This window comes from Dermacentor silvarum, chromosome 4, assembly GCF_013339745.2.
Source record: "Dermacentor silvarum isolate Dsil-2018 chromosome 4, BIME_Dsil_1.4, whole genome shotgun sequence".
Classification (NCBI taxonomy): Eukaryota; Metazoa; Arthropoda; class Arachnida; order Ixodida; family Ixodidae; genus Dermacentor; species Dermacentor silvarum.
In genome coordinates this window covers 54,932,235-55,004,323 of record NC_051157.2, presented here as the reverse complement: position 1 = coordinate 55,004,323, position 72,089 = coordinate 54,932,235, and the positions used below count along the sequence as shown (strand labels likewise).

Below are 72,089 nucleotides of genomic sequence, written 5' to 3'. Positions count from 1 at the left end.
TTTTGACCTCTCTCTGTCTCGCGTATTTCCTGTATGATTCCTGCATTTAGTATCTTTCTACACAACACAATACGCGTTATGTTGTTGCTTAGTAATTCTTGGTGATCTGAACCTTCAGTACATGTTATGCGTGCTTTGCTGTGACCACCTCATTATCGTGAATGAGCATGTTTCACGTGAATCCTCTTACTCTATCGTAGAGTTGCATCCGGAAACTCACATGACCTCACGGATCGAAAATTTTTCGCAGTTTCTCATTTGCGGTTCTCCTTGACGCGAACTTGGAGCAAGTTGCGTTACGATTATATAAAATCTAAGGCCACATACACTTGCTTCTATGCAACTATTATATTACAGATACGTAAATTTTTGCACAAGCGTCCCCAAATTCGCGCACAATTTTGATGTAGTTCCACTTTCTTTTCGTCAACAACGTGCTCCAGAAATTTTCTATCTCGAGTCGTGATATTGTTCAGTCACAACAGCTATAGGTATCACCTTTGACGCTGGTAAAAGTGAGCTAAGCTGTCACTCCTTTTTGTTTCTTTTTCCCCTTTTTTTTTAATTTCCGAGTACGATGCAATGCTAACTCAGATGCAAGACGTATACGTATTGCTTCTTAGCACTCTGTGCAGCAGCTATTGCCTTGAGAATAATATGATATAAGCGGTGTTCCATGCATCAGATCCCGTCAGTGGGAACTCCGGCGGTGTTTCAAATTTCGTGACAGATAGAAAATGAAAAATAAAATAAAACATTATGAAATGAAGTGCACTGCACAGCTACCTCTAAATAATGTTCACTAGCCAATGTTCAATAGTTCAGTCTCGTATTTAAGCATGTAATTAAAACAAAAAAGAATATTAGTAATATAGTCAACTTTATGCCTCTTGTGGCAGGAAAGCGACGTTTATGCGGATGAAAAATATTGTCTCGAATGCTTTAACAATAAAAGTAACCGTAATTTGGGCTGACCTGAATCGAGCTGGATTTAAAAATCTGGAGGCAGAAATATCACCACGCAGAATGAATCGGGCATACATGGCAATAAATTACACAGTAATATTCTGTTTCTTAGGGGCGTCAATATTTGATGGTGAGCTGTTAATCGCGGCTGCCCTACGCTGTCATTATTGCTTGAACGTTCGCTCGCTTCTATGCAGCAAAACGACCAGTGACCAAGTGTCAGCCGGCCACTGCTCGATGGTCTTTCATGTGTTGTGGATGTTGTCTTATTCCCATGCTGTGAGGTGATTGTATCACAACCAAACACGAATCACTACTTGATAGTTATTTCTTTTCACCCTGTCGTGAAATATTCTTTTAGCTCATGGTACGTCAGTCAATACGTCAATCAAGAGTTAGGTCGGTCGGTATAATGGGAATGTTAAGCTGTTCGCAAGTTTAATAATCGTAGGCACGCTACATTCACTCTCCGTCACATATAGGCTTTTGAAAGTAGGGAGTTGATACGAAGTCAACGTTGTGTTTACGACTGACAATAAGTTAGGAAAGGTGTGTGCCGCAATGTATGTTAAAGAAGGAAAGTCCTAACAGGTATTATGTAAAGCAGACTAACAAGTTAGCAGAATACCGCATGGGCGTAGTCTATGAAGTGCTCATACTCTCACTCTCGTTTAGTCAGCCTCTAACCAGTTTCTGTGTGCAAGTGTATCGATATTTCGTCATTAGTCAGATATTAATTTGACATAAACGTTCATTGATCGATGGAAAACCTTGTAACCTTTCGTTACACTGTTGCCTTTTCAAGTGTACGTACTCTCAAATTTCCACACAGTATAGCTCAAACCTAAGAACGCAGAAGTGCGCCTTATGATCGAGATATCATGGCCTATCGTTAATAGAGCTAGCACATGCGTAAGTAAGCCCTCGATTGTCTTGCGCAAAGAGGAGTGGCCATGCTTAAGCTGTTATGTTTCCCAAGTACCCACACGTGTCAATAATCGACGGGTTGGTGCCGCCTTCGCTTGCGCATGCGCGGATCACTTTTGTGTCTTCCTTATTTCCCACCACCTTTCAGATGACAGTCGTCGTTTGTGTCGTCCTCTTAGTTCCTACCTGTGTCTTTGCTAGCAAGCCTATATATACCCTTTCAGTGACACGTGCACCTTGAACACACCTCTTCGCGCAGGTGACTTCGAGCACGTTCGGCGCAACTGCGCGCCGAGCAACCCTCCGCACAAGGGTTGCCTGACCGAGACGAGCCGGGCCTGGAGCACGGTGCGTTGCATCTGCGACTCGGACTACTGCAACGCGGCGCCCCAGCTGCAGCGGACGACGGCCGCATTCCTGCTGCTGCCTCTGTGGCTCGCAGCTACCGCCGCAGCCGCCAGAATGCCCACCTGAACGCTGTCTCGCTGTTTCCTCTACCCGAACAGAGGGGGCGCCCGTGTTTGAGGAAAAGAAAACGGAGACGCCGGTCCTCTGGTCGTAGTCAGCCAGTGGGCGTCAAGCAAAAAACGCGAGACTCTGTGTGGCAGTTGTATAGAGCGGCGAATCTACTAACTGGGACTTCTTGAGTTGCTGTAAATAGACTCTGTTTCACCCCATTACACGTTATACCAACAATTTCACCAGCAAGTTTTAGCGAAGCTAAAGACAAAGACGGGAGCTCTTCAGTCGGGCCAAGTTCGGAGCTCTCCTAGTTCCCACGTTGCATGAGTAGCGTCAAGAATATAAGTACTCAACTTAATTGTGAACTATGCTGCTGCTTCTCCACTGCGTGGAAAAATAAGTCGGCAGTTCGCATCTGTGGCCCAATCCTCGGCATTTCGCTGCTGTCAAATTTGCCATCTTTACTGCTCTGACACCTTCTCTGATTGGCTCAAAAGGAATAGTTCGGCAGAGTCTGAAATAGTACACACAAGTTGCAAACGGCTGCGTGTTTTTGTACGTTCAACGGTGAAGCGAAAGTGTGTTATCTCTAAAAAGCCGTCATGGGAAATGGCCCAAGTTCAAAGCAGGATTTCTCAACTAGGGCCAGAGGTTATATCCTCCGTGCGTCATGATTGGCCTTCCCGAAACGTTAACGGAGCAGAGCTAAAAACAGCATGAAGGCTTCTCTAGCCGACCAATAAAATTGCGGAAAAGTTGAAAATTTCCTTCTCGGGTTTACTCCAAGGAGCACCATGGCGCCCACGGTAGCGTTGGTTTGACATGTTAAGCTTATTTATCGGCATCAACCTGTTATATGGGAGAAATTAGCTTTTGCTAGTGCTGAAGAATTCGGGAAAAAAATGATACCAAACATTTTTAGAGTTTGCCGGTGGATCTTGTTCTCCACAGAAGAGTTCGCGAAGGGCTCGGCTTTCACCTTTGCTTTTGAGGGTTGGTGCATCTTATACCTTGCTTCAGGGTGAACCTGTGCTGGAACAGCGCTAAGTTATAAACAGCATGATTTTAGTATCTGTATAGTTTGTGATGTGTATAGCGGGGAGGTAACGTATTTGTCCATCTCTGCGTTATTTTGTCGGTGTCCCTCAGGAACACTGAATTCATAGACTTGTTGTCTTTCAGTGTTCGGTTTGCTTGCGGAAGCACCACGTTTACAGCTGTCCAGTGTCGACTGCCGTGAACGCGTGCAAGTTACTTTGTTTGAACACATTAATGGTTGGTACTGTCGTTCTCTGCGAAACAGCGCTTCAAGTTCGCCGTTGTTACGTCGTTACGTTCCCCCAAAGAAAACAACTTGATTCTGAGTATGCTTGGCTTTACTAGAAATTTATACAAGAGCTGTCGTATTTATAAGACAATCGATGAAGGTGTCACTTTTTTGTGTGTTTACTGCAGTAAGCTCGCAGTTCAAAACGAATATGCGCTTGACGCGGGATTTGAGGGCACCTTTACGTGCGCGATCAAAATCAATTGTGTATTCGTGCATATCTGGATGATCCACCGCCGTCGAAACAAAGTTGTCTCTGGGATCGAGTCGAACAAGGCACGTCCCTCATTTGAGTGCTGTTGATCACTTCGTGTCCATATTCCTGTATACATCTGTTTTGTTTGAATGTATAATAGGGTTTGTTTAAAGACGTTATTGAAACTAAACACACTTTCCTCTAAAAGAGCAAAATCACTTCATGTTTTTATTTGTGGTCAGGTGACCAGGACTGTAATTTATCGGTTTCCTGGTCGAAATCCATGTCACCGGAACAAAGTCTCCCATACTTACGCAACCACTTGTGCTTCTTTTTTTAGTTTTCACGTTTCAATTTTTTTTCTCTAAACCAAACGCGTCTTCAGAAACGCAGTAGAACAACCAAAGTGTACACGCTGTTAACCTCCACAGAGATTTTTAAGCGCTTGTACGTCGATGAGATGTGCCCTCCTGAGTTTTTTGCTGCGCGAAATAACTTTTATTGAGTGGGAGGTGAATAACATATTCCATCAGCGTACACCGTGTAAGCTGTTCCTCAAACTTGGGCGTCTCAAATCTTGTGTCATTGTAGAGTTCAGAACTTCAGTCGCTGAAAATGTGTTCTAACGTGCTTTACTGCCAAAATACTGCCGTGGGTGTTCTCTCGAGCAAATGTTTGCACTGCAATGTCTCCAAACCGGCACTTCTTCAAATAGAGAACACGTGCTAAAACTTATATGCTCGTGCACGCAGAGGCCATGCTGTATGGGTTTTCAGCGCCACTCACTCTCCTTTCATCGGCCTCTAGCCAGTTTCCGTTTGCAAATGTATCGATATTTCGTCGTCAGCACCTTACGTCTGCATCTGTAAACCGCTGTGTAAAGACTGACTTCCCGCCGCCGCTGCTATTGCTAACTTGTAGTTACAGGGTTTGGGCTCATGCTCGACGTGAATCGTCTAAGGTTCAAAGTCTGTACAGTTCTTAGGGTAAAGAAAATTGTGAACCCACAAAACACTTTAGCATCAGTATATCTGATTCAACAGTGTTTAAATCGTGCCACGTGTCAGTGAACGTGTCCCGTGCGAGAAAAATATATATTGTGCGCAAAGCCTTCTCCTTTATAGCAACAAATATTCAGCTGAGAAATCTTCACAGAATTTCGCTTGTATGTGCAATTGTAAGGATACGTTTTCGCTAAGAAAATACCTTTCTTTTTCTTAAAAAAAAACTAAATACAATTTGTAGCAATACATTTTACCGACGAATATACATTTATCTAAAATTAGTAATCAACAATCAGCAAAATACATAAATTGTCTTGAAGCAAATTCGAACAAGAAATGCTTTCGAAGCATAGAAACTTAAAACGTCATGAGCGCTGTCCATCGTTTTATGCAAATATTTCACAAGCCCTTAACGTAGTCTTAGGGACCTTCCAGATAACCTTAGCGCATATTTTTTTATACACAGCGCATAATTTTTTAACCAATATTAGCTAGCCAAAGAACGCATCATTGTGGCCAAACATTAATTACACAGTGAAACAGGGTTCACTTTAGTCCCTCCTGGTCATTAGTGACGGCATCAATGCACGGTGTCCAGAAATGATTTTAGCAACAACCAGCTATCCTACTCTTTTTCTTCATGAAGATACTGCTGCTTTCATAGACACGTCAAACGTGCCTAATCTATTCAGTACTATGCTCTTCCATAAAGAATACAATTTCAATCGGCGTTACTACGCAAAGCAGCTAGCAGAGTGTACACTTGAATATTATTGTTGTCCTGCCGAATGCGTCACGCGTTCTCAACGCGGGTACGGTAGTCTTTACAGACCACGTGGTGTGGTTACGCATTGTCACGCAGTGAAAGACCTGTCCGAAGTGTGTAATACAAGTGTACAATGTACATAGAGCCTATTACTGCAATATGCGTTCAATGATGAACTAAAGTTACAAAAAAAAAAGTTCGTGCAAAATTCTCGGGGCATTCTTCAGATGGACGGAGGTGGGAACACCTTGTGATATTTTACAACGTGAATTAAACCCCTTCGGGTATACCTTAATATTGTCTTAAGTCTCCTGCCTTACCTTATGACAGCGCTAGAAAAAATATACAAATAGGACCACATTGTGTTGCATACTGCTTTCTACAAAGGTACAGCATTCTTTCGGCCTCTTGTTGTGCTTAGTTGAGCGAAAATCTTGACGTATCTAGCAATTTGTTTTAAAGAATTGCAATAGATCTACGCTTGTCCATTGGAATACTTTCGCACGACAAGCATTGTGCATCGTAGCTCATTAGCACGCCATCACAGCACGCTCCTTTTGAACACAAACTTTGGAAGTGAGTGCTGACAAACTAATCCGCGATGGCTGCTGGTGCTGCTTCGTGCTACTTTTATCTTTGCTCAAAAACTTGCACCGCCAACACCCACTCTGCCTTGCGTCTAGCAAAAATAAAGTAACGGGAACAGCCACTGAAATGCATGACTACATCTTCACAGACAGCGTAAGGCTACTTTGAATGCGGAGAAAATATATCAAAGCTCGTATACCGTCGTAGGTTGTCATGTCAGTGCTTATGGACAATATTCTAACCGCAACGTCAATACAGCATGCCGAAGAACAGATTTTTCAAATTTAAGATGGCCTCATTTATAGGTGTTTTAATTATTTGTAACTGAAGGAGAGGGGGAAGGGGACTACGTAGGTGTGCTGTTGGTCGCACCACTTTTCTTTCTTGCAGTTAATTTCTTCGTACAGCACACAACGTGACTTTGGAACTCACCATTGCCATCAATTATCGTAACTATGTTGTACAATTGTGGTGTTGTGATATACGTTTGTAATGTTGAGTATATATGCCTTGCCATTCTGCCCAAAATCGTCTTATTGTCGCAGCCTGTTCCAGGTGTCCCTATAGAAACACACGTCCCATTGAAATGTTTACGTGCTACTTGTACGGGTTATACATTCACTGTGTTACCATTGTGTTCCCCCGCTACCTTCGTGGATGCGTGCACCAGCGCGCCTGAGAAAACTGTACATGTACCAACGCTTCGCGTTGATTGTCCAGGCATACCGTCTGCTGCTAGCTTAAGAAAGGTCGCGAGCGTGTACCTTCCTTCTTTTCCTTCAATAAAGCCTGGATATTGGCGTACTGAATTGCACGACTTTTGCTTTGGGATGTTGTCTTGTGCTGCCCTCTTGCCAAGAATCTATGAGACATGGAGGACAAGAAAATTCGGAGAAAAAGGACCGTTTCAATCTTCAAGCCAAGACTCAGCAAAGACTGAAATGGGGACACTTGCTGGTGCAAGGAAGTTGACTTCCTAAGGCCTGTCGCAGGCTGCAACGGTTGCATAGGATTTCAGTTTTCGCTACGCTCCTTGATATTCGGTGGTGATGGAGATGGTGGTCAGCTTCTTCAAGCCGGTTTATCATGGAAGCCATGGCGGGCAGCTGTTCCTCCTGAGAGACAACGCGAATACAAATGTGGTTCGTCACATGCATGAACAGCAAACTGGTATTGCCAAGGAATGCAAGTAGCATGGCACCCTCTTTCTCACCACCTTACGCCGTTCCGGAAACACTATACAGACCGTCCGAGAGCATGCGTAAAAAAAGGACATCTGTCCTGAAATATTGAAGTAACCTCTATCTTACCGCATTATAGCGAAATACACCCTTCGAGCACGGTCATGCCATTTACATATGGCACATCTAGATATTTCGGAGGAGTCTACTCATTCCGCGCGCACTACGCTCTCTAGTTGTAGCTGGTCAGCGAGGAACATCAGACATACTTTTGATTGTACATGAAGTCGGTTTCAAACTGGTCGCGCTCGCCTATCTTCTGTTCGTTTTCACGACAGTCGAAAAGAACTGACAGATCTAGCTCGCTTCTGACATTGGCGTCCGAAGTAACGAGGAAAAACGGCCGTCCGCATGCCTTCCTAAACTTTCGTGAGACATCCATTGTGTAGGCGATGGGGTGGAGTCATCGCGCAATGGCGGGAAATTAACCACTGGCCCGTTCTGCTGCAAATCATACACAATCCTGGGCGTCCGAAACACTACCAGTGCGTCTGCCTTCCTGACTCTCAACTGCCAAGTGTACGACGGTAAACCACAGCAGGACCATTTCTGCCGGGCGTCGTCTAATGCTTCTAGTTTGGTTGTACGTTTGAAATCACTGCATAATACTGCGTCAGGATCACCGCCAAACGTAGAAACTACATTAAAGGTAAGATGAATCTCTACTTCTGTGCCCGTGTTCACAGAAAGCATTTATGCTAGAATAGTTCATAAGAGAAATGTCCTGCCAATCCCGACGCTGGACATATTAGCAAAGGCGACCAGACAATGGCAAAAAGCACTTACGAACGAAGAGCTTCGTCAATTGAGCCTATGGTCTTTCCTACATAATTAAGTTGAAGCCTAATGAGATTAAATTGGAGGTTTCCCTTCGTTACATTGCTAAGCTAAGCTAGATGCTAGTCTGCCATTTCACAAGGTATTAAAAATGTACAGTGTAGCGCAGAAGAGTCCACATAAGCTCAATTTTCGTACGAGAAATAGGAAAACATATGAAATTATAATAAGGGCGGAATGTTTCAACAGGCTTACTTCAGAAACGAATCCAGCCTGCGATTCGCAAAACTACACATTTTCGTCAAGGTAAAAATTCATTTAAATGCGTTATGCTGCACGAAGTTTTGTAACAACAGATGACAAATATAGTAGCCGAGTTATTACAGACAGGTCCTGTGTCTAAATTTTAAGCATACATTCTCTGCTGAAGCATTCAAAACATAACCGCGGCCATCACAGCCTGAAAAAGTGTAGTCTATTCTGCAAAACGACTGCAGACAAAGTTATACAAATCGCACAAACGTTTTCGTATGCAATGGCGGCTGAGAAACGATCGTCAAAATATGGTTAAACAACGGTCTAAACTTCATTCGGCGGTCTACCAAAGAGGCAACCAGTTTAGTGATGAATATTATTCAACCAGACCTGTCTACTCGAAAGCCACACAAGGGAAGAAAAAAAATCTGCTTAGCAGCTAAGTATTCCATCATTTGGTCCCTATAGAAATTCTATACATGATGATACGGAACAGCCACCACAATGTGGCTGCATTGAAGAGGAGGAAGACGACGTGTTCCCGATAGATATATGGTCGCCATCTTGACCAACGTTAGCCTGCGTGTAAATATACTGTACATAGGTTTGTGCATCAGTTACATGTAACATGATTTGGCGGAGGTGGACGTTCCCCGTGCCCACCATGGAACTTCGCCGCGGTCGCAACAATATCGTATCACGCGATCCTTGGACTGCGATTTGAAGACTGGAATGTCCTGCTGTATAGAAACGGGCTACACACTTTCACTGTGAAAGAGGCCATCTATTCATGATTTCTCGATTTACCCAGGTACTAAACTGAAGTGCCAGAGATAATAGGTCAAAGCAGAGACCTGCGACTCTGCGGCATCTCACAGCACTACTTGCCATACTATGTCTTGCTTACGCTCACCTTTATGCTTGGCCATAGCTAGAGGGAGGACACTGCTCGTTGCGAACCAACGAAAGATGAACAATTGCTTCCTGTTTCGCCAACAGCTGTTTTTTTTTCTCTCTCTCTCTCTTTTTTTCTTTTTTTTTTTTTTTTTTTTGTCACGACGCGGCTTTTCAGAAAATTGGTCACTGGAGATCTGGAGTTGGTTACTGGTCGTAAGTAAAAGCTACCCCCAAAGCTTCAGTTATGATGACCTGATTAAATGTAATTGCTTCCTAATTTTGTCGTCAGTGAAGAAAATACTTTCCGGAATATACGGTTGTTTGCTAGGCAAGCTGGTTCGTGATAATGACGCATAGAATAATGCACTAGTACAGAGAACGACTGGCAAATATGTAGCTGAGAAGCGTTCATCAGGTCCAGTACTCTGTACTTTATATATGCGTATATGCGCTGACTTCCCTTAAGTAAATCTCAGGCCCGTAGATACCCAGGCATGCTAGACATCGCCCCTTAGGCCATCTGGTCTAACTTCACCATAATGAACCAGCGTAACTCAATTGGCAGCAGTTGCAGGACGCTTTCGTCGCCGAGCACCAACTAGCTCTTTGAGACGCACCTGCTGTCGCATGAGAGCTTTGTGGCGCCTGAAGATTTAGATGCTGTGGTTGGTGGCGGTGCTATGTGGCGTTCCTCCGCCACCGAATATTTTATTGCCTCCCTCCTTGCGACCAAAACCAAAACACAGCAACGACAAGACATCCAACAGGCTGCTTCACTACTACCCCGCAACAGAAAGTCAACTGCTAGAAGACCTCACGCATATGTTCACAGGGGGCACCACGCCGAACAAGCTAAATCCACAAAGATACAGAGGCAAGATCAACCAGGACCTCGACAAACCCTTCTCTCACGCTGAAGTGGCAGCAGCGCGGGAAATCTGACCCGCAACACAGCACCAGGCAAAAACAAAGTGACCAACAAAATCCTTCGTAACCTCAGTGGAGCAGACATCAACAACCTGTTAGCCTTTGAATGTTGGGTATGAACGATTGTTGGGTCAAAAAGTTAGATTCCAGCAGCAAGGAAACATAAGAAATTCCCGTGATACCGAAATCCAACAAACCACTTCAAGTAGAAAATCTCCGCCCCATCTCTCTCACCTCGTGCGCCAGAAAATTGTTTGGTGCACAAACGTCTAATCCCTTACCTTGAAGACAATGACCTGATCCTCGACATTATGTTTGGCTTCCTACAACATCTGTCAACGCAAGACGTCCTCTAACAACTTAAAGAAGACTTTCTCGACCATCTTCACAAACATTGCAGGAGAGAGATAGAAGGGATGCATAGAAAGGCAGGGAGGTTAACCAGATGTAGTTCAGGTTGGCCACCCTGCACGGAGGGAAGGAGTACGGGGATAAAGAGAGAAAGAGAGCGGAAGGGGGAGAGAGAGAGAGAGAGAGACGAGTACATACAAACCGCGTACACTATACAGAGGTAGGGAGCGGCATTACTTAAAGTCTATCGCGCAGGTCCGTATACCGCAGGAATCTTAGTAATGCGAATAAAGCCTTCTGCGCGGAGGTTCTTTCGGAGCACTGGCCTAAAGTTCCGAAACAAACTGGCCAACAGAAGCTGCGGCTGGGCTGCTGCTGGGCTGCGATTGATGTCCCCTCAATGTACGTTGCCCCTGTGGGATTCGAACGTTTCACCATTTGTCGTTTGCGTTCGCTGTCTCCGGATACACAGATACATCTACCGCCTGGGTTACCACGAAATGAACAGACCATGCTGTACCGTCTGTAGCTGGGCGTCGCATTTACAAACTCTTATGTCTTCTTTATTAGAATGGCCAACAGCCCCGCGTGCGACATATGCAGCTGTGATGAGACGCTAGCACACATTATCTGTGTCTGCCCGCGCTATAGTGCCGAGAGGCAAGTGACGTGCAGAGTTGGATAATCATCCACTAACAGGACAAACATTGCAAATGATCCATCCTGGCCATAGAAGTCAAAGGAACATTCAACAACGTGGTCCACGAAGCGGACTCCATCCCGAAAGTGGACTCCATCCGTATCCTTGGCCTCGTCATACACAAGGACGGATCCGGAGCTGCGACATTCCCCAAGCTGCAAACATCGCTCAACCAAGTGACGTATCTCATCAAGCGCATTGCCGATCAACGGCGCGGTCTCAAGGAAAACGACACGCTACAAATTGTACAAGCACTCATCATCAGTCGAATAGTCGACGGAACTTCCTATCTGGCCCTAAAGAATGCTGAGATAGAAAAACTTAGTATTATGATATGCAAAGCTATCAAAACCACTCTAGGGATTCCCGCCGCAGCGTCCACAACACGACTTCTCAAACTTGGCCTCCACGACACTGGGGAGGAGCTCGCTGAAGCCCATAAAAGCAGTCAAATCCAACGGCTCAAATCGACCCCCACTGACAGAACCATGCTACGACGACTTGGCAATAACGTAGACCTCACGGCAACATCTGAGTGGAAAGCCCGGTTCTTGCCACATATCAGGCACTCCCTCACTTTAGCCTCATTACCAAGAAGCATGCACGTCAACTACCACAAAGGAAGAAGAAGACAGGCAAAAACGAGAGCGCTTCACATAAGATACTCTGCAGAGCCCAACACATGATATACGGATGCAGCCAAGTACAGAATTTTCGCCGCCTACGAAGTAAGCACCACGAACTCTCAAGGAGAAGAAGAAGCCGTTGTTACGATCCCAGCACAAATTCCCGACACAGCCGAACAAGTGGCTACTGCGCTAGCGAGCAACGTGCGCCAACAACGCCATCATACTAAGCGACTTCCATTCGTCATGCCGCAATTATAAGAAAGGTCGCATATCCCCGATCGCACTCAATATCTCGGAAAGTACCTCAAGCCAGAAGCAAATTATCGAGACCTAAACGTCATCTGGACTCCGAGACATGAACGTTTGCAGTAAACGAAGCGAGCGGCGCACGCCGCAGCTCGAAATCACATAAGCCGGGCCTTCCTGCCAGAGGGGATTCGTGTAAGGTGACAAGGCCTCAGGACATCTCAAGGAAATGTTAGGATATCCTACAGCATTGCCAACTAGAAAGAAGAGCATGTCCAAAACACACCGCAATCCTCAACAAACTAAAGTATCTCATTGAGACCAGCGTCTCTGACGTAGTTTAAAAGCGCCTTGGTTGCGCGAGATGCGTAAGAAGCGTTATCATAGGCCAAGAACATGTCTTAGCTCAAGACATGGCAGTCATTGACGAATGGTCAGTGTGGAAATTAGGGCTCTTCTTTTCACAGTAAACAGGCTGCAACCGCAGATTAAGTGGATCATGTCTTCCCGTACATTGCACGCAGGGCATAGAGGCGACCTTATCTTCTAATCAGTGTTCCTCTAGCTAGGACATTTCTTACACCCGTGCAGTCGTTTCCGCACGCCAGTCCCTGCTATAATGTAAACATGACACTGCGTTTACAGGAGACAGTAAACAGGCTGCAACCGCAGATTAAGTGGATCATGTCTTCCCGTACATTGCACGCAGGACATAGAGGCGACCTTATCCGTTTGGATTTTAAATAGGAACTGTTTACTTTGCAATAACACAGCGGATGCGTCAGCAAGCCATTCAATGCACTATCAGACCAAGAGCTCGAGTTCTTAGGAAGGCGCACGTACGGTAGGCGGTTGTGACGCTACATTACATTGTTCTGTGTATCTCTTGTTTTTCTGCGTTCTTAATCTTTCGCTACTCACTTGTATGTCTTTCTGGCTTACGTCTTCACTATTTCTTCTTTTTTCAGATAGCTCTTCCACTTCCTTGTATAAATTCGGTGCATTGATAACAAAACTTCAGTTGGTAGTCACGCTTGTCCTTGTCGCTTGTCTCGTCCACATTTAACCTTTGTTCTGTACACTTACGGCTGATGTACCGTGCTTTAGGTGCACGTTAAAGAACCTCAGTTGGTTTATATTTATATGCAGCCTCCCATTGCGGCGTCACCACCGCAAGTTAAATGTTATGCTTGTTTAAAGGGAGGTGACTCCAAATGTTCATTCCCTCGCGTGGGAATGCGAAGAATTGAAGAAATTCCGGGAAATATAACCTAAGGAGGCGATGTCGTTTGAGGACTTGGTCCGACCACAAGCTAACGTCAATGAGACACTTAACTCAATATGGAGCTTCGCGTGCAAAGCTCCCATGGTGAGCCTGTCTTAGCTCTCTTCCAGATACCCACTGAAGGGGCCTAGAGCCATCATTTAGGTGTATTACTCTCTCTCTCTCTCTCTCTCTCTCTCTCTCTCTCTCTCTCTCTCTCTCTCTCTCTCTCTCTGTTGCTCTCGACGTTAAACCACATCAATGGCAGTCCTCGCTCACCCATGGCTTTTTCCGCTAGAGCAATGGTTAGTCTCAACTAGACTAGCTTTTCACTCCTACGTCATTGCTACTTGTGTCCCTACACTGGAGAGTGCTGGTGCACATAGAGCGAGACGCGTTTAATTACGCGTGTCTCTGCAAAGAGGAAGAGAACGAAGCTACCGTGTTTTTGCGCCTATAACCTGCACCAAGCTTTAAAAAAAATAGTAGTAAAGTTGGGGTGCGGATTATAAGCGAATTTCGCCTTTATATGTGGCTTCACGGCAGCGCACGTGGCGCTACCGTGAAGCCACATCTAAAGGCAGGGTTTTTCGCCATTCAGAGTTTCGTTATCTCTTAGGGAACCCCACTTTCTCCTTGCCCCTGCGTGTTGAAGATCCCTTCTCCCCTCTTTCATGGTCGCCCATTCTCCTCCTCTTTACAGGTTGCCATTTCGCGTTCAGTAGTTAGAGCATAACGCATGCGGCGCCGGATAACTCGTACATCACCAGTTCCCGCGGCGCTCCCTTGGTCTGCGCGAAGCACTTTGCGATACGACGGTGAGCCAAATCACCGTTGGGATTTTCGGCTCGGTCGCGTTTACTCCATCGCCATTGCCCATGCGAGGGCTGCTCCGTCCGCGCTGTCATCCACTGTCATGTGAATGCTAACTGCGAAGTAACCAGATTCACGTCACATTACGCGTGACTGATTCGTCCGCGATAACGTCCGGCGTATCAATCCAGCTTTGTCAGCATCGCCGAAGAATGGGGGAACAGAGCTGCTGGCAGAAGGTACGACGGGGGATAATAGTAAATCCGTGAATGGAGACTGTTTTTGCAAAGATTTGAGCATTGTTGTATGCAGTTATTTCTGCGGCTTACACGCGCAGATATTTCTTTTTTTTTTTTCGAGGCTGTTGTGTTGGAGGTGCGGGTTATACGCGGTGGCGGGTTACACGTGCAAAAATGCGGTACGTGCTACCGCTTATAGATTCATCTGTAGTCGATGTGAAGAACCATCCAAGTTCGGTTTTCCATGCACTGTAAGGTTACACTGTCGAATACAACCACGGCCTTGAAGTTGGAAAGCGAAAAATATTTACATTACTTGACATTACAGTACATCTATAGAAAGTGGCGATGGTGGATGATGTTGGTTTTATTATTTTAAAGTGCAGCTCTTAGGCGCCCGTTCCTGCGTTGAGCGTCGGCGTCCCTCCGCGTCACTCGGCGTAACCGAACGAACGAGCACAGCGAAAGATGAAATAGCGAACGCGGAGCGCAGCGGGGGATGAAAGACGGCGAGAGCGCAATGAGGAGAGTGCTGCGGAAGCATGAGGAGAACAGCGGAAGAGGAGAGTATGGCGAAAGGATGAGGAGGAAAGCGGAGTGCCGCTCGAGAAGTGCTCCACATCGGCGACCAGGCATGCGGCGAGCGCGTCCACCGATACCATATATAGAAGCAAAGTGCTGACGTGGGCTTCGGACCCAGTGCGCATGCGCTACTTCGTCTGCGCCACCACCGCTAGAGAATTCGCTTCGCGCGAGCCCCGCGTTCCCTTGTTCACGCTTTCTTTCTGAACAATCAGCAACGCAACCGGTGGAAATTCGTCTGCCGCTGCTGGTAAACGAGCTGCCCTAGCAGAGGCTCAGCGCCACCGCCGAGATGACCCTGTGGTTCAAAATAAAATTGTTTTCCGCAATATATCCCGAATTCCAAACACCTAAGCACTTGCGCTCAAAATTCGCATTAGCGAGTATCGTAATTGCAGGTTATTTTTTCTTCTGCTTCTGCTTCTTCCACTCCTCCTCTTCCTCTGGCAGCACTGACAAATGTGACGCGCTGCTGCCTCTTCCTCTTTACTCTGTCTATCTCTCTCTCGCCAGGGAGGCATCGAACCAAGATAACGCAAAGGTAACGTCACGTCTGACGTCACGCTAAAGTGAGAGCATCTACAAGAATGATGGAGCGAGAACACGACCGCTGCTCTCGCTGGTAGTAGAACAACAACAATGCCTGCATCGTCCCTGCCTTAAAGGCAGCAAAAGCGTGCATATAATGCTTGTGCAGCCGAGGCCTCAAGTGCCTTCATTAAGAAAAGCTTTACCGCGGGTCTTACCATCGAAATACACGTTAAACGCTGAAATCCTCTTATTAGACAACCTGTGAACCAATTTCAACGAAACTTGTTGTATAAGAGAGTAAGGTAAATGTTACCAGTTGTAGAAACCACAACGTGGTTGCAATAATAAGGTCTTCCGAAAGAAAAAAAGAAAAAAAAACAATAAGGCCTTAAAGCTTTTACAATAATTGCCGGAAAAAAGGTACACTAAAAAAAACTTGCAGATCCGACGCACTGTGGGAAACTGTGTGATTGAAGCTTTGATTAGCCGACAACACAAAACGGCGACCCACGATAATAAACGCCCAGCGGTTTTCGGCTGACGAACGCGTCCCGTAAACTGCCGGTCATCAACCGCAGCGGAAGCGCACGCGGCATTACGACGCGAAGCGTTCTTGCGACTAAAGTATCGACAGCGCCCACTTGCAGAGACAGCCAACGACGACCAAGCGATGCCGACGACGGAACGCAGAATCTAGCAGCATCAAAGAAAGCTTCGCTTTAAAATTAAATCACAAAGTTTCCAACTCTGGAATCCTGACCCAAAAGTAGATATCACAATATCGCGAGCTGTTTCTGTTATTTCAAAAGTGGCGGATATGATGTGTTAGGTTACAACTTAAGTGGGGTGTTTCATTGTTTACTTGAGTTTCGTTAAAGTCCAACTCCCAAATTAGACGCACAATTCAGAACGGTGTACAATATGTATAGAAATTCTGTCCACTTTAGATGTTCCAGTAGCTGCGGGTGGCAGAACTGTGATGCTTTTTATCACCGAGTTCCAGAATTGTAAAGTCCATGCTGCCTGTATACAACTGTCTATAAAAGTTTATAAGCGGCCAATGAATCGCTGTCGTCGAATATGTAGCAACACAAAGATGGAATGAAACCAGGGAAGGCCAAGCGAACGGTGCGTGCAACAGTATGTCCAAGTCATCTATAGTTCTTCCCGAGCAGCAGCGATTTGCGTGTAAAAGTAGCGACAGCGTTTCTTTTATCTTGATTTCTTTCTCTCTTTCCTTCATTCAGCCGGAAGTCTTTCCTTCCATCGGCCGTTTATTTGATTTACACGGGGAGCGTGAGGTGCGACAAAGCATCGCGCTGGAACTTTGCACTTCAACCTTTGCATAACGGATGTGCTCGTGCGTCTCTTCGTCTGCCCAACTTTGCATATAACGAGCAGCCCGTCGCGGCATTTCAAGCTTTATTGACGAAACCTCCCGGAATTTGCAGACCGTATCTGCTGCCGGGTTCAGGTGCTGCTTTCCTATAGCGTATAGCTCACACAGAGAAAGACAGAAAAAAAAAGAGTTGCGCTTTCGGTTAGAGACAAACGGTTAGAGAAAACGGTTAGACACAAACATAGAAAGGTCCCGGAAAGCGTGTGAAGTATCCTAAGAATGGTAATCGCACTGAACGGAGGTTCTAGCGCGCGCTAACACTAGCGCATACTTGGAAGAAAGTCTGGACTAGAGTCGTAGACCGTAAACCTTGTACTGAAATTCTGTGCCCGCATAAATTTTTCCTCAGGTGCTTTTTGTGTGCCATACTCACTTTATTCTTCGTTGAGGATGTTCTTTTTAGAGGGTGTTCTATTTAGTATGGCATCCCCACGAGCGAGGATGCCATAGTGGTTTTCACCGACTCTCAAACAGCGGCACGCTACTATACATGAAGGACAAGATCTCCATCAAAGCGACCAACATACTGAAACATGGTGACACTCCTCCCCCCTACACCTGCATCAAGTGGGTTTTTGGACACGAGGGAGTCGAGGGGAATGAAGCGGCTCACACCGCGGCCCGCGCAAGCGTCAACCGGGCCTCCCCGTCCTAGACACGGGCCACCCACCACATCAGCGAAGTAAACAGAAACCATACCACTTACTTACCAACCACTACTGCAGCACTATCGGCTTGGACGCAGGGTATACCCTCCCCCACATTCAAAACTAACAAGAGAGGAAGGCACCGACTACAGGCTATAGCCTGTAGTCGGTGCCTTCCTCTCTTCTCTGTGTAGCCTGTAGTCGGTGCCTTCCTCTCCTCTCTGTGTAGCTGTATATATACAGCTACACAGCTACACACGTCGACACTGCAACGTGCCAGGCACCCTGGCACACCTTCTAATGCAATGCAAGCACGCCCGAGCAAGCATCACAGCAAGACAACCAACAGCAGCAGACGCAGACCCAAACTTCCTCACTGAAACGTGGCAGGCTGCGATCTCCATCTTGGATCTGGTCGACCAGCGTCAACTTGTCGCCCGGGCCCGGACCCTCGCACCTGGAGTGACAAGTCACTGTTTCAATAAAAGTTTATTCACTCATTCATTCATTTCCCACGTCGGATCAGAGAAGCATCAGGTGCCTCTAGGAGGCGTCAGTATTTCCCTTAAGTACATTCATTTAAAAAGTTATACACGTTACACCCGAGGACCCTCATTTCCTATACACCAGAGATTTCCTCACAGAGCGCAGGTTTTTTTAGTAGACGAGCCCCGCACGAGCTTCGGCCTAACAACTGATGACGTTGTATAGTCAAGTAGTGAGCATACATCTCGGAAAGAGGAACGGGAACTCTTGGCGAAAAAAAGACGAAATTGCAGCAGAGGCTACCACAGCAACCATCGTCAAAAGCACATCATGCAGTATATATGATAACCGCCGCCAGTGCGACATTTGCTTTGGGAACGCCCGGGCCTCAAAACCATGCGAAAGAAATACTGTGGACATGCATCCGCCGTCGAAGAGTGAACGACTCCACTGCGAGCCGAGCTGAAAAATGTCATCCAATATCTGTGGGACTTCGCCCTGGAAACCGGCCTCACAGGGCAACTAGCTGTGAACCATCCGAAGCTCTTTTTCCTTTCTCTTAACTTATACTATCTCGTACCCCTATATCTAGGCCGAAGTGTCATCTTTTCGGCGATAAAACTTATTCATTTACATAACCTATACTCTCGCAAATACTTCCAGGCGGAAGGAGGCCGCACGAGCTCAAAACGCGAGCGACGTAAGATATTGCCTACCAAACAAGGAAGAGAGCGCTGAGCTGAGAACAGCACGCGGTATGCGCGGATGAACGCGCGCGTTGTCCAAAGGTTCTTGCGGGGCGCCCCCGCGGCTGAAGCGATAAGCCGACAACGCCGCTGCGACTGCCGATAAGGCGGCCGCGGACAACGAACAACTCGCGCGAAGGAACGCGAGAGCGTCGCACGGGCGACGAATACGCGAGGAGGAGCTCGGAGGTGGCAAGAAAGAACATGGCCGACATCAGAGGTGAACGGAACAGCGGTGGCGGGGAACCGGACCCTCGACTTTCGGGACCCGGCCCAGTGCCCCAGGGCTCGAAGCAGCCTCCCCGCACGCGGCCCGTTCATATTGGAAAGAAGGGCGGCGGCGGAAACTCGTGCGGATTCACCTGCCTCAAGTACTGCCTCTTTATCGTCAACCTTGTCGTCTGGGTGCGTACACACACGAATCCCTTGGCCGTTGGGAGACCGATCACGCCCATTTGTGGGTGCGGTTGCTCGCCCTATAATACTTGCGTTCTTTCCCGTATTGCGCCTACATTTCCGATTCCACGCTTAAGTAACGCTAAGTAGCCGGAAGTCAAATCGCTTATATCCCTTCTGCTTCGTTCTCTGTGTGTATAACTTAGTTACTAAACTTCTACTGCCGTGTCTTATTCGTGTTCTTGCTGATTGATCCTATACAGTTAATCACGTTACTTCGCTTGGTGATATCCTCGTTCATGGCCGCCCAGAAGGCCAATTTCACCCCGAATGATTGATAACGCCGACGCTGCATTGTTACCAGGCTGTTGCATAACATCCCTGCGAAATTGTCATTCTGATAAGATGAAAAGTTTTGTATATTCGGTTCTTGAGTTAAAATCCATTAAAGCATCGACATGATGTGGCGTATAGAGGCATAGTCCGTAAGAATTAATGAGTGGACGCCGACTATAGTTATATCGTTATCACGCTGCTGCGCACAACTGTGAGCCAATATTCTTCATTAGGTAACACATTGGGCAACATCTTACTCAGATCTCGCATTTCGTGCAGGCAGTTGCGGTATACCGCGAGCAAGCACTCCAGAAGCCGGCGATGAGCCGTTAAACGGCGAGTGCGTATGTAAATGCGACATCGCGTTGTGTTGTCTACAGTGTGTGCGCCGGTAAGCGTGTGCGTGTTGTGTCTGAGAGAATAAGGAGGGGTTAGATAGGTGAGCGAGCCTGCACGGAGCGCGCGCGCCTCTGTCTACAGTATTAGCACAGGTGGATATATCCTTATATATATTATATATATATATATTTTACACGGCGGTTCACCTTTCGCCCGTAAGCATTCGCACGTAAGGCAAAGGCGTGGAGTCACGTCGTGACAAGTCATCAATCATGCATCCTCTAACAGCTTCGCAGTTCTTCGTAAGCCGATATGGTGTCGAGTGCTTGATCAGCCTTTGAACCTATACGCTATACTTAAGCAACTATCGCACGAAAGAATGTTTACCCCGAGTTTCGAAAAACATTATATTAAATCTCCGCGTCTTACAGAATCTTAGCTTACAAGGAAAGACGTCTCTTACGTGCATATCACTAGTCCGTTCATGTTTGAGCTCGCAGGTTTCAACTATATAAAGCGAATTCCTCACAAAAGGAGAATCAGCATGAGATCACTGTACCCTTTAGCCGCAGATAAAAAAAAAAGTACTGAACAGCCTTGCAGTAGTCCTCAGTGGTGTATGCATTTTGCTTTTAACTCTTCAGAGTCGTTTTTTTCTTTTTACCTTTCCAACCTCTGCAAACAATGTTTGCAGCCGCTATAGGCCTACAAAGTCATATTTTATAATTATTAATCTGCATAGGCGTCCTATCGAAGGCGTTTTCTTCCATAATGTGAAATATTATGTTTAATGAAATATTAATCAAGCCTTCCTAGCTAGATTATATTACAATGCATCGTGGTTCGCGGGGTTGGCGTTACAAAGCCAACAGACGTGCGAGCAATTAATAGTCATATTTGTATACATGTACGTCGCTGCGGTGGAATTCCTCTCTGAAGTGTACAGTATGCTTTCCCACGTGGCACCTTCAGCACCTTTTTACTGCACTGGGCGCTGTTAAAACAAAAAACATTTGAAGGCAGCATGAGGAGCATTGCAGAGTTTGAGAGAACAACGTGATGTCATCGCAAAAAAACACGTCACCATCTTCCACATGCTTTTAAAGCTCCCGTCCACTAAACTAGACCTTAAAACGTCCAAACGCTGGCTTAACAATTAAGAAACGAACAACAAGCCAAAAAAGAATATGTAAAAACAAATACTGAATTGTGACGCCTGTATACGGGTTCCTATGATGATTGGTCAGATTCTGCTTGGATGCTCTCGCGTCCCAGGCATGTCTGCTGCTGCAGCAAAAGCCCGGAGACGACTCGGCACCTCGCAACGGAATGCCAAGATAGTCAGCCAGCAAGAATTGCAGGTTACGTCCACTTCCAACAAGTGCTGGGTTATACAAAGCGAATGGGGGCATTAACTCGTCAGTGGCCGAGATAAGCAAGAGAGGTTAGGAGTATTCGTTGGGAAAAAACGTAGGGAGGAGATCGATAGAGCTGAGGTGGTCACAGACATATGTAACTGCACAATGTGACCAGAGAAAAGATTAAGGATAGGCAAAATGCTAGACCGCAGTAAATGTAGTAAAACCTGATTAGCTCAAGCAGGCTAGGTCACTATTTGTAGCCGCCCCGTTTCGATGGGGATGCCAACAGAAACCATCACGTATTGTTTAGCGGTCTTCTGGCTCTCATTATCATGTTGGTGTTCTTCTCTGCCTTCTTTTATTTATTTATTTTTCTTTCTGGTAGCGTTGCTTTCTTGCCGGTGAATCCGAGATAGCCGGCTCTGTAGCAGCCTATGCTTCTAGTTTTTGTCGTTTAATGAACAACTGCCTAGCGATAGGGGCTTGTCCGTGGTAGTAGTTCTGCACAACCACCAACCGCAAAAAAACACGAAACGCCGGTTATCGTATTTACCTCGTAGAAGCGAGCACGCGAGCAGTGAGGGTACGCGCACTTTTCTGTGCTAGCGTTCGCATTCAGCTATATTTGGGTAACACAATTAAGGAAGGCATTAGTGGTCGCGCGCGTCCTTTAGCGCAGGAAGCGCTTGCTAAATGTACGAGGCAAGAAGCGTGAGCGGCGTGAGCGCAATGCAGTACCGCCGCTAACGCGAACGGCTTCTCTCTTGATTACTTGTTTCCCTCTTTCTTTCTCTCTCTCTCCTCTCTCTCTCTCTCTCTCTCTCTCTCTCTCTCTCACTCACGTCTTGCACAAACTGCAATATTACATCTTGCTCGCAAACTATATTACCTCGCTTGCAGTAAAAAACAGACACATGTGAACATGGCGGCGTATCTGAATAGCCTAACCTTGGTGGGGCCTGTCCGAAGAATAAATCTGCACAGGTGTTTTTATACAGTGCATATCACTGATCCAGCGGTTGTATACACCACACGGAAGGCCAGGTCGGTGTATCTTCTATTTAAGGCACATTAGACACAGCTGAAATGTTCACATCATTACAGATCATTTCTTTCTCTACGCAATTGCACGCACTGCATGCCACGATTCTTGGTTACGCTGGCAAGTTTAAAATCATAAACAGGTCATTTTATCGCTCGCATTAGCCGCTAGAAAGCACAGACTTTCGCGAACGTTTATGTTTACACAGCACTCGTAAACACAGGTTTTATCGTTAAGAAAGTGAGCGCCCCATGCAATGACTCAGCGGGTACGTTCTGTTGCTGACCACGAATTAAGCCGCGGAGTCGCATGCCTGTCCCAGAGAAAGCATTTGACGCCCATGTATTAATATTCGAGCGCACGTTAAAAGTTCCACGTGGCAGTACTAATACGGAACGCTTCGCCTATTGCGTTCCCAATAGCTCCAAGTGTAGCTTCGAAAGATAGTTTAATATTAGAAAAAATACGAAGAAGCACAGCCCCATTGGTACTTCCGCATTGAAATTAGCCATATAGGTAAATACGAAAAGCAATGGACATTACACAATAATAAAAAATGCATAGAGCATGCTAACGTTCATCCGCTTTGCCCCGGAATAAATTTGTTACATTATGAAAAACATTTCTATTACTGTTACCGCGTCAAAGATATTTCCCGTCATAGCATTCCGTTTCGGTACGTGAAAACAAAATTAGGCTTAGTTCACCTCGCATTTTTTTTATTATTTTTTTTATTGTTGACGTATAGTTCAGAAAAAAAACTGATACCTTCAGCGTAAAACAGAAACTAAGCATAAGTGCCTGTCTAAAGGCAGGAATTTTGTATAATGCCGCAGAATTACGAGCATGTAATACCTACACTGTCGGTTCAGCCAATAAATAAATAGATAGGGTAATAGCGCTTTATACAAATCCCCCAAGCGACGCTGGGCTTCTGATCGGCTTAATAGCAGACGCATTTCAAAACTTTGTTTTGATTCGTGATGTCAGTTATTTGACTCAGTATCACGTTATTTTCTTTTTTTAGCATTGTCAGCCTTTTCAGACGACTATGGACGCGTCTCGGCAAGAGCATAATAAAGGAAGCGAAAGCATTTGCTGGAAGCTCCATCGGCGAATATACGCAGCCGAATGAGAAAAGTACGTCAGTTTCCGATATAACTCGAAATACCCCGGTACTCAGTACAGTATTTTTTTTTTTTTTTTTTTTGCCGAGAGAATGAAGGGAGAAATTCAGTACAGCGATTATAGGTGCAAATTTAGCAATATAGTGGAGCAATATAGCAATATAGTTATGTTGTGGACGACTTACCCAGGTACCGGACTATGCTGCCTATGCTCATGTCCGTGTATAGTGACACTATTTGTGTATTACTTCCGACTTGTGTTTGTGTGTGTGTAATTCGCGTTGGAATTTTTTTTTCTAAAATATCCTTTCCCGAGTTAAGTATCTGGGATTTCGGGATAGCCGGTTCTAAAGAGACCTATACGCTCTCATTTGTTTCTACATATAAAACTAAAATATAAATGTAATAACACCGTCGAAATCTATGTCTTATCAGAATAGGAATTTATAAGTGGATACCGATTCTCCCAAAAAATAATAGTTTACAAACAACAAACATCTATTAACAACTTGAAATCCCTTCAAAAAGCTGCCAACCCTAAGACTACACTGAAAACCGATTCACGCCCTTAAAGTTTTCAAAGTGTGTCAATTAGTCTGTAAATCACACCATTACACCCGTGAAGGAGGGTGTAAGTGTGTGAGTTATATGCAGAAAGCGATTTTAATGCTGGAAAGCGTAGCTTGCACTAGTGGCGCAAGGCTAAAGAAACAGCGGAGCTGTTCGGCACCTAGCTGGTCCTGGCCTTACGGGTTATGCTCTTCCGAAATTCATTGATTATTGATCGATTATCGATTACCTACTGACTGGCTATCGCAAGGTATTGGCCGCGTATTTGGGCTAGGCTAAGCACTACCAAGTCATCCCCAGCATTTTCTGGAATTTATTGATTATTGATCGATTATCGATTAGCTATTGATTGGCTATCGATGACTGACTAAGCTTAAGTAGTCCCAACCATGCTTAGCTAGACTTAGCCAGGCTCATCTTCGCTAGTGTACAAGGGTATGTGCCATTGCGCTTGCACACTTTCTGCACTACCGCCAGGATCGGCCCACATTTTCAGTTCGCGGTTGACACATTACGCCTGGCTTAAACAGCTCCGCTGTTAAAACCGCGGCGTTATTTTTACTGCAATCCAAAGCACTTCAAACGCAACTACAGCATCTACATATGGGCATAGTGGAAACACACTGGCTGAGCAATCATTTCTGACATTTACGAGTGATTCATTCTTATTTTATCGCTGACGTCTTCTTTCCTGTGTTTGGAGCCGCCAGTACTATCAGTATATACTCGTAGTCTTCGGTGCACGCAGATAAAGCGACAGTGCCGCCGTCGCCGCTATCAGTAAGGAGTTTAGCGCGCCGACGTGACTGCTGCAATCCATCCCTTCGAGATTCGCCTCAAAAACGAGATCACCCACTGCTCCGTATGGCGCGCACAGAAATCCCATCAGTCCTCACCAATTACATCGCGAGTATGGCCCCCATGTTATATATATATATATATATATATATATATATATATATATATATATATATATATATATATATATATATATAGGATAACCGCATACGCTCGCGACCGCTCCTATCTTTGGCGGTGGCTCTATGCTCCTCTAGTCCCCGCCTATGCAATCAATTCTACTGCACGAACTAAAGAGCTCATCGTAATCGTTGGATTTCGATGGTTCAATTATACTGCTAAGTCGGCCCCTCAAGGATCCGGCAAGCTCTCCGCTGACGTCGAGCCTTTCGCATGCCTTTGGCTACATTGCATTTCCATGACACTGGAAATGAAATGACAATGACGCATTGCGACGACTGGGCAATCGGCCGTTGTCCGTGCAGGCCCTCCCCATCACTCATCGGCCCACAAAGCTGTGAAGGCACTGTTGTCTTTCTTGAGGGCGACTGGGCTATGTGAACGCCTTTGAATTGCTCAGGCCCCCCGGGTGCGTGCGCGAGCTCACCGTGTCCTTCCTCCCCTCCCCCCCCCCTCCACCCGCTCCTCTCTCTATCTCATCTTTCTATGCCCTCTTCCCCGTCCCCCAGCGTAGGGTAGCCAACCAGACGCATTTCTGGTACCATGCCTGCCTTCTCTTTTTCTCTCCTCCTCCTCCTCCATGACAATGCATGTGTGCGAATATTCAAAACTTTCGAATAACGAATCGAATAGTGTTCAAGAGAGAGAATAAACATCTTTAATGGCATTGTGCATGATCAAAACATACATCGAATAGTGTTCGATTCGGTCTTCAATACGAATAGACACTATTCGTAAATGTAAATATTTTTTAGAATACTTTTCGAATATTTCGAAACGTCTACAGCGTCTAAATAGACATAAAGTTAGAGCAAAAGTATGGTTAAGGATCACCCCGCAGGCTTAGTATAGACATAAAACATGAGAACTTGCGTAGTGGAGCAGGATACGTCATTTAGGTAGGCACACTTTACAGGCTGGACAGCGGTAATTCGCACTCTGTGAAGAGCGCTGTGCATGAAGAGAAACTACTTGTTTGCTCCTAATGGTCAATTTGCGCTTTTAATAAACAACGCTTCATAATGTACTCATAATGCACAGGAACTTGCTAACTTTAATAATACTAGGCGATGAACATCGTTCTATACAACGGCTGTTCATTATTCATACGATACGATTCGCTTCTGGCACTGTTAGATTTGGTCTCAAAAATCACTATTTGTACATATCTACAATGGTGGTTTACTTACTCCAAACCGTATCTCTACAGTTAAGCAGCCAGCAAGGCAAGAAAGTAAGCTTAGACCCGAGACAATGTCGCCGCTATATAGACTTGCCTCCTCGAAAAGCTGAGATATAATAAAGCAACTTTTCCTTCTTGGCACCCAGTTCAACCTATTCACGGTAAAGTCTACCATGACCGTCATTTGTTCTTACAAGTCTATTATAGGAATTTTCTTTAGGCCTGGAATGCGCGTTGTCGTCGTCGTCGTCGTCGTTGTTGGTGGTGGTGTTGTTGTCGTTTTTGCCGTTGCTGTTGCTGCTCTCTCTCCTCTCTCTCTCTCTCTCTCTCTCTATCTATCTATCTATCTATCTATCTATCTCTCATCATCATCAGCAGCAGTAGCAGCTCTCTTTCCTATTTTGAGCCCGCGCACTTTTTTTTTTATGTGCCTCTAGTATTCCGCGAACGAGAAGAAAGGGAACCGAGGGGCCCGATTTTTTTAATAAGCATATCATAAGAAGCCAACAAACAATAACACCAAGGACAACTAGGATGTAATGTTTATTGCAACGAGACGCTGACGCCTGGTGGCACGTCTCCTCCATCACGACTACCAAAGACCATGGAACCGAGGGGCCCGCACACGCTAGCACAACGCGAAAGACGAAGCACGTTGACACACTTACAACGCGCAAGACAAAGCACGTAACTGAATCGTCACTGAGCATAGCGCGTACAGCGCGTCGTATTGCAGCCTCCGCGATCAACTTCAGAAACATTTTCAACAAACGCTCCGCTGTGCAATAACGCCACCAGCGTTGGTAGTGCTTCTTGATGAGCGTCCCTTCATGCTGGCACAGGCGTCGTAGCTGGACCACCGAAGCGTTCACTGTCGGTGCGCGTTAGTGTCTTGCAGTACTTCTCTTTTCTGCTTAGGCGGCGGCACCGCCCCAAGCAAGAAAAAGTGTTGAATTAAGGCGCGTCTGTGTAGCTCTCTGAAATGCGTTTTGGCGCAATGGGTTAAACGCTCGGCGATCTATTCGGGACCGAAGGTAAAATGAAATATGAAAAAACAAACTGTCCGCAGGTGGGGAACGAACCCACGTCTTCGCAGTACGCGTGCGATGCTCTCACCATTGAGCTACCGCGGAACCGTTTTGGTTTGTGAGTGGTGGCGCTAGCTAACACTCCCGGGGTTAGTTCTAGTTGTAAAATATAAATACCTCAGAAAGTGGATGGGAAAACGGTTCCGCGGTAGCTCAATGGTGAGAGCATCGCACGCGTAATGCGAAGACGTGGGTTCGTTCCCCACCTGCAGACAGTTGTTTTTTCATCCATTTTCATTTTCATTAATTTATAATTTCTTTAATTCAATTATTAAGTACAAGTAATTTCCCCTATGTTGTCCTTGGTGTTATTGTTTGTTGGCTTCTTATGATATGCTTATTAAAAAAATCGGGCCCCTCGGTTCCCTTTCTTCTCGTTCACTACATAACGAGGGCTCGAATCCGGCAACAATGATGCCTGTAGGTAGCATATGTGGGTTTATTGACCAGTTGCCATCACCCAAAAAGATCACGTGCTCGTGACGCCTGCGGCAGAAAGGATGTTCCACATCCGCCCTTTGGTTTGTGAGTGGTGGCGCTGGCTAACACTCCCGGGGTTAGTTCTAGTTGTAAAACATAAATACCTCAGAAAGTGGATGGGAAAACGTTTCCGCGGTAGCTCAATGGTGAGAGCATCGCACGCGTAATGCGAAGACGTGGGTTCGTTCCCCACCTGCGGACAGTTGTTTTTTCATCCATTTTTATTTTCATTAATTTATAATTTCTTTAATTCAATTATTAAGTACAAGTAATTTCCCCTATGTTGTCCTTGGTGTTATTGTTTGTTGGCTTCTTATGATCTAGTATTCCGCGACAGACACAAAGCTCCACACTTGGGAAATTTCTGGTGGAAACCACAGTCAGCTTATTTATTGCCCGCGGGAGTCCCTGCTCGTAAAAACCCGGCAAGAAAAATAACTCCGACCTTCTCTCGAAGGAACTGTAAAGTGCAAAGAGAAAGATGACCACGCTGTTCTCTAAGCCATGACAGTCTGTAAACGTGGTTGGAAATCTCCTGTGGTGATGCTAAGTCAGCATTCTTTAGTCAGTGGAAAAGGCCGTTCCGCCTGGTACTTTCGTGCTTTGACTGCCGTATACAAACATTATGTGCTGCGAACAGTCTGCGAAGGTGTCGTACATTTTGGTGCGGTCAAAAAATGGCTCGTTTCACGATCACTCGGCGATTCACGTTCGCGGTCACTCCTCGATTCTCGCTTCACGGTCACTCCGCGGATATCTTGAGAATACTTGTAAATTTTATAGATTCTTCCTGTTAAATGGTACGATATGAATCTGTTGAAACTGACGGATAATCCCATTAATAAAAAAGGTGCCTTAAGCGTTTCTATGCAATCGTGTAGGGTTGAACAGAAGGGCCTTGCAAAATATCCTCTCTAGTGAAGCCTTGACTCTTTTGGTTTATTTGTAATCCGAGTCAGAAAACGACGACTCGGAACAAAAGTTGGGAAGCGACTCAGCATATGTAGCGGTCCGCAACTGCGACCTGCAGCGACGTGGGGCGCCGGGTTGTTGGTTATAATATCGCTGAGAGAAAAAATTCGAGACAAGTATCTCGTTTCTTTTTTTTGTGTGTGTTTTTTTCTCTTTAAAGTAGCATAGACGGACGGCAAATTTCGGAAGAAGGCGGCAGACACGGAACAAAGATGGTAAATGCTATCGGGTTTAAAACTCAAAGCCGCGGAGAAGACAGTAGGTGATTAATTAAAAGCGTAGAATTCTGCCGGCGCACATGTCGCCGCCTACATACTATATTGCATACGGAAAGGATCCGGGACTGAAAGACCTGAGGAGGAGGAGGAGGAGGAGGAGGAGGAGGAGGAGGAGGAGGAGGAGGAGGAGGAGGTGAGTGAGAGCGAGAGAATATACCATCAGAGCAAGTACAGGTGAGCGAAGCCGCTGCACCAAACAAATGGGTGGTATAGAAGATCTCTTCTCACAAAGAGAAAAGGTGTTTGAGAAAGAAAGAAAGAAAGAAAGAAAGAAAGAAAGAAAGAAAGAAAGAAAGAAAGAAAGAAAGAAAGAAAGAAAGAAAGAAAGAAAGAAAGAAAGAAAGAAAGAAAGAAAGAAAGAAAGAAAGAAAGAAAGAAGACGTGTGGAACACTCGGGGAAATGTAAAATCCATTTCCGCATTGCGGTAGTAATCGGCTTTCGGCAACGTTCGTTTCAGCAGAACGCAAATGGAAGCGGCTGTTCTATGCTGTATGAAAAAAATAAAAATAAAGGAAATATAGGTAAGAAGCAACAGGTGTGCATTAAGCAAGGAAATGAAGAAGAAGAGATAATAACAGGAAACAAAATCGATCCCCTCTTCTGTTTTTCTTGATCTAAAATTTATAACCTTCGCAAAAACAAGACCACGGGCGGGATTTAATTTCTTGCCGAAGGCAGCCGGAGATGAACTCTCCCGTCTGTCTCTCTGTGTGTTCTAAATATTTTTTTTCTTCTTCCATTTCATTCAATTCAAGTCGCTCTTCTCTGGGGCACGAGAATCCATTCTCGGGTTACCTCCGACAAAAAGAAAAGAAATTTTAAAAAAATTTATTCTAGAGCGTCTTCGGGTAATTGAGGGCGCTGAACAATTTTCGTCGACGACACAAACCTATACGCTGTGCGTGCCGAGATGCTTTTATATGGCTCGTCATTTCTTATAAGTCCAGAGATGAAGGTATAATATGCGTCGTCTACTGTAATAACTTCCATCCGCCTTAACTCAGCGAAGAGAGTGAAGAAAAGCATTGATGATCCCGTAAACGCGCACAAAATCGAGATCATAGAGAGTGAAACGCCAGGCACTGAGCGTGCTGCTCCCCATATTTTTCTACGTTGTTTTCCGAAAGAAAGCTCTTGAGAGGACATTAAGGAGGTTTTCTAAAACGCTCCTCAAAGCCTTGAGCACGCCTACGAGGCGATATGAGCATGCCTATGCGGCGCCTAAAGCACTCTCTCAGATAGCACGTTCGTTAAACCATTACAGACGTTATAGACGCATATACTTTTCTTAATGGAGCATGCGTACACTGCAGGCTTCCGCATTTTAACAGATTCATCTAGGTAATACAGAAACCTAAAAAGCGTGAGGAGTGATAATCGTTTACTTTTTTCCTTATCTTCTACTACTACTTCGTTTGAAAGCATCTTTATTATTATTATGTTGTAGTTGTTGGTTTAAAATTATTTTGTTCCGCTCTGGACTGTTTGTCCTTTGCAGGAAGTGAATGATAAGTGGGGTGTCAGGACGATGTACATAGGTGGCGTAGGAGGGTGATGTGGCAGTGACTCTTCCCTGCTATTGCCCTATTGGTAACGGGGCTATCTTCACTTTTCCAAGTTCTAGAAAGGTTCCCATGCGGGAATCAGGATCCTGGATCCAACTGAAGAGGGGCAGACATGTCGGGATGAGTTTTTGAGGGGATTTTACTATGCTTTAAACGTGTTACTTATGTTTAGTTCCTGCTTGAACCGCCTGTCGTCTGACCACCCATTTGACAACGCTTTCTACTGGAGTCAATTTAGAATACCAGCGCCTTGACGCATTGCACCATGAGAGGCAGCATCATTGATTGATTGAAGCGCTCTTGCATATACCAAAGGTGCACGGCGGGATGTATGAGGAACGCCTAATTGGAGGATTGCAGATTAATTTTGACCACCTTAAGTTCCGTAACCTGAACATAAGTGTACGTACGCGACCGCTACCGCCATCTGCCCTGGTCGAAACGCGCACGTCGTGGCCAGTATTCGATACTGCGACCGCGTGCTGGACGTCATATACAACTGACTCACCACGACGCGTTTAAACTCGATAGTTAACGCAGCCGTTTTGCGAAGCCACTTTAACGACTTTAAACGAAACCTAATACTTATTTCACGGTCTAGTTTTAAGTTTGACTGGCCGAATGAACGTTCGGGCATGTTAATACCATCTTGATTGCAGCAACAAGGCAAAACAGACAACATGTGAGAGTGTTTGTTTCTCTTCTAGTTTGCTTCCAGTTACAATTGTGACATCAGTTCGCTATAGCATAACCATAACGCACTACTGCGTAACATAGGAGATAGTGGATTGGGTTATGCGACAAATTGTGACGAATAAATTTTGACCACCTGGGGTTCTTTAAAGTGCACCCAATGCACGGTAGACAGGCGTTTTTGCATTTCGCCGCCAGCGAAATGCGGCCGCCGCGACAGGGATTTGATCCCGCGACCTCGTGCTTAACCGAGTAACGCCTAAGCCACAAAGCAACCATGGCGGGTATCCGGTAATTGTAATGATGTGCCTTACAAAAATGTAAAACGACATTGCGTTATACGTTCAAAGATGCAGCGTACTATGGCTGTTAAGTGGCCACAAATGTGAAACATCTCAATTGATTGATTGATTGATTGATTGATTGATTGATTGATTGATTGATTGATTGATTGATTGATTGATTGATTGATTGATTGATTGATTGATCCTTGTATTTTTGCAAACTCTGTGCCGTTATGATAATTGAAAAGGCGGCTGTTTCATTACACCGTTTTTAAAATGATTCCGCGCTATACTGCCTACCTTAATTTTTTTTTCTACTGCAAGAAAAAAAAAACTGCTTAGAATTTCATCGTCTGGTACACCTGTGCACGAAACGCATAGCGGAAAATTGTCAGGGTTTCATAATGAACACTAACTGCACGTCAAATACGTGACTGGCACAGCATTCCTGGCAAGTCAAAGGACCAGTGTAAGAGTGAAATGTCTGTTCGTAAGATTCAGTGTCCGTGCTCATGACGCGAATACATCTGCTGCTGAGAAACGTCGGTGCTTCCAGAGTCTTTCAACTTCCAGCTCCGCACGAGAATGTACCGTAGTACGTATATATCACACAGCATCAACTGCGCTTTAGGTAACGTGCGTCATTCTGTTTTTGTTCCGGAACAACACAGCCGAACACGGCGTTCTACACAAGAGTTTCGCAACACTGATAGCAATTTTATTACAGATACACTCCCCGCCCCTCCGCTATCGCCCACCATAAAACGTCTGGGTCGTGTCTATAAAATATGCGCCTCTTGGCTGCGTCGTTGCACGTGACAGAGTTTGACAGCTGGTAGCCGACGAACGAAAAAAGCCCCGTGTACGAAAATCAATGAACTTATCAAGCTATACGGCGTGCCATGTCAGCTCAGCGCAATACGCACCGCCTCACTAGCAGCGTGAGGATGCCGCTGCGTCATAGAATACATATTCCTCGTTCCCGAATGGCGCAGTGAGCGCGAAGCAATTCTTATATCAGCTATGTGTACACGACACCAACGACATCGCTTTTGTTTTCCTGCCCGTTTCCACTTATTATCCTTTAATAATCGTCTATCCCACCTTTGCGTTCGAAGCGATGAACGTCAACGCAGTGGCCATCCGGCGATGAAACAGGCGCCATTGTCTGACGCCAGAAAAAGTGTTCGTCAAAGGTGGCTTCTCCCCACAAACAACCGTTATGCGGTGAAGCCAGCTTCTCGGATTCACTATTTTACAGAACATCTAAAGTTTCACTGGACACAAACGTGCGCTAGGAGCGTATAATTTGCCGCAACGCGTCCTGTGGTGCGTTCACCGAATGCTGAACAATGTTGATGCCCTTTGCGTCCATTAACAGGGTCGTGTTGCGGGAAATGCCGGCGCACCGTATACAGGGTGTCCCAGCTATCACACAGCACGATTTTTCAAAAAAGAGGAACGGCGTTACGCGAAGCAAACCTAGTGCCTATTGTTTCCAGTACAGTGGAGTAGCTGCCAGTAATTTTTTTCATTACTGAGATTTAATAGCTAATGGTAATTAATTATCTAACTCGAGAAGTACTGTCCTAATTTCAAACTTAATGACAAACTTATTAGCACTTCGCTCTGGCTCGAAATAAAATTTGTCACAGGAGTCACAACGTGAATATGCACACTGCTAATCAATGCAGCTGTAATGTGAACAGGCACCGCACCACGCTTCAAAACACCACAGCTACACTCAAGTATGCATCGGCCATTAACAATCAGGTGCCAGTTCGAGTCACAGTTTATCGCACCATCAATGTATTCAGAATCAAAAGCCAACAGGTCTTACCACAAAATACTGACTACCAATAAACAATCAAGGATGGCTGGCATCATTCCACTGGTATTGAAGATAAGCGACTGTTTAGAATCGAACAAGGGCGCGAAGAAAGCACTAGTTGCTCGTCCTTTATGTTTATCTAACCTAAACTAGCATAATTACCATGACCAATGGCACCATAACCTAAAAACGCAATGTAATCAACCTGATTAAAATAGTTATGACGTTATAAATTAATTAAAACCACTTATTCTACTCTGGCTTTGAACTCCTTTTCTCTGAAATGTAAGATGAGCTTGATACTTGCCCTTGAGCCGAACTGGTGTGCAAACACATGATGCAAATGTTATCGTCGATGAGGCGTAAACAGTTGTTAGTATATCTTTTTAGTGTCATCTGAGAGCTACTGAATTGTTTGTATTCTGTTTATTCATTACATATTGGTATACGTAGGACATAATCGCTTACTCGCGTATTAAGTCCGCTAGGCAGCTATGACAATAGTGCAAGCATACCCGGACAAACCATAAAATAACTCCTAGGCAACAGCCATGCACTATGTGTTGAGATACGGTGTCGATGTGGCCGCATTGCGTTTTGTTTTATTTATTCGTTTGCTAGGTACAGCAGCAGGGTTGTAAACACGAATGTGCTACGCCATTGAGGCCCATTTGTTTTGCTAACGAAACTGTTACACCTTGATTATGCTCACTGGGCAAGGATTTGCCTTCACAATTGCCGATATCACCTTCCATGTCATCTTACAAAAAAAAAGGAGGAAGAGATTCGAAACATGGATCCCTTTTTGGTCCCTAAAGGACTTTCAACATCACCTTTTTCGCTGTCTTCTATTGTTCACCTAGTTTGTCTCAAACTTTTTTAGCTTGGTAGCTACGTCGTTAAGCTTGTTCCCCGCAGGAACATAAGAAATAATTCATTATGGCATAGTTTCCGGTGGCAATTTACGGTTTCGATTGCCGTGAACACGCAGCGACCTCACATATGTCCGGCAGCTCCTCTATCTGGCAACACACTGCGTATAGCGCGCGGCTTTTTCGTCGTCTGGTATACATGTGTGCGAATGGCGTCGCAAAAAAAAAATTGTTCAGTGTGTCATTATATCCCAGCGTCACCGTCACTGTCGCCAACAATTGCACCACCAAAAGCAAAACCTGTACCCGGCGCATGTACGCAGCTTCTGGGCTTGGCCCTGATCGTGGTGTCGGCGGTGTCCCTGGCGGGGTCCTCCTCGACGGAAGAGGCCCCGCTGCCCGGACTTCAGAGTGTGCGCAGCGCGGCGGCCACTGCCCTCTTCCTCGGATGCCTGCTCTTCATCGTGGGCTTCCTCGGCTGCTGCGGGAGCTTTAAAGAATCCAAGCTTCTGCTCATCGGAGTAAGTAGCCTCACGCTGCACCTCCTGCAGACAGTAAAATAACGACGAGCGAACAAAAGCATTTTAATGCGATTAGCATTCTCAGGACAGTTCACGTATTTTTCAGTATCTATTCATCTGCCTATCTATGGCCAGACCTAAGCGTTTTTTTTTTTTCATGCCAACTTGAGCCACGCGCCACGACTGAACTTCGTGGCGGCACCGCTAAATGGCCTAGCGTTCTTTTATACAAACTCGTGCGTCTTAAGGGAAACGAAAAAGAACATTAAGATTAGCCTAATATAAATAGATTACATAATCGCTTGTTCGCCAATCCTTCCATGAACAGAAGACCGCGTGGTACGCCTGAGACCACGTAGAAGCGGAAATAGGATCCAAACGCTAAGCTACAATTTCTGCACTAGCTCATCGTAACGTCTTACGTTGTGTACCACGAACTCAGGGTGTGTTGTCTTTAAGCAGTTATTCATTACGCATTTATTTACAAGCAAAAGAAAATGACGAGGGAAAATTTTTGAGCCCGTTCTCCCTAGAGTATAGTTTATTTTGTGACCATAAGTATTCACAGCGAAATAGCGGCGCGCAATTTCACCTTTCATTAGGCAATATTGTCTATGTAATCATCTCTTTTTCTCAAACTTCGGCGGTGTGTTAACCGGAAGGAAACCAATGTACCGAAGTGTTTTCCCAGAAACACGCGTTCCAGCTTAACCTGGCCATGAAAAGAACGAGTGGATTCTGCGTGGCTATCATGTGCAAACGCAGATAATGCCAAGACAGAGCAAACAAAAACTACGTCCGTCCTTACCCAGTCTCACTTCTTCGCTCTAACAGAAACCTGGTGAAGGCTTAGAACTGATAGATGAGCGAGTTGGCATTGATTCACTGTTGAACTGTAGCACGCAGAGGATAGCGCTTGTTTTCTCAGTCTATATGCGTCCGTTTTTTGTTTTTTTTCGCTATGCACTATGCAGTTAAACAATAAAGCAATCCGGTTGCTAAGCGCTTGAAACGATCTGCAGTAGTTGCGTATAGAAAGCTGGCTTGTGAACTTTTGGCTTGCGTATCAGGACTTGCGAGCTATTCGCGGGAAACTGTTCGTATATCGCTATAGCTTCCAAGTGCTTTGAGCGGGCCCTTCGGGAACGATTCTGCACAAAGTCGCATCCTAATGTTTGCCCTAGTAATTGCTCCTCTGTTTCTCCTCTCTCACTTCCCTCTCTGCTTTGCCTCACTTAACCTCCCCCCCCCCCCCCCTGATGACGTTGTTCTTTTAGGTTGTTTCTGTTCTTGTCGCACCTCAAAGCAGAGCAGTAGCTGGTGGCTCTACGGGGCACCGATATCTTCTTACATACATTCATTTTTACAGGAAATCTGGTATGGGCTAGGTTCCAGGAGATCGCGTCCGTGTACACCGGAAGTAGGCGACAGTTCTGTGGCGTCTCGTTCAATTGGTACATACAAAAATTGGCATGGAAGGGTACGAATGTATGACTAACATGACTGATAGGTCATGACATCAATAACGCCACATGCTCTTCACTTACGTCACGATTATCGATAATAAAATCACGTGTGGCGCATACCCGCATCGGATGTGCGGGTATGAGCCAGGGACAAGAAAGAAAGAAAGGAAGGAAGAAAGAAGGAAAGAAAGTAATAAATAAAGGAGGAGAAGAAATAAAGAAATCACGTGTGGCTCAGACCCGCGTTGGATATGTGGGTATGAGCCGCCGAGAGCAGGAGCAGGGCAGATCTCGTCGACGTCACGCCAACGCCTCGGCAGAAGATCGGGCCCGCGATGCGCTCCGCATCGCGGACGGACTTGACTCAGCAAACGCGCTACTTGGCCATTGCGCCAGGTGAAAACAAGACGCCGGTGTCCTTGTTCTTTGACGAACATGCCGAAGACACTCAATATATTCAATAATAATAATAATAATAATAATAATAATAATAATAATAATAATAATAATAATAATAATAATAATAATTCACTATAGCAGTATTCACTAAAGCAGACCCACAATACTCACAGCTTTGCTGGCTTCCATCTTCACAGTAGTGGAAGGGCTCTGAACTTTTTTTTTAGAGAAGCTTAGCTATGCCTCTCTCCAGAGTGACGTTTGTTGAGATTTGCAGACCTGCCAACCTCGCCGCGAACCTCAGGGATACTATACTGTCGAAGCTAGAAAAATAGCAAAATTTAGTGGGGGAAAAATAGTACAAATTGTTTTACTACTCATGATGTTCACTGTTTGTCAAAAAAAGACTTGGGAGTTTATCCTGTATAGAACGCTGTGACATGCACACCCCCTCCATAACCGCATCAAAAAAGACCTGTGCTACCTGAGAAGCGGAAACGTGCAATGCAGTTTATTGATAAAACATTCACGTATAATGGCGGCTGAAAATTCGGCTGTCTCTATAGGCTGGTTCAATGAGTGGGTTTCGTTGCTCCGGTGGGTTAGATACGACTGAACCAGCTGGTTCAAAAAATCAGAAGGGGGGGGGGGGGGGGGGGGGCGTTTTGTATTTTTTTTTTATCTATTTTACTCTAAATTGGACGCAAACGACAAATCGTAAAACCATTGGTATTAATACGACATGAGGAAAGAACTTCCAAAAATTGGCATTTTACGATAGAATCTTGCGCCAATGCTGCCTAACAAACAACGTCTCGTATACGATGGCTACGGCCGCGCCCCGATAGCGAGCGGTCGATGTCGCTAGGCAACCGTGGGGCGAGGCAAATTAAGGACAAAGTCCTTAATTAGCCAGGTCAGGCAGGCAGCAGAGGCCAGTGGGGCCCTGGACTGAGGGGCTGCGACCACCGCTCCTTAAAATGCTTGCTGTCAAATAAAGTTTTTATATATATAAGTTCGCATGCGTGGACTTGTTCGTAGACAGACGACAGGACTGCCGTGTTTTCAATTTGCTCACGTGACAAGGAGCGGCGCCGGCATGTTTTCCTGGTTCTAACGCGTATTCACGTCAAATTAAAAACACACCGAGGTAATTGAGTCTGAAGCTGGCACTACGTAAAGAGATGCAAGTCTGGTCGCCATGCAGAAAGAAGCGCACCCTTTGCGCACCTCCGCCTTTGTGGGAAGGATATTTTCGGCGTAGCCAGATGCCGAAAACATTTCTCGTGCCAACGCGCGTACTCTATATCTTTATTTTTTTTTCTCTCCTGCGGGTACATCGAGGTGGAGATAAGGATAGAAGTGCGTGCAACCTAGAATAACGGTTCACCTGCTTGCCTCGCCCCACGGTTGCCTAGCAACGACGACCGTTCGCTATCGGGGCGCGGTTGTAGCCATCGTATACGAGACGTTGTTTGTTAGGCGGCATGGGTGCAAGAAAGCGTCTGGTGTTACGAGCCTCGACGTAAGAGCCGCCTGAAATAACCGAAAAGCGGCAGCAGCGAGCGCTTGGGAAGTCGTTGCTCGTGCTTCGTCTCGCTAATTCGACGCAGTGAGTCGGTGTAATGCCTCCAATCAGATCGAAATACGAGGGCCCGGGCATTCACAACATTCCCCTTATGTATACGCGATCGCGCAATTGACCATTGCCGGGATGATCGTGTCGTGTCATCATGTCAATCGTTATCATGAGTTATAGGTGACTGAACATCGGCCATTGTAGTATGTTGGTTGTACCAACTGGGCCTGTATTCGCAAAGAGCTCTGACACAATAACTGTTTGTAAAGAAAAATTCCAGTCAATCCTAATATTGGATATATCATCAGCGGAGGCGGCTAGGCAATTGCAAAGCGCATTTACGAACGAAAAACTGTGAATTCGGCACCCTGGTTATTTATTAAGTCTACTGGCACCACGGTAACCGTCTAGCTAGAGCGCCTGACCCATGAACGGTGGCCAGCAGAGGGCGCTGGGAGGGGGAATTGACTAGGGTGCCTCGATGCCCAGCGCCGCCGGCGGCGCTGGCATCGAGGCACCCTATAGAATTGACAGGATAGATGACTATTTGTCACCACCCCGTTTCGAAGGGGATGGTAATAAACACCATCATCAACAGGACAAAGAGACAAGGTAGCTGAAAATATAGAGGAGGAGATGAGAAAAGACCATTCACATTCCTTAACAAAGTTAGGAAACGTTCTTACGCAAGATTAATTTTGTGAATACGGGCCAGAGGTACTCAGGACACATATCCGACAAACGTATTCGGGGATTACGTATATAAATGCACAGAACGAGTAGGTTTGTCAGAGTAACATAAGGAGTGTCAGTGGAAGGGAAACGCAGTCGATTCTACGTCTTGTCATGTGTCTGTAACTTTTTGTTCGTGTGCCAACTCTTGTTAATTGTTTGTGAACGGACGTGGTGCATTCCGATTGTTTCCATGCGAAGATTGTGACATGATTATAGTGAAGGTGGCTGGTCAATGACAAACAGTTCTTATAACTGACAGTCTTTGAGAATGCGGCCCCAGTTTTTGGGACATATCGGTTACACGCGCCGGTCAGTCGTGATAGCGAACATAATATGTGTGAAGGGCCCGCCAATGCCCAACATTTCTCCCAGGAAGCTTTCAGGCACTCGCGCTCTGCCTGAGTGCCTGAAATACTAATATGATAGCATTATGAGACTCTATCGTTAGCTTATTAAATGCGAAGCATTTCTTGGCGAACATTTGCTACTTTGACAGTATCTATCTATCTAGCCGCCTACGACTTTGTGCTCTCATAGTCGTTTCGTTAACTTGGTATGTACCAAAATTGGCATACTATGGCAAGAGTATATGGCGAACATAAATTATATATCATGACATGAATGTCATGACATGCGTGTCATGTAGGTCATGAAACAGCCACCTACGTTTTGGTGCTCTCATGGGCGTTTCGTTAACTTGGAAGTTACCAAAATTGGCATAGTATGACAGGAGTTTATGACGAACATAAGTGATAGGTCATGCCATAAATGTCATGACATGCGTGTCATGTAGGTCACGACAATGACCCAGCGAAAAAGATTAACACTCAAAAACCACTGGAATGGTTCGGACGTGGGTACCAGATGAAGGAAACACTAAAGCATGATGGTAGAAGTCATAGTCATGAGCATGACTCAGCGAAAATGACAATGACTCAGCGAAAAAAGAATTATACTCAAAAAACACTGAAATGGGTTAGGACGTGGGTACTAAGTGAAGGAAACACTAAAGCACGCTGCTAGAGGTCATAGTCAGGAGCATGACTCAGCAAAAATGACAATGACTCAGCGAAAAAACATTAACACTGAAAACCACTGGAATGGGTTCGGACGTGGGCACTAAGTGAATGAAACACTAAAGGATGATGGTAGAAGTTACAGTCATGACCATGACTCAGCAAAAATGAATGACTCCGCGAAAAAAGATTAACACTCAAAAACCAATGGAATGGGTTCGGATGTGGTACTAAGTGAAGGAAAAGGCCAAAGGTTGATAGTCGAAGTCATAGTCATGAGCATGACTAAGGCTTTGACCTTAAGGTGTCGCAGGTGTAGCTAAAGGGACTCCTGAGGATTCATGACATGTGTGTCATGTAGGTCATGAAAGATCCACCTACGGTTTGGTGCTGTCATGGTCGTTTCGTTAACTTGGTAGGCTCCCCGCACACTGCTTCGCATAACATTGATTCCCACACGGCGTGGGATCTGCCGTCTCTTTAACTAATGACATTCACATGACATCTCCTACCTCGTGATCAATTACGAATAATTACATTGCGATCACACTGCTGCAGTCTACCTGCTGTCGTTCTACGACGTCGCCTATGTACAGTGGAATCTCATTAATACGTCTTCCCGGGAGCCGAAAAATAAAACGTCTCATTCGAAAATCGTATTATCCGAAAATAACCATATATATATATATATATATATATATATATATATATATATATTACGAAAAATTGTATATAAGAAAAAAAACGTATTATGCAAAATCGTATCAACGATATTCCACTGTATATCTACGCTCAACCGAAACACAATAGCACCGCTGCTACGTTTCGTTTGTTGCCCTTAAGCACGATACATATACAGTGCAGCTGTCGCTACGCAACATACCGCGTGCAGGTCTGGCTGTGGAACTCACTACAACACTGACCATACCTATCACTGTATAACCGCGTGTCCCGTACATGCGCATAGGCAAACCACAGTTATCGCTTTATCACCTCTACCTATTACAGCGCAGCATGGTTGAAAGCATTGCGCAATCCATATAGCACCCGCCACACCTCCTGTCACGTGCATCTCTACGTCACACCACCTCGCTGCTTCTTCCACGCTCTGTCGCTCTCACCCCGCCTGCTACTTTTACCAAGGACGCAGCTCCCTACATCGCCGAAGGCAAAATAAATAAATAAATAAATAAATAAATAAATAAATAAATAAATAAATAAATAAATAAATAAATAAATAAATAAATAAACCTTGCGAGGACATATCGTGCACCGTTATCTGTGAGGTCCACTCACGCCTTTGATTACACTGTCTCTGTAATAGGCTGGTGTTGCTTATCTGGGTTCAACATCTTACGGCCCATTTTGTGTTTGTGCATAATATTATCGCATTAGCAATATTACTACACCGTAAACTCAGCCCAAGAAGTGGAGGCGAAAAAGGCGCAAGCGGGAATGCCCATCCTACCGAGAACAAGGAGCTGACGCAAGCGGACAGTGTGACAAAGAGGCTCACGCACCAAGTTTTGCACAGTGTATTCGAAGAGTGCAATGAGTTTTGCAACGCAGATAGACAGCTGTGCACACACAATAGTTTGTCACCAGTGCAGTTTTTCGCAAGCCCTGTTATGGAGCACTAGGCTCTTTATCTCTCTCTGCCCCTCTCTCTCTCTCTTTCTTTCTTTCTTTTTGTCTCATATTTTCATTTTTCTGTCATCAAGTACGAAAAGCACGTATAGTTAAATCAAAGCCCCGGAGATGTGTCATTCTATCTGAGATCATTAAAGAGACACAAAACCGAAATATATAACCTGAGCTGCATTAGTAGATTTTAAAATACGTAAAAAAAGTCACTCAATTCGCGACAGGCGGCTTGATAAGCCAGTAAAGATTCAAAAGGAAAACGAAACCACCTTGAAGATTCTGCATCAGCTCCTCGTGACGTCATAAATTTTGGCATCGTCTGCTGGGGCACAGTTAATTCTTTTATCGGTATAGAAGGACTAGATTATATTCATACGAGACAAAATACTGAATCCCAGAGAGTTTCGACAACTTTGACGCGTTAAAAGGAATCTTTAGCTCGTGGGCTCCCATTTAAATACACGGAAACGGAGAAATCGTTTTTTTTTTTTTTCTTTCCTCGGCAACCACTGCACCGGATTGGATTAGGTATGTTGCATTTAAAGGAAATGTTAAACTCTAGTGATTATAAAAAACATATTTCTGATTTCGGCTATCAGTGCTTTTATAAAGATTGTTGAAAAATCGCAACATTTCAAAAAACGAAGCTCACGTTTACAACTCTGTAACTCAGCAATACAAAAGATTTCGCATAAACTGCGTCTAATTTTACATCTAAAGCGAACAAAATGATGTATTAAACGCCAATCTGAAATATACCATTACTATTTCAGTAGGACTTTTGCAAAATCCTAGTAAACATCGTAACTAAATATCACGTAAGCTGCAAATAAATATATAAAATTTGTTCGCTTTAGATGTTCTAGCGGATGCAGTTTTAAAAAATGTGACATGTGCTTTTGGTGCAGAATTACGAGATTGTGAACTTCATGCTCCTATTTTTTTTTAACTTACCAATTTTCGGCAATATTTTTTTAAATTTTCTAGCCCTAAATCAAAATTCCGCTTCCTAAGGGAAGCGGAATTCTATAGTGACTGTAAATAGTCACTAGAATTTAGCTTTCTCTCTAAAATGCAAGAAATTTCATTCAATTGGTCCATGGGTTCTTTCATAAATGCATTTCTGCGTTTTACATGTATCTGAATAGGCGGCACCGAAGTTGGGCTCGAAGCTAAAAATACAAACAAAAAAATACTTTGGCATCCATGACGTCACACTAACGTACGGGCGCTGGGATTTCGGCACATTTTTTTTTTTTTTTTTTTAATGGAAGTGTATACCTTCATTTGCTCTTGTAGTGGTGAACCTCGCAAGTCGAAACTAACGAAAATACAGTTTTTAAAGAATGTTTTATCAGCCTGAAGTGATTCGTTGTTCCTCTGTAGAGCCCTTTTAATTCCACAACTATGTGACTGGTCTCGCTTCTGCAACGTCTTCGCTGCCAGTCGAGGCGCACATTAAGGAAGCAGATATTATACGAGTACATCCCTCACTTTCTACCAAATGTGGGCAGAAGGAATTTTTAACAAGAATGCTCGCGTCATTTACTGTATACGATCGTCTACAGTTAGTTTATTCGTAACGAGATTGTTCTGTAATGTCTTCCTTTTATCTTTCTTTTTCGCAGTACTTCGTTATCTTACTGATCGTCTTGATCTTCGAAATCGCAGTCTTGGCTCTGGCGTTCTCCTACGTCAACAGTTCTGCGGTAAGTTGGCCCTCGCCCTTAACTAGACCGCGATGCTATTCTGGATGTATCCATGAACAAGGTTACTTTAGACGTCACATTTTGAACATGTAATGCAATTTTTCTGCCATATTTCCTCACGACCTCTAGGCAACTGTTCTTTACAGGTTAGCCCCGAAAGCAGGGGCCTGAAATGGAAAGAAACAACACTTAATAACGCTCGTGTGTCTTTTCTTTATTTCTTTTTAATGCCATTACATTTCATTTCGAAGCAAAATTATCTATTTTTTTCTCTATAAGTCACATAGAGTAGCCGGAGGTATACTGCTCTTAAGCTCTCCAGTTGTGGACTCCATTTAGGCGTTCACCTCGTCCAATTGTTCTCCTGGTGCGCTGTTCAGCAGTATTTCCTTTCAACTTCATTTTAATTTTCTTTCGCATTCGAATCTTCATTTGTAGTTTTAAAACGCCGTTTTGCTTTCATAGGAGGCTAATAAATAGCTGGAAATTTTCAGTCATTTATTAGACTCCTACGTAAACACCCCTCTTTGCACCACCTTGTACCCACTTCGTCTACCGCAGATGGAGGAGGCCCTGAACAACCAATTCAAGGACATAATCACGGGTGGCCGCCGGGAAAAAGACCCCTGGCAACAGGAGAGGGACATGAACATGGTGCTTTTCGTGCAAACTGAAGTAAGCGTGAATAGATAGATAGATAGATAGATAGATAGATAGATAGATAGATAGATAGATAGATAGATAGATAGATAGATAGATAGATAGATAGAATAGATAGATAGATAGATAGATAGATAGATAGATAGATAGATAGATAGATAGATAGATAGATAGATAGATAGATAGATAGATAGATAGATAGATAGATAGATAGATAGATAGATAGATAGATAGATAGATAGATAGATAGATAGATAGATAGATAGATAGATAGATAGATAGATAGATAGATAGATAGATAGATAGATAGATGTGACGGACTGCGAGACATTCTACTGGCACTGTAGCTCTTTTTGAGAAACCCGTAGGGTGTGTTTTGTAGCTTCTTGCTGCTCTCGGATGAATGACAATTCTTTAATTTCACTAGAGCACATATTTTCATATCTGAAGCTAAGTTGCGAACTCCTGCAGAATCCAGCCATCTACATTACTGCCTCAGTGACGGTGGACGTGTTTGTCGCAGTTCCGTTGCTGCGGAGGACGAGGCGTCGAGGACTACACTGAGAGTGGCCAGGACATCCCACCGAGCTGCTACGACAACCGCGACAGCCAGCGGCCTTACCTCTACGAAACGGTATGCGCCGTACTTATTATTGCGACAGCAATTATATGGACACCCCAGGCGCATTTTTGCCGTCGTCGTCGCCGTGATGTTCCGCATAAAGTGCAAATGCGATAACACCGTCGCCGCGCGCCGCATGCTGCATGTGCGAGTGAAAGCGTGCGAGGGGCGCCGATCATCGCGGCTCATTCTCGCGCGTGCAAGGGAGGAAAGCGGGGAGGAAGCGCGCCGTCTTCCGTCGCGCAAAAGGCACCGGGGGGGGGGGGGGGGGGGGGGGCGTCGTTCTCTCTGGCAGCAACTGTGTACTGCGCGGGCTCTATTTTGAAAGCGATCTGCATTGGGGGCAGAGTCTAGGTGCGCCAATGGCTCATACGCTTGTACGTGCTCGCCGCTCAGTTTGCATTGAAGCGATAGAAAGCACGAAGGTCACTTCGTTCGCTACGAAGGTCACTTTGTACGCCTCCTCACGCCAGCGTTTTGACAGCGAGTGTCCGCGGTGATCGAGTTTGATGTGTTGATGTTTGCCTGTGCGCGCTGACACATGCTTGTTAATTTAGTTAGTATATGCGAATGTTTACAAGTTTATACGGCCGATAAAACTACTATCCTTACTAGTTTGCTATCGCAATCGATGATTCGCCCTTCGGGCGAAACTGCGACTTTTTCTTTTATCGAATAGACATGTTTTTTTATTTCCTGTATAGCGCAATTCGACCTCTTCGAGTGGCTTATTTAAAAATGCGGACATGAGTTGCACGGCAGTGTGTAATAGTCAGATTAATGTAAGACGAAACTTTGACTAGTGAAGATTAAAATTATTCATTTATGGGCACACGTTCAAGTTGCAGAAGTCAATTAAACACCCCAGCCATCAAGTCATATACCTTGAGCAGAAATCCTGAGGCTTTAGTATTGGTTTTAGCCTCCCTCGTGCAGTGTGAGAGTGCGGAACTATCCTCTTTCTCCCTCTCTTTTTATCCCCCTTATATGAAGTATTTCTTAGCTTAAAGGGATGTGGACACGAAATCTGAAAATTTTACGAAAATGCTGAAAATGAATCCTCAGTGTGTGATTATACCGAAAAGAAGTAGTGACTTAGCTCATTTTTGAGCCGATTGCTTTATTTTTGGCGTTTTTGTGAGCGCGCGCCTCGCCGCCCGGCCCGCGGGAGTTGGAAGGCGTGACGTCACGACACCCTCGTCGGATAGCCAGCCGGCCGGCCACGGTCATTCGAAGCGCGCCGACACCGCCATCGCGAGCATGGATTCGAGTTCTGGTGCTTCTACCAGCGATGAGTACACGTCTGAAGACGAGGACCATTCCAACTTGGCAAGAAATATTACCGCTTACGGTCACGAGCCTTCCGCGTCAAGCGACGAAGAAGAGCAGGCGGCCGTGGAGGTGCCGGTCAGGTTTTCGCGAACCGTAGCGCGAAGATTTCGCTCTGCACCAGACACTTGTGCAAGAATTATTTGTCATTTCCTCTGTAAACTTGCTTTTTCAAGAGAACACGCAGGCGAGGCAGCTGCGGGGTACTACAGCACTGCGTAGATGACTGAATAGTAGTTTATGCCGTCGGCGTGAGCAACTGCTGTGAGGTATCAGTAGAGATGTGCGCCGTGTCGGTTTCGACCGGCGGCGGCGGCGGCGCGGCGCCGGGTATTTGATCGGCGGCGGCGCAGTGCCATTTTTCGTTGGCGGCGGCGTGGGAACCGATACCACAAATTTAAAGAGCTGTTGCGCTACATCCTTCATTGCTAAACTGATTTACATTCTGGGCTTTTCATAATAAGGGCGGAGAGGGCCGAATACAGAGGCGTTGAAAGTGAGAGAAACACAAAACGTTTTGATAATATTTTGCTTTTATTGCGATAGCAATTATATGGACACTTCAACGGGATTTCTGCCGTCGGCGTCGCCGTCGCCGTGAGGTTCCGTATAGATTCCAAGGGCGATAAAATCGTCGCCGCGCGCCGTATGCGCGAGTAAAAGCGCGCGGGGGACGCGCGCTATCACGCGGAGAGCCAACGCACGGCGGAAAGCAAACGCGATTGTCGCGCGAAAGGCCGGAGGGGGGAGGCGGGGAGACGCTGTGCTACGGCACCAAATGCTTATCTTGCAACCCAGCGCAAGGGGAACTGGCAACGCAATCTCCCAAGCGAAAGCAAAGCAAAAAAAAAAAAAAAAAGCGGGGAGGCAGCGCGGGAGGGAGGGGGGGGGGGGGGGGGGCAGCTTCTACTTTGCCAACAAATACGCTTGCACTGGCTGTGGTGGCCGTCGCCCGCACCGTCTCTTATCTCCACACGGCTCTGACCTTTGTAAATGCCGCTCAGTTTCCGTTGAAGCGATATACCGCACGCTTCATCGCCCGCTGGCTGCAGCGGCTGCGCTTGCTGCCAGCGTTTTGACAGTCGTTGTCTGCGGTCATTCAGTGTGATCTATTCATGTTTGCTTGTGCGCGATGACACCACGCTTGTCAATTCAGTTAGAAAGCGAATGTGCCCAACTTTATGCGGCCGATAAAACTACTCTACTATTCCTACTCCGAATAGCTCTCTACCAATTTGCTATCGCAATTGATGCTTCGCCTTTCGGGCGAAACTGCGACATTTTTTAGCCGACACACTTGGGAAAACATTGAGCACATATCTGAAGGCGCGTAAAGTGTGTTGTACATTTCATCCCCCAAGAATATGCCGAACCTTGCTTATTTTTTGCGTCGTAGTCGCAATTGTTTTCTGTTTTGCTATGCCTCGGTTTATATGAGATATTGTTCCATTGAGCAAATAGTCGGTGAATTCAACTAGAATTGCTAAGCCAGCACCGGCGCACGTGACAATCTCTAGATATGTTAATCTTGCTTCCATTTGTCCTGAATGCTTTATGTAAAAATAAATAAAAAATAGAACAGAACTCTTCTATGACCATCTGTATTGCTGGGTTCAGCTCTTAAGCAGTCAACCAATCACCATGGATGCTATAACACATATTCCCGACTGGACAGTAAGTGAAATCACTCGTTCTCAATATTGCTGACCCTTTGCATAAGTAACTTTTCTTATAACGGCCTTTTTCCCGGAAGAAAAATGAATCAAACTACTTTTTTTTTTTTTGCTTCAGGTGAATATTTTTTCAGCTGAGATATGTTATGATGCGGTTCAAAACAAATTTGCTCAATTTGATAACTCGTCATCACCAGGTTGATTGAACCAAGTGCGGATTAGTAGAAATGCAGGCATTGCTCGGATGCACAATTATTTCGGGGGAATGGATGGATGGATGTAAAACTTTAATGAACGTCCTGAGGTACGCGACTCAGCGCGCAGCGGGCCGCTCCCACGTTGGGACAGTCAGGCCATGCCCGACCGCCGCATCGTGGGCCCTCTGGACAGCCCAAAGTTGCGCCCCGGCATCGGGGCTCTTGATAGCGTAGAGCCACTTGTCCTCATTTATTTGTTCCGTGCCTCGTATTTCAGGGGAAAAAAAGCTTTCTTTTTTTTTTTTTTTTTTTAGACCTGTACGTTAAAACTGTTTTATAGTTCAGTGCAGCTATCGGTGTCGTTGCATTCGATTTTTCATATGAATGTTCCAAAGAAACAGCACCATGCAGTAGACATGCAGAAATATTTTTATTTAGGAAACGAACAAACTGGGAACAAAACAATGATTGGATCGAACAATTTCGTTCAGAGGCAAGATTTGCAAAGGCTGTAGTTATCATGAATACACAAGAGTACCCACGACTGTCAAGCCGTCATTCCGACGTTCTGAGGCCGCTGTTCCCTCTCGTCGCTCTATATTTCGCTTCTAAAAGAGGAGTTTCGGAATCCCACGTTGCGCTGACTGGTGACGACACGCATGCGCAGACGCGCGGAGAGCAGGGTTGCTTTTGTTTGTTTTATGTTGCTTCATTGCTCCCCTATGATTCTATACCTGAGACAGGGAAAAGAATTAAACAAGACAACACAAATCTCAAACAAAGCTGGATTTACTTTTTTTTAATCTTTATTTCTACTTAAATGGCGCGCCGATCGCGCCGAGAAAAAACGTCGGCGGCGGCGGCGGCGCCACGAGGACAGTCGGCGGCAGCGCACCGACGTCTAGTTTATAGAGGAGGTCGTGCCTCTGAGATTCTCCCGTCCACTTCGCCAGCCAATCGACAGATGGCAGCACCTTTCTGGCGTCCTGCCCAGTTTTTTCTGCTTTTCTGTGGAGAAGCAGAGCTGTGTGTGTCTATCTTGTGAGTCGCGCTCGCTAGCCTTGTATTGTTTTACTATGCTTTGCCAACATTTTTAAAGACATTACTGCCTTCGTGCCCAGCCTCGCCCTCACACTGCTCAAGGCTGCAAGTGAACGAAAACAGCACCGACATCTCTTCGTCTCCTCTTTTCCAACGCTCCGCTGATTATTTCTGCCTTGCATTTTCGTGGGAAGACCGATGGCACAGCGTCAGGCTTTAAGCATTGCCTTTTGAGCGGCATGCCGAGGCTTTTCAGCACAACCGGGCTAGCCCGGTCACATAATCATCGTCGACAAAGTCGTCCGCGCAAATGAAGTCATTTTTTAGAGGTCTCCAGGTTGTGCGTGATGGCTGACAGGCAGGTATCCAAAGTTTACACACCTTCTTGTCTCTGGGAAACGTGTGCGACGGCGTGTCACGACCGACGATGCTGTTATAACAGCAATGTCTGGCATTTCCTTCAGCCGCGACGAACGCGTCATTACCGAGCGACGACCGCAGGAAGGCGCATGTAAGACGCACCACCTGCGTGGCGCGCCGACGGGGATAATGTTTCGGACGGACCACGTGCGAAGATCGCCGAAAGGGGTTAAACAAACGCTGCAAGGGACCGACACCCCCGGAAACACTGCGACGGCTGTGGCCGACCTTGGCAGCACGCGCGCAAGCGGGTGGGTGTTATGACGTCAAATTTCAGCTTCTGCCTGCGGCCGCTTGGAGGCAAGGTGCGGCAGAAAATCGCAAAAAAAGATGTTTCTCGTTCTTTTTTTCAAAGCAGCTTGTTGTATTCGTCATTTTCAACAGTTCAACTTTTGTTCCGACACCAAAAACCACCCGCCAACTTTTGTGTCCGTATCCCTTTAAACGCTCACCCTTTGTGGGTTTCCATAGAACCCATGCCAATAATACTATCTTTTCTGCGCGTACGACTAATCCGCAATATGCTCTTCGTGCAGGGATGCTCAAAGGCGACGAAAGACTATGTTCTGCGCAACGGACTGGGCATAGGGCTCGTCAACTTGTTCACCCTTTTCGCCCAGGTACGTAAACGCTCAGGGCCGGGACTTCAAGTTGAGCAGCAACCACATGGAACGTATTTACAACGTATGTTTGACTTGTTGTAGTTGTTGTTTATGAACTGCGACAAAACGGGGAAGTTTGCATACTGCAAAGCCTGCTGCCCAAAAACGTAGAGCTCCACTCAGCACTAAACAAGGGAAGAAAAAGTTGCATCTAGTTTGGACGTCAAATGGCGACGGCGCGTCCCTCTTACGCCGCGCGATTTCGCCGATGTAATCCAGGCCTACCTAAATATAATTCTATATATGCTTGCTATACAGTTATCGATTATATCAGATATCACACGTTACGTTTACTATAATGTACAGGACAACGCCGTGGTTATTGCGCGGCGACACATGGCTGCGGAGAAAAAACTCCCGCAATGTGCTCCGTACGAGCGCCACGTGAGTGAGTGAGTGAGTGAGTTGAGTGAGTGAGTGAGTGAGTGAGTGAGTGAGTGAGTGAGTGAGTGAGTGCTTCTCAAGGCAGCGTTCTCACACTTTAATAATTGACTCGCGGCCGTCTCCATTTCAGATTGCCGCCATGATCTGCAGCTGTCTTCTCGTCCAGGGCATCAAGAAAGCGCATAAAGATGCATCTGGAGCCTAGAGCCACGCCGTGTGGCCGATGTATCACTGCCACTTGACGAGAGCGTATTTTACGCCTATACTATCACCGTATTTTATTGCACCAGAAACATTGAAGAGGAGGGCGGGAGAAAAGGAAACACGAAGCGTTCATTCTCTTCTACGCCATATTTTCTGAGTTTCACCATTCCCATCTACTGAATCAGCATTCCCTTTCTTTTTTTTTTTTTACAAGTTGACGTATAGTCAAGGAACATCATTGAAATTTCACTATATGCGTTTGTAATTTGATAGTCTATCTTTACAGCTAACATTCCTCACTACTATGAAGAAACGCGCACATTTTCAAAAATATATTCACTCAGGCTAGATATATTCGTTCATTTTCTAAGAAAGCACACTCAGCAAAAGTCTCTGATGCATCAGACAGGCTATTACACAAAATGACATCGACAAACTTCAGCGCCTGTCTGTTGTCATGCAGCGTTTCCTCGAGTTTGGCGCATTTTTTTTGTTATGTTAATACAATATCAACGACTATTGAAGTCTATAGTGAAGTCGCTGAAACAAGCCACAATAAAATTATTTTTCATCAAGAGTTTTCACTGAGTGCCTTGTCTGCTGCAAGAGCATGGCGATCTTAGCAAACGTTTCCTTTTAGCAGCCTTCTATTTAGTACGTTGCAGTACTTCTATAGTACTGTTGCGGGAATGCGGTTGTAAAGACAAGCTGAAAAAAAAAAAAAGAACTGATGCGACGGCTCGGAAAACGCCATTCTTTACAATGGCTTTTTTTTTTTTTTTTTTTTTTTTTGCTTTGTTTACGGTGTACAACGTATTCATAAATCAAGTTCTTGATGATTCGAGGTGATCAATGACCAAGAAAGAGGACAAACATGCCGACCACTGCAGTTATAGTTGCGCACCCGTAATGCATATGATTAACAATAATGTAAAGCGGACACAATTTATCGTTTTCGCGTTCCTGAGCGCAGCTGAGGGAGAGAGAGAGAGAGAGAGACTGGTTGACAAAGAAGATGAAAGCCGGCTGATCGCACCGTATCTGTCTAACGCGCGGCTGTCACCTAAACATGATCAGCAGTGAGGGGAAGGAGAAAAAGAGACAAAAAGATTACAGAGACGGGCATTGAGTGAGTGCTCGAAGTTGATAGCTCTGCTGGCATGAGATGCTCTGTGAACGCTAAACAGGCTCAGTAAAACGCGGAAAGCGCTTTCAGCTCGCTGTGTGCGAGCTGAAACGACGATACTAACTTCTGTGGTCGGATTCTTTGTCTTACGTCCACGGTGCTTACGTCTGTGATACAAACTCATTCGATTCTGCAGGCCTATATTATAGCACGTGTTACAATTTATGCAGGTCGATTATGCATCAGTGACGTCAGATGGCATGTAGGCAAATTCCAGCAACATATTCGCGCGTTCTGAAGCAGCAAGGCCCAGCCCGATGGTCGCCCTGCATTGATTTGATTGACGAGCAAGTTAACCACCGCCGTTTTCACTAACGTGCTTCCACAAGTTGCTTGTATAAGAGATTAGGTAAAATGATATCTGCTTTATCGTGGGCGTCTGAGAAGGACTTCGCTGCTGCAACGTTCATGGTAAGAGCTGCAGCGATACGCCATGCAAAGGCTGTGCTCTAGTTTGCCTTGTTTCCTGCGTTCAAGGACAAGAAAGGGAAATAATATTGGGATAAACAACGATAGAGTGCTATGATTATTTGGGACGAATAACTTATCTGTCTGTCACGCACACCATTTTCTTGTCCACAATCCACTCAGCCGCATTAAGTTTAATAATTTACAAGCCCTTCTTAAAGATAACCTATCCGTGACGTCACCATGCCCCACCATGGGAAGAAGTCCTTGCTGAGTTTAGGGTTAGTGAGCGTGCCATGTGCCATAGCTATGGTTGTGCTTGCCACAAACTTGCACTTGCGCGTATTGCTGTGGGGGAAAATCTGGCCGGGAGTAGGTAGCGGCATAGAGCGGTGTAGGCAGAGCCCTGTATTTATAGAAGTGCACCCACAGTGCTGTGCAATATATTAGATGCGGTTCTGCGCTGGAGTTGCTTTCTACTTCCGTAATTGCACACACCTCCGTTCTGCCTGCGATTATATTACTCGTGAGCGCTTTTCTCTCACGGGTAAAATAATCGCGCGTAAAACGCGAAAGCTCTATGGAAAAAAGATTAGAAGATACACACGTGCTGTTGGTGATAATAGGGGATTCGAACTGTGAAAATGCTAATTATCGAGACTCTGGACGCAGCGTAAACTGAATGTAGTACAGTACGCGCGCCTACCAACACCAAGGCGGTTCACGAACAAGCGATGAAGACCGCAGATTCTGCCGAGCTTAGGACCTCCATGGCATGCCTGCAGGTAGGTATGGTATGGTATGGTAAAACTTTATTACGGTCCCTCGGAACGCACGTCAGCACGTAGCGGGCCGCTGATTTTCATGGCTAGAGTGCTGACATTGATGCAGGTAGGTGCAGTATTTTTATCTGATTGCCTCCCTTATTTCTTTTCAACGCCTAGTGACATTCTTACCGCTTTTCTGACTCTTGTCTTTTTCATTTTTTTTTCAGTATATTTGGCCAAAGTCTCTCGCCTTCTCATATCATCAAATTTGCACAAACGTGTAAACAATATCCTCTTTCTGTATTTCGTTTCATTGAAAACGTTCTTTGCCGTGAACTGTGGCCATCTCTCAAAACAACTTCTGTCTGGTGTCCCAGTGCAATGTTTCTAAGTTTTCACATCAGCAAGTGAGAGCTATAAGCCCACTTTTTCTGTTTATTTCTCTGTCTTGGCGCGCATTTCTATAAAAACATTTAAGAGCCATGTGAGCCACGTTCAAAAGCGCGCCAGAAACAAGTGACGCCATCTTGCGAAAGAAAAAAGAAGCGAGTGGAAGCGAGTTCGTGGGCCGGGAGAAACGTAAACATTCCTGCGCGAAGAATACTACGAGTCCAGCGATGTTCATGGGCGCCTTGCGAAGTGAGCAGCCCGTCCCGCCTAGGTAGAAACTGAGCACCGATTGTAACTATTGAAATATTCTGCTGGTAGCTCATTTGATCAGCGCTGCAATCGTGCATTGTTCAGCGAGGAAGCAACAAGAGCACCACTCCGTGACCCGCGCCGCGCTCTACTGATCGTCCGACAACGAGCGATGGCCTACAAAGAGGACACCCCGCCACAGTAGGCAGCAACAGAAGTTGGGCTGTTCTCTCGATTCCGTCGACGTGCGAGGGCGGAAGAAGTACAGGGGAGAGCGCGGGCGAGGAGCGAAGCACTAGGCAGTGGTGAGGTCACATAATGGCTCAGCGCCGTGCCTCGCGACGCCGACGTCGGCAGCTGCTCGGGTCGCGTCAGGGAGTCGCGGCGGAAAGCATACCAGCAGCAGAGCTCGGCAGCTCGGTGGTTTCCTGATTGTATGTAGGCGCACGAGCTGCGGAAAGCCCGCAGCTCACGACAGCGCTGCTGCAGTTGCCCGCTTCCAATCGCGCCGTGCGGCAGACGCGCTCGCGCTCGGTGGCTGCTCGGCAGCGAGTGAACTACCGAAGCGCAGCGTCGCGCGATTGAGGAAGTGCTGCGCGGCTGGCTGCCGCAATTTTCACGGAGGTCACGATTGAAACCGACGCCCAAGCCGGTGGTATGTGCTGTGTTTGTGCGCGCCTGTCGACTGGTTTTGAGCGAAGGCGGTGGTGCGTCATCGTGCGGTCGTTGTCCTTGTCATGTTGTCGAGAGGCCGATCTTGACGCCACGTGAGGTGTTGGAAGACGTACCAAAGGGGCATCGGGGCCAGGACGGGCCTCCCCCGAAAATAATATGGTGTGCGGCCTGGGAGTCATCAAGGGCGTCCTGTGCGCCCTCAACTTGACGATCTCGGTACGTAATGCATATTCATGCATAACTTATTGCGTAACGACTGCCCGAGAGAGCGGAATCACGGTGCTGTTTTGTTGCCATGAGCTCTTGTGCAGCAAGGTCGCACGTACTTACCCGACAGCGCGCGGAGCGCGCAACTTGCAACACCTGGAGTAACGCACCGCGGATCTCGTAGGGCGCACATATATTCGGCGCGGAAAGAAGAAGAACAAACGAATGCGAGACGGTTGCAAACAAGAGACGGTCATCTTTTTGTAGCGTTCGATTAATGCACGAAATTGACTTAGGCACCGCTGCAGTCTTGAGATTACGGTGTTGCAGTGTTTCGTTTAACTGTGTATTCGGACAATCATACACTTCACGGATAAGCAATACGTATAAATGCACAGCTTGCGTGGCAAGCAGCACAGGTGGTTAATTCTTTGTACGTATGCATAACGTGCATGTTTCGCAGTACAGTTTTGCTTATTTGCGTTCTGCTATCTGCAGCTGCTGGGAGTGGCGGCGATTGTCGTGGCTGCCATTGTGCTCAACAATCCAAACCTCCACGATGTCAACGACCACTTGGGAAAGTTCTCAAACTACCCAACTGCTGCCACATTTGCCCTTGTGGCAGGTGTCACGGTGCTACTGTTTGGCGTCTGTGGCTGCTGTGGGGCCTGCTTCGGCGTTGGTTGGCTTCTGCTTATGGTGTGTTCCTGTTTCTAGATTTATGCTAAATGATAAGATCCTTAATGTTATCTGCGGCTGCCTTGTGTAATGCAAGCAATGAGTTTGTGTAAACACCGTCCAGGCATGGTGGACTTGAACACGGACACACGTCGGCATAACAATTGCACATATTGAAGAAAAATGCTGAAGCGAGTGCAAAATAAATAAATAAAAAGATTTTAAAAAATAAAGCAACATGAATGCATATGGTACCTGGACAATTGTGCCAAGGAGAATCTATGGGGTCCTCTACTCAGGGAAACACCTTGATCAGTATTCAAGTGCCGCTCATAGCAGGTTAAATTTTCTATAACCGCTACCTCACTAAATTTTCAATAATGTATTTATCTGTCAATGCATCAGGTCAATTTTTCCTTTACTGTAATGTATCGTAAATGCTTAAGTTATGTCAGACTAAAACTAATGAGGTGCTTCTCCTAAGAGTGGAACAACCACTCTTATGAGGAGCAAACCATACAAGTAAAAGAACAACAATCTGTCCTTTGTATTCATTTTCTTGTCAAATTAACTACAATATAGAGCGCTCTTATTCTTGGTAAAAAACTCTGATTTGTTCAGCACGTGTGATAAAAGCTGGTGTTTCATTGTTGACTTTTTTGCTTACTGTACATATACATTACCACGTAGCTTTGTTGTGATGGCACTTATATTTTTTTTCATATTCTATTTATCATTCTTATCATTCTATCATGATAAGCAAGAAACAAATGTATCTCTAGACACATTTAACATGTAGCAAATTGTCAGAGAATTACATGTCCTATTGATTATAATGCTCCGTCGACTAAAGTACCTTTTTAAGGAATACAATGGGACACCTACCATATCAATAAGTTTGCCTTTGTGGTTTAAGCATGCAGACATATATAAAAAATATATTTTCAGTATCTTTTTCGAACATGTAGTGCTTGTTCTGCAGGCTCAGAGTTCAAAACTCATATTTTTGCTCTGTAAAGTTTATAACTGAACTTCAGCCATATTCTCAATCAGTCACTTTGAGCAGTACCTTCAGTTTTACGTGACGTAACACGTCCAGCGTGGTGTCTCAGCGGGACGATTGTCACCCTGTCCATTCGCCTATCCTATAATTGTGCACTAAAGGTGATTGAGCAAAAATAAGGCTTCTGCTATGTGGAGTTTATTATAAAATCTATGCTTTTTCACAGCTACATTCCTATAGCACAACCGACAAATCATTTAGATTTACTTAAACAAAGAAATGCATCTAGTAGTCCCAGTTGGCTGTTTCACATACCAGCATTAAGCATCTGTTGAAAGCAGATGTCATTTGCAGCTGCACATAAAATTGCCAGCTGTGGAAACCTTGCTTCTTGCTGTCAGCACTGGTTTCATGTTTTCATTTAAGTAATAAAAAGGCACTGTAAAACTGCTGAACAGTATTGTAGAAGTCACTGTTGTATTGCACTACTTCAAGTGCACATCATCATTGTACTTGCATAAGTACAACTTTTTATAATTCTTAGCTCCTCCAATCCTACCTAGGATACCTCCATTTTTTCTCATTGTTCACTAACAGGCTATTGATACTGAAACCAACCCTAAACCTCCTTTCATTTCATGGCCTTCCTTTCTTTTCTGCTGGAACTGCTAACAAATTCCATTCTTTCTTTTGGAACCTAGCAAACAACAGGTTTATTCAAGTGATGTTCGTTAGCCTTACATGTGTTCATAAGTACGACAGCACATATCATTGCCTCAATCTTTGTCTTCGCTTCCACATTGTAGGTGGCAATGAGTGCACAAACACAATTCAGTAACAATAGGTGATATGTTCATGTAGACGCTTGACCTTTAGTCTTATACCTCGCGCTCGACAGCTTTGTCACACAACTGTGTTCATGCCTGCCATTGTCAACGTTGCAGTTTATTATCATCATGGCTGGCTTCGTGATTTTGGAAACTGTGGCAATGGGACTTGTCTGGAAGTATGCAAACAGTGCCGAGGTGAGTCCTTGCATGCACTTGCTCTCTTTGTCCATTCTTTCCTTTTGACCACTGATCATGCGAGCCTGTCACTTCATCGAAGCACGGCTGTCACTTAGCCGTGAGCCTGTCACTTAATTCAAGCACGGCTGTCACATAGTCCACGGAGAACGCTCAGATTTGACCGATTGTCCCAGCAGTGAATGTCCTTTCTTTCTTTTGCAGCTGGAAAACACCCTTACTTCAACATTGTACACGCTCATTGAAGCGAAGAAGACTGGGCTGCCAAACTTCTTACTAGACTTGCAGCAAGGCGTAAGTATTTCTTTATGTCCTCACTTTTTGAAACCCTAGGATGCACTGAAGCGTAGGCTGCAGAACCATGCACTGACACTTATCGCACGCATGGTGCAGGCATGCGCGACTCCATGGTGGCATCAAGGGAGGGCCTAGTAGGGTGTGTGCAGATACAAACAGACTGGGAGGGTCTACCTACTTTTTGTGTTGCGCATATTTTTTTATATCAGGTGGAAAATTCTCTGTAGCAAGGAATCAACCTTCGTTTTGTGAAACTTAGCACAGATTTCCTGTAACAATTTTTACTTCACTAAAGGAGGAAAAGGGCATTTTAACGACTTGCACTTTTTACAAGTTCAACGGCCTATCACTCTAAAATTAACGCATTGTACCCCACCAAAATTTTTTCTATAAATATATGCCGCTAGCACTATTGGCCCAAGGAAGTTAAATTTACGTCACCCTTAGTATGTTTTTGAAAAATGGGCAAACTTTGGTTTTTGAACAACTACCTCTGACTGTCCCCGCAATCGGGGTTTTCTGGGCCATTCTAGCTAAGGTGATGAAGCTGAGAAATATTTCTGACAAATCTTCAAAAGACTTCTCGCAAATTAATAAAAGAAGTATGCAACCACATCGCGTATTTATTTTGTTATAAAATCCCAAATATGACGAAATTGCAAAAATAGTTAAAATTGCAACAATTTAGAGACGTTTCAAAAAAATAATCATCACCGATTTTTAGAAATATTTTATAGAATACACACCCAGGAAAGGCAAATCTAGTGCTGCAAGAACATGTTGTTTTATTTTATTTTAGGTGAGAAAATTGGGCCAATCTTAAGACCCATGTATGGTCATCCCAACGATGTGTGCATTCTAATAATAAAATAAGGATCACACTCATAATGAATTCTGAACTCATATTTTTTTGTTGTAGTAAAGAAGAGTGACTCAGATTTTGTCATTCTTGCCTCTTTTTAGCCTAGATATGAGTTGAGATTGAGTTTTCAGAGTTCCTGCATGTGTATTCCTACTACGGTACATTGAGGTAGCAGGCACGTGAGAGTGCGCATAGCAAGTTTTTAAAGTCTAATCTGAAAAACCTATGTCTGGCATTGATCTCTAATTACATCTGCTATCTGAAATGATCCTCGTGTACATGAATGATGTACCAGACAAGTGGGAAAGCCCGGTGATGCCACTGCAGTGGATGAGCTAGCTGGGTAGGTTCAGATGAGTACAGTCACAAAACGTGTCCTGAATATTCTTCATTTGGTCCAAAAGAAACCCTGATTTCAGGGTCAGTTAGTGGCAGTTGCTCAAAAACCAAAGTTTGGCAATTTTTCAAAAGCATACTGTTGGTGACATAAATTTAACTTCCTCTGGGCCAATAGTACTAGTGGTGTAGATTTATTGAAAAAAATTTGACAGGGTACAATGCTTTAATTTTAGAGTGATGGGCCTTTGAATTTGTAAAATCTGCAAGTGATTAAAACACTCTTTTCAAGCTTTAGTGAAATAGGAAATTTTTTCGAGAAATCCACACTATGTTTCACAATACGAAGGTTGATTCCTTTCTACAGAAACATTTTCCCACCTGATATAAAAGTTTTCTGAGAGCTAAAGATAGTCGGGACCTCCCTTAGTCTGTCCTTATCTGAACACACCCAGTACTTAAATAGTTATGCTGGGATGATGTCTTGAACATTCAAGTGACACATAAAAATGGCTCTCTCTCTCTAAATGTAACAAAAGCATATGTAATAACAAGTTACCCAGACAAGCAATAATATAACTACCAAACAAGAGCATGTTCATTTGTCAAATTAAGGGTGTGTAAAACAAATAGAAACATATTTACTCATGTAAGGGCTGTACCCTCATATAACATCCGCACCCCCACTTCGGAGTGCAAATATTTGGAAAACAAAGCTTCACGAAGCGTCATTCGCATGCTGCTGAATTCCCGCAAGCCACTACAAGACTGCATTAGTCCACATCCGAAAAATCGGTCAGCGACTGTAAATGTGTTCATAGTCAGCCGCCGGTGGTTGCATTTATTTGCATGGCTGTCTGCGCACAGTTTGAGGGTTCAGTGAGTAGCCAGAAGCTTTCCTCGTGTAAGGCCCTAATCCAGTAAAAATTCAGAAAGAAAAGTGCAGGCGTTACACGAATAAATAAAGTAAATGGAGTGAAAGAGGAGGGGCACGAAATTGTGCAACGAGGTGTATAATGGGTCACCGTCTCCTTGTCATGGCAGCCGAAAATATCCGTGCTTATTGTTTTAGTCTTGTTGCAATCACTTGCTGAAAAATTTTGGTAGCATATGCATTCTTTATAACTTTATTAGTCTTTTCATTAATGCATGTCAATCCTGCGCTAAATATACTACATATTTTCATCCAGTTAAGCATACCTTTAAGACTGCTTATTCTTCTGCCATAATTGCCTACACAAGTTTTTTAAGTGTCGTGATAGGCATGAACACTAATCTTTCATAAATCCAAATGTTTCTTGCATATTTTTTTTTTTCAAATAAAATCAGCATGCTATTTAAGAGAAGATTAAGTATGCCTTTATAGTACTTTTACTTCCAAAAATTTGAATCCAGATTCCCTACACTTTGTCCTGGACATTTTACACTCATTTAAGCACATTTCTCAGAAAACATAGCCTGAAAAAAAGGTTTCAACTTCCTGCACTCCTTACGACGTAATTGTATAAGCCAGTCGTGAGCAAGAGTGATAGTGACATCTGCTTTGTTAAATTGGATCAGGTAGTTAGTATTTCCCCAAAATGGAGGTGAATTAGAGGTGTTTGCATGCAAAGCAATCAGGACACAGCTCTCAAACTACAGTTTATCCTTTATATAATGAACATGGATTTAACAAACTATCAAATATAGCTACAAGAAGGAAAAATTTTTCTTGCTGATATTAACATGTAACAAATATATGCTTATAACCAATGTCGGATATAACGAAGATATTTTCATGGCGGATGTGATTTCATTATTAGGAGGGTCGACTCTGTTGCTCTAGTGCTTACAAATACAGGCTCCTATGCACATTCCATCACACTAGGGCATCACACTAGGGCTAGTAGGTTCGAATGAACTTCCCAGCATGTAGCTTAGGCACAATCTAGGATTTGGATGTTACACGACAGGAGGTTCTACAGAAAAACGGGAGCCCAGGGCCTGTATTTATTTTTGTAACAGTGGTTTTTGCTTTTCATTCTCTTTGCCCTCCATCGTTGGCTCACGTGAAGCCACATCCCTGGTTTTGTCAGGATTGACCACTCAGTGGCAAACAAGAAGAGATTAATAAAATCGAAGGAAAAGAAACCTTACACAGTGTTTCTGGGTCCTGCTTCGTATGAAGTGATTGATGAGCATGCTGCATGAGAAGACTGGTACCGCAACTTGATTAGTCTTGCTTTTTGTTTGTTTGGTCTGGTTAAATATTCACAGGTACAAGTATGGTGTAACTTTCTATAGAAAATTCTACGAGACACAATTCCATTGAACTTGAGCATGGTAAAAAAAAAAAAAGAACGAAAGTGTCAACCAATCACTTACATGTCACTGGGTCGTCGTTTGCAGCCATTCACATCACTGCCAATAGAGTAAGCGGATTTTTTTTTTTTTTAGTTTGTGTTTCGTAAGTAAAGCTCTAGACCTAAGCAGAATGGGGCAGTCATGATCTATGCAACATAAAGCCAGAACTTAAGTTCACTTTAGTGTACCTATACTGTCTTGTTGTTGTTTTCTGTCAGAAATGGTGAATTCTGATTGTAGTGGCTTGGAAGCATGCCACAAGATGATGATTGTAGCCTCTGCTTCTGTGCTTATTATGCATTGCCCATTTCCTTGCTACCTAGCTGTCATGCTGCGGTGCAAAGGGACCAGATGACTACCCACGGAACGGTTTTGAAATACCAGCAAGCTGCTACACAGAGTCAAAGTCATCACCGCCAGTACTCCACAAAATGGTGAGAAGCATTCACACAGGCAAAACAGCTGCCTTGTATTGGGAAGCAAAAACATCCTGAATTTACCATGTGTGTTCGAAATTTTCAAGTGTGGAGCAAGAACATTGAGCGTTTAAGTAGCTGGAGAGGACCACCTAAAGAAAAGCCGTATGTGTGACTTTAAATAGCAGTGAATGAAAATAATTGAGGGAACCGAGGGGCTTGACTATTAGAAACCTAATGAAGCCAAAAATGAAGGTTTCTTTGGCTTCATTTTCTGTTGGCTTCACATGGTTGTTCCTAAATAGTTGTAGGTGTCAAGCAATGACAGTAGCACTACAGCAACAATGACAGCGATGCAATGTTTCATACCTGGAATCAAACCCTGACTGGGAATGATTTGAGTGTTTCTTTCTGTTGACTTCTGCCAGTGAAACATGATAGTGGCACCTGTGATGTATCAGAGGGGCTGATCTGACTTGAATTTGAACTATGGTACTGTGGGTCGACAGCGGAACTATCCGCAAAAAAAAAAAAAAAAAAGATCTAAGTAAATGATCAAAATGGTGCATGTAATAGTTGAAAGTCAAAGAGTTGAAATGAAAGGCATTGAAAGAAGTGTTAATAACCAAGAATGAGGACTGGCATTGTATTTTGTGCTCGAGTACACATATTTGTCATAATTCCTAAAAGTAATTCCCTCGTGTAAATTCCTTACATTTCACATTTTCAATGTCATTTAATTGCAGCCACTCTAGGCTGTTTGGAACGGCAGAGCTATGCACTCAGCAGGGAATGCCTCATTTATTAAATATCCCATTCCTATTCAGTCATATATGACATCAAAGTTCATTGCCCTTCATGAAAAAATAAGTGTTTGGTATGATGCTTCACAAACGTGATTATTAATGAGACGAATTCGAATGCAATGAGCCTTCATTTCAAATGCAAGCCGCTACAAGCACTTGAGCACTAGCAATGTGTTTCCCCTCGAAGTGGACAAACCTGCGGTTGTCAAAGCACCCAGTCAAATTCTGTGCCACTCATAGATTTGCATGTGCATGACATATTTTTGTCTCCTAGTGATCCCTCCTGTCTACCATGTTCTACCACCTATTCTGATGTTGTTGACAACCATGTGTGGACACTCACTGCTAGCCAGATTGAAAGGGATGATGCATGTTGTTTCAGGGCTGTGGAGAAGCCATCGCCATATTTCTTGGTGAACAGAGTCTCAAAATTGGTCTCCTTGTGCTAGGCATCGTGGTTGCCCAGGTGAGTTTACAAGAATGTGTTTGTGAACTGTGGAAATATGCAGTACGGAAAACGGTTAAAGGAGTACAAACATATTTTCAAAGTTGTAAAAACTTTTCCACAGATGTCCCGAATGTAAAGTGATGATGCTTGGCAAGTACTGTGAAGGTTGGGGAACACTTATACAGTAGACTTTGTTAATTTTACTTCAGCTGATTCAAATTTTAGATTAATTTGATCCCAACCAAAGGTGGTCTGATCGAAGGCCACACAATCCTATGGGCCAGAACTTTTCATTATTTCAATCATGAAATTGGCCTGCACCGGATCATCTGGTCGGTATGAATACACCTGACTCGAATGGCGAATGGTGACCACAGTCGTGACCGCAATGGCTGCAGCATCTTCTTGGCAAAGCTAGGGGACATTGAATGCGCCTGCGACTCATTATCTCTCGCCGAAAAGGCTAATTTTCAGCTGTCCTAGGTAGACCTTCAAGCAGAAGCGGCTGCTCACATCGAATTATTGCCATATTTACATGATTCAAACATGCACTTTCTTTTTTCTGAGAAAATTGGTTCGAAAATGGCCTGCACGGTGCAGTTGGCTACGAAACTTAAACCATGTTCGCAACAGCCTGCCTTCATGAGCCAGCGTCATCGTCATTGTCAGCGAAAGATGGCGACAGAACAAGATCACGACAATGATGTGCCGCTTTCAGTCTTTGATTACAACAGCTTATTCAAAGTATGAGTTATTTTACTCACCAAGCTAGTGGCAGCAGAGTCACATCAAGTATTTTCAGCACTCTGGAGACTCGCAGGCATCACAGGATAAACTGGTGAAGTGCTTAGTCTAGGCGTGGGCCGCCATTCCATTTGCTGTTCTAGCATAGTGGTTCGAGATATGCGGAATATCAAATGCAATGCGCTGCTAAAGGAGCAGCATGTCGTGATCCATAGACAGCGATAAAAAGCCACCTGAAATGATGTTGATAAAAATTATGTAGAAATAAATGTCCATTCTGTGAAGGTTTACTTCAATGGTGTCATCTTTTCCTGACTGCCAAGATCAGAGGCATTTCTGATTACATTGGAGGCATGCAAATTTTTTTTTGAAATACATAAGCATTTCTTGCCTACCCAACGAGGAAACCCATCCATCTGTCACATAAGACAGTCGCTTTCAAGATAGGGCACACAGCAGCGAGCGAATTGACCTTCATGCTGCCTCTCGCTTCAACGCGAGCTAAGCAGCGGGAACACAGCACACACGAAGCTATCAGCACTTGGTGCACTCTGCCCCCATTACAGATCGCTTTCAAGATAGGGCCTGCGCGGCCACGCCGCAGCTGCCGTCGGGTTATGGTTGATCACGGTTCACAATGGTTCAATACGGATGGATAAGGCACTAAAGAGTGATAACGGCTTATAATGATCGTAACGTAATCAGCGCACCTGGCGGCGCCACCTGCAGTAGTTTGCTTGCGTCATCACTTCACCTTGTGCCGCCGTCCACAGCAATTCGTGTCGTCGCAGCGCTAGCGTTTGTACTGGTCGGATCAAGTTTCATAACATCTGCATGAACTTTTAATTGGGTGCCCGATTTCGGTAATTTCGGTAATTGGGTGAACACTGCCAAAGGAAGCAGTGGTGCGTTTCGATGTGCTTTTCTTTTTATTTTGCCTGCCAGATCAGTCGATTCCATAAGTTCTGCAAAGGTCGAATTAACAGCAGTCGACTGTATTACATTATCTATGGCTTTCTTACACTTGCCAGTATTTTTCTAGGTCTTAAACGTAAGGGTTACTTAATGACGAAATTTTCTATTTGAACCGAATATGAAATGTCATCACTTTCTAACCAAAGTGAAAAGTAAAGGTTTCGTGGAGCCAAAAGTTGTTAGGAATTAGTCACTGGTCATTGACCATCGTTGTCTCATGGTGCTTATACGATTATTTTCAAGATTGCTTTTGATGCAAGCTAAGCATAGGTTGAAAAAGTTGGAAAAAGAAATCACTCATTCACGTTATCCGAACAACACAGAGGCCCACAGTAAGATGGGAGACTGAAGTGTTCAACAGTGGTCAAATAAGAGATGCCACCAGAGCCCACGTTTTGATAAAGGGACTCGTCTTTGTCATCGCTGATGAAGATGAGTCCCCTTGTCGCAAAGTTGGCTCCAGCAATATCCCTTGTTCGACCATAGTTAATGATTTACCTTATCGGATACATAAAATGCCATTAAAAACTGGATGTCAGATCAACTGAGAGGCTTGTAAATAAATGAGAATCAGCAGAAAGGTAAATGTATGTGGTGCACCAGTGACTATAACATTAGAGAAACAAACACATCACCAGACACAAATAGTAGAGTGTTGTGCTCATTGAAGGACTTAATTTCACCATACAACAGGACTGCACATCATTTTAGAGGAATCTAAATGTGGTAATATTGGCCAAATAAAAGATTGTTTTGCATAAATTGAGACAGAAATCCGTAGGCTGCAAGGCAAGGCATGCTGTTTTAGTGACTGAAAGTTATTGTGCAGATGTGAACTCTTTCATGCATTCACTCATGAACTGGCAATTCTGCTGCAGCAGAATCATTCGCAAGAGCCTCCGCTCGCATCAATCTTTCTCTGTATTAGTGCTGTTCGTTATAGTAGTACTATTTGAACACAAGTTGCAATAAACTGACACGTGAGCGGCAGTCGTACTTGAACGACAAAAGCGTTTATTCCAAAAATGCCATGGATCAAATAGCAATGAACATTCCATTTGTATTTGAAATTCGAAATGTTTGCACACCCCTATATACAGGGCTTGTATCTTCATTAACCGGAAAAAATATGACATTGAAAATGCCACGTCAGTACTCTTTTAACTGGGACAGCAAGCATAATGCACTTTGAGTTGCATTTCAGGAAACTGTGGCTAGGCACAAAATTTCTAGTGAAAGGTTATGCTATAAGCACTGGTCGACTTAACTTTTGGAATGAACTGCATGCCCAATAAAGACAATAATGAAAAGTTAATTGAAATTTTTTTTTTACGATCATATTGGCCGTTATTGCAAAAATTCTGTTGTTCACTGCTGCTATGAAGCATGGTCAGCAAAAGTTATTCTACCTTGAATCCCATAGTTCTTTAATAATCTGAGACAGTCATTGCAACACACAGCATAAGCAGGAACCAGAAAGGTTATGCTTGCTTGTATTGAGCACGCTTTATTTTTTAGGCATATTGTTAGGAATGAGTCACTGGTTATTGACCATAGTTGTCTCAGGGTGCTTATATGCTCCAGATTATATTTGAGGCAAGCTAAATTTAGTTTGAACTGTTGTTATATGTGTTGTGACCTCATGAAGGCATCTGGTTATGCTGAACCTATGGCTATAATCATTTAGTGATAAGCAATGTGTTGTTGACCATTCGTTCAATTACTTTCAGCATTCACAACCTATTTGTTTTTTGCCCATATTAGTACAGTGGCTGTCTGGTGTGATGAGAGCATTTTCTTTGCTGTTATAACTGCCTTGTGGATCGACAATGGGTATTCGCAGTGCGAGAGTGTGCAGTTTCATTACTTTATTAATTTACTGCTTGCCATATCAGAATGTGTAAGACTAGCAGCAGAGTAGAAAAATTCCTGAATCCCTGAATGGGAAATCCGGTTAATGTTATTGAAAGCAGCAAGTTTTTCAGTATCGCCATGTTTATCTTCCTGCTTCACATGAATTCTTTTCCCCTCTGTTTGCAGGTGGTCGCCATATCGCTGGCAATATTTCTGTATTGCAAGCTGTAGACAGCTGCAGAATTTGGTGTGGCGTTTGCCTATCTCTAGACCTGTTGGTCATGGTGCATTTCTTTTTCATTCCTGTGACGACGACGCAACCTTTGTGCCGCCAAAGTCGCAAAGTTTTGCCTGTAGCCAGAATTACCGCTGCCGTAATGGGTTCTCTCATGGAATGTTTAGCCATCTTGTAAAGTGCCTCTTGTTTAAAAACACTCACCAAATAACAAAACTATTGCAGAAGTACAAAATGCAAATATGCAAACGTGCATCTCCTTACATTAATAAGCACATATTTTTGCTTGTGTATGCATGCTTTTAGGTGCCTTACATGCTGTACTATAACGTTGCTGATGAGTACCGTGGCCCAAGTAACTTGGCAATATTTACAGGTATAGTTTACAGCTTGATGTTGTGCCACTTAAGTGTTGGTCGCAGTGACCTGACTCAGCGAAAACCCAGCTACTGGAACTTTCTTCATTGAGGACCTGCCTATGTATTTGTAGTGCCTTTTACATTGACACCTATGCAATAGCAGAAAGGGCGCTTACATAATGCACACATCGTGCCACCATCGTTATCATATTCGATGAGTACTTCTAGTACAGCTAACCAGGTAAATGCCTTAAGCTTGATATAACTTGAAATTTTGTTTAGCTAATGATTTCCTTATCCTAGAATTCAAGCGCAGCTTAAACCGTTCGGATACAACTTGATGCAGAGTATGTTTGCAGACTCATTGCTTGTGTCGCCATTCTTTTGAACAATTTCTGGCGTCTCCAATATTATTTCTTCACATCTGAAGCAGACATCGTCATGAAATCTGTGCTTCCGAGTAATTCAGTCCCTAGTCATGAAAATGGGTAGTTGTACAGAAAGCGGACTTGTTAACCTCTTGAAATGCATAAATAAGTACTGTGCTGTTTAGAGGGAAAGCAACATATTTTTTATGCAGCACTTAATGCGTGTGATGGTTTTTGCTTGTTGTGCCTTCTTTGTACGATATGCGCATTTGGTCTAAGCCTGACTTCCAAACAAACATAGCGCTGTATATAGTGTGCTAGGTACCCCAAAGCATCTTCTCCCGCACTCCGCACCTGTTTAACAAAGGCACCTAGTCAGGATCATGCTTCCTAACAGAGAGCTATTTAACCCAATGTTCATTTATCAAATATCATTGTTTAGAGACCAAACATGGACTCTGTTTATTCACATTAGTGTTTGCTGTTGTACGAGTTGTGCATTTTATCAGGCCAGACTTGCTTGTGTTGATGTTTGAGTTTATAGATAAGACATGAACTGTACACTTTTTTAGTTCTAGAATACTTGCGTGTGTGAGTATCTCATTCGTGTTTTCTTTTATGATTTGTAATGCATGCAGCAAGAATCTGCCGTTGCAGTGAAGAAAATGTGACAATCAGGCTGAAACTCCTCCTGCACTGTTGTTTATTCAGATTTCTAAGAAAAGCTTTATATGTACCATTCCTTTGTGTTGTCAATGTTATTCTTTCTCTGCCTTTGCGAGAAAGATCACGTGCAGCTGGAATTGCCCATTACTGTGCAAGTAGCCCGTTCCTCCGAATTATACAAAGGCGTAAATGGCGCTGTATATTTTATATAAAGTGTTTCCAGCAATAAACTTGTGCGAAAACCAAAGCAAATTCTGCTGCCTTCTCTTCGGATTTGTGCGCTTCATGTTGGTTATGCGCAACACCAAGCTTGTATAACAGGCGTGATTCTTTTTCATGTACAGTCAGACTTTGATCTCACAAGTATGGATATAATGAAGGCAACCTAAAATATTCCTTGTCAATATCTGCATGTATCTAATATATGCTTATAATGACTATCGAACATAACAAAGGTATTTTCCTGTCAGATGCAACTTTGGTGTAACGAGGTTCGACTATATTTAGTCTTTCCTCTTCACACTGCAGCATACCATTAAATTCCAAGCAAGCGCCCCGCATCCTCTCCTGGGCGTTGGAATAATATTGCAAAAAGTTGAGGAGAAGGCACTTGATCGAGCCAGCTGCAAAATTCTTGAATTTGTTGCAAGACATTGAAGGAAATGAAATTACCATGATTTATAGTGATAGACTTCAGCACGCTGTCCGATATAAGCAGGAAATATAATTTTAAGTTGGCAAATAGCAAAAAAAAGCTCAAAAACTAAGTGTCGCGGCCTGGCAGTCAAATCTCGGTACTCCGGATGTAGTATGCGAGAGTATTGTACCTAAGTCGGGTGTCATTAATAATAGCACAGCATACTTACTGCTTAAAATTGCAGTTCATATATTATTGGCTTGGCTTGGTAGAAAGCCCGTCCTCCTGGAGCCTTGCAGCCCTCGAGTAGAACGCTCATCTCCCCCTCCCGCTTTGCTCCATTGCTTGCGCGAGATTGAGCCGCGATCCAGGGCTCACCCGCGCGCGCTTTCACTCACATACAGTATACGGCGGCGCGCAGCAACGATTTTATCGCCCTTGGACTTTATACGGAACCTCGCAGCGACGCCGACGGCAGAAATGCGCCTGGAGTGTTCATATAATTGTTTTGGCGAGTTTTTCGCCACGCATCCGCCTGCGTTTCAAACGTAACATTTTGCATAGAGGCGGTCTGGAATTAGGCTTCTATTGCAATTATATGGACACTCCAGGCGAATTGTCGCCGTGAGGTTCCGTATGATGTCCAAGTATGATATCGCGACTCGTGTGCCGTTGGCTGTGGGTGCGAGGCAAAGTAGGCGAGGGTGGGCCGATAAGAACGGTTGCTTGATGCGCACCGCCCTCTCGCATGCCCGGCGTTGGTGATCACGTGATCCAACATGTGCTGGGGGTGGGGTGGCAGGTGAGCGCACTTCTATAACCCGGCCGTGGATGCGCATGGCTGTCCGCGCGGTTGTCCGCGCGGCCACCCGCCTTGTAAGTAATCTGCGGCGGGTGAAAAGACTGACAGCGATCGAGTGTTCGCGATCATCAAGTCAGATCTGTTGATGCTCTGTGAGATCTGTCACGGCTCGCCTATGCGAGCGTGACACCGTGCTTGTTGATTTAACTAGTGAGTGCTGCAATTTAGGCGACCGACAAAACTACGAACGTTACTTTGTGTAGTTATCTAACACTTTGCTATCGCTAGCATCAATGCTTCGCCTTTCGTGCGAAACTCTCAATTGTTACGCAGTCCAAAATTTATTACAGTGGGTCATTAAAGGGGCTAAAACACCACATTTTGAGACTATAAAGAAAGCCTGATGTAGGCTCCCTCTGTATGCAAGGACACTCAACATGAAGTGTTGAACACAGCAAACGTTTAAAATATATCTTAATTCGCTTCCAAAGAGTGCCTAAATGTTCGTTCTCGCCATCGAGACCCATCGCTGGCGCAATAGACACCGACGTCACTATGCTGGTAGCGTAACGAAAGCTTTAGTGACGTCATACCACATTAGAGTGACGTACAATGAGCGCTGACCCACAGCACCAGTCAAGCCTAGAAAACCTTGAGTCTAGAGTCCAGTGAGCCACATCGGCTGCGAACCCACACTCGCTCACCTAGTTTTACAGCGAAGCTGTTGAGGGCTAGGTTATGACGATGGGGCGGACTTGGCGCAGCAAACACACTACTTGGCCATCGCGCCGGGCGAAAACAAGATGCCGGTGTCCTTGCTCTTTGACGAACATGCCGAAGACGCTCAATATAGTTAATAATGATAATATATAAATTCACTATAGCAGTATTCACTACAGCAGACCCACCATAGCCACAGCTTCGCTTGCTTCCATCTTCCCATTAGTGGAAGGGCTCTGATTTTTTTTTCTCAGCCGAACTAGCCAAGCACGTGTGTGCGAGAGCAGACGGTGCAGCAGTGCATGCGTCACAGCCTTGTAGGCCCACGTGACCAAGCTTCCTAGACAGTGACGTCTGTCCAACTCGGAGCCCAAAAGCCGAAAATCGTTCACATAAATAATGCGATATTTAATTATTTACCAAGAATATATGAATATTCGAGCGTGTATCATGCTTCCTGGAGCAGCAATAAATGTTTGAAACAAAGAACACACAAGCCACAAATTTGATGTCTCAACCCCTTTAAAAACTTTAGGTGTGGGGCCTATGCAGTGTATCTGTGCCGGGGCCACAAAAGACAAGGTTTTTGTTTCTATATCCTGACTCGCCGCGGTAGCCCAGTGGCTATGGCATTGTGCTGCTGAGGTCGCGGGGTCGATGCCGGCCACGGCGGCCGCATTTCTATGAGGGCGAAATGCAAGAACGCTCGTGTAGTTACATTTCTGTGCACGTTAAAGGGCCCCTCACCAGGCCACATATCAAATTTGGGTTATACGCTGGAAATTGCTACATTCCCTTTAAGAAGTGTTCCACCGCAAGGATTTTTGCAAATTAGTTCATTAATAGCAAAGAGAGGAATATTTGAATTGCCGCAAACCCATGATTTCAGGAGGCGAGCGTCACCGCCAAGCTAGACATTCTCTCCACTTGCCCCGTCTAGCTCCGCAAGCGAAATCCCTTCCCTGCGTTCTCCCAGAGGATCGCGTGACGTATAGGTCACGGGCCCCGCCTCCTTCTTTTCTCTCTCTCTCTCTTGTGCGCGCGTTTTTGCTGGGTGGCACACTACCGGTGAAGGTCGAGCGCACGAGCTGTTGCGTTTGTCTCGTTTCGGACGATCTTGCGCGCTCTGCACGATAACGTACTTCATTAGCGGTATAAGTTAGTGCCACAATCACGAGCACTGAGACATGCGCGAGAGGATGAACGAGCATGATCGCGGCGCTGTAACACGGTAGAAGATAACATAGTTTCGTTCTCTGAACGTGCGACTGCACGACGTGGGAATAAGCAGACGAAACGGAAGCGCATCTCTCTTGCTACTGTACGAAGTAAAACAAAAACACGCAGACATTGGGTTTGTATCTTTTATTATTTCTCTAAACTTTAATTCGTCTACTGAAGCAACAGATTAAACAATTAACTGATTTCGCCTCGAATAATTCTCGAAGTCACGTGTCACTATGGGTGACGTCACAGCACTTATGTACGTAAGCGCACATGCGTGACTGACGACTCTCCGGCTGGGAGAGCGGCACTCGCGTAGAGAAGGGCAAACGGCGGATGGTTTGATATTTAAGCTCTTTCCCCGGTACGTAGGGATGTAATACTTAGCAGACATGATCTTTATCGCGTATGCACTGCACTTGTCAGCTCCCCCCCCCCCCAGCGGAATCCCTTGTCAGCAGAATCCTCCACTACGGCGTGCCTCGTGATCGGCGTGATCGCGCTTAATTTTGGCACGTAGAACCTCAAAATGTAATTTTATTTTTTTGATCATCAAGAACCAAGATATCCCTGAAACGTATATTGTCTGGACCCCGGGACACGAATCCTTGGTGAGAAACCAAGCAGCTCAGGCCGCCGCCCGAGAACATGTATGCCAGGCAACCCCACCAGGACATCGTCTACAATCAAACCAAGATGAAATTATAGAAAGCAAATAATACATCATTCTAGAACATTACAAGAACAGGTGGGAATATCCGCCACCACACATCACTAACAGAGAAG

The 72,089-nt window shown here is 44.8% G+C and overlaps 3 protein-coding genes across 3 annotated transcripts in view; all 3 read left to right on the top strand.

Annotated features, from left to right (window-relative positions):
• LOC119450086 (uncharacterized) overlaps window positions 1-7,043 on the top strand; it is an 81,285-nt gene extending 74,242 nt beyond the window's left edge. Inside the window, exon 4 of the mRNA XM_037713445.2 lies at window positions 2,153-7,043. Coding sequence (XP_037569373.1) covers window positions 2,153-2,367 — 215 coding nt within the window. The 3' untranslated portion in view covers window positions 2,368-7,043. The remainder of the gene's footprint in view (window positions 1-2,152) is intronic.
• A 12,011-nt stretch (window positions 7,044-19,054) lies between these two features.
• On the top strand, window positions 19,055-51,200 carry LOC119450085 (23 kDa integral membrane protein). Its single transcript, XM_037713443.2, has 7 exons — window positions 19,055-19,371; window positions 34,686-34,883; window positions 43,351-43,431; window positions 43,993-44,106; window positions 44,615-44,725; window positions 49,910-49,993; window positions 50,550-51,200. The coding sequence occupies exons 1-7, from the start codon at window positions 19,171-19,173 to the stop codon at window positions 50,622-50,624; spliced, it is 864 nt and encodes a 287-aa protein (XP_037569371.1). The 5' UTR covers window positions 19,055-19,170; the 3' UTR covers window positions 50,625-51,200.
• Window positions 51,201-53,554: 2,354 nt separating this feature from the next.
• Window positions 53,555-68,172, top strand: LOC119450084 (23 kDa integral membrane protein-like). Its single transcript, XM_037713442.2, has 7 exons — window positions 53,555-54,514; window positions 55,004-55,204; window positions 57,131-57,211; window positions 57,416-57,505; window positions 61,373-61,483; window positions 62,654-62,737; window positions 66,479-68,172. The coding sequence occupies exons 1-7, from the start codon at window positions 54,455-54,457 to the stop codon at window positions 66,521-66,523; spliced, it is 672 nt and encodes a 223-aa protein (XP_037569370.1). The 5' UTR covers window positions 53,555-54,454; the 3' UTR covers window positions 66,524-68,172.
• The last annotated feature ends 3,917 nt before the right edge of the window (window positions 68,173-72,089 follow it).

What these genes read in the sequence shown, in the direction of transcription:
- LOC119450085 (XM_037713443.2), top strand. Translation starts at nt 19,171, where the DNA reads ATGGCCGACATCAGAGGTGAACGGAACAGCGGTGGCGGGGAACCGGAC. An exon ending in CCAAGCTTCTGCTCATCGGA is followed by an intron (nt 34,884 to 43,350) that starts GTAAGTAGCCTC and finishes TCTTTTTCGCAG; the next exon opens with TACTTCGTTATCTTACTGAT. An exon ending in TGCTTTTCGTGCAAACTGAA is followed by an intron (nt 44,107 to 44,614) that starts GTAAGCGTGAAT and finishes TGTTTGTCGCAG; the next exon opens with TTCCGTTGCTGCGGAGGACG.
- LOC119450084 (XM_037713442.2), top strand. Translation starts at nt 54,455, where the DNA reads ATGGTGTGCGGCCTGGGAGTCATCAAGGGCGTCCTGTGCGCCCTCAAC. An exon ending in TTGGTTGGCTTCTGCTTATG is followed by an intron (nt 55,205 to 57,130) that starts GTGTGTTCCTGT and finishes TCAACGTTGCAG; the next exon opens with TTTATTATCATCATGGCTGG. An exon ending in TACTAGACTTGCAGCAAGGC is followed by an intron (nt 57,506 to 61,372) that starts GTAAGTATTTCT and finishes CTTGCTACCTAG; the next exon opens with CTGTCATGCTGCGGTGCAAA.